Raw genomic sequence first — 72,089 nt, forward strand, 5'->3', positions numbered from 1 at the left:
TTCAATTAAATCCAAAAATACATAAATGGGCAAATCATCATTTTGCCCCTAACATTTTACACTTTTTGCAATTTAGTCCTTTTTGCTCAAAACACAAAATACACAAAATTTGACTACACTCCTTTAGGGCTGAATATTCCTAGTATCTTTACAAGCCCACACATTTAATTTATTTCACATTTTAACCCCTCAAAAATTTATTTTTACAATTTAACCCTAATTACTCAAATTCATCAAAAATTCAAAGACAAAACGTATTAATCTTTCACATATCTTTCATATTTCATCATCAACTATCACAAAGCTCAAGCATTCATCAATGGTACATTTCAAAATAATCAACAATTCATAAAATTAAGGCATGGGTTTTAAAGTATTCGAAGCAACGATCTCAAAAACGTAAAAATTATCGAAAACCGAACAAAAACGAACCTTGAATTTAAGCTTGAATATGGCCGAAACTTGACTAAGCTTTAATGGCTTTCTTCCTTCTTGGTTTCGGCTAAGAAAGATTATAATAATCTAATGTTTTTTATGCTTTTAACTATCTTATATTATAATATTTATTAATTACTAATTTAGCCTTATTTAAATAAATATAACTTATATATATAATAAGGTTAGTTTTGTCCTTAGCCATCCACTAACTATTTAGTGGTCTAATTGCATGTTTAAACCTTCCAAATAAAAAGACAACAACAAATAGATACTTTTAGCTTTAACCCCTAAATTTTTATTTTTACGCGATCAAGTCCTTTTTATTTAATCAATTACTCAAACAACAAAATTTAAACACGAAAATTTCACACAATCAAATTCACACATAGTAAACTCCCAAAGTAATATTAAAATATTTTTTTGACTCAGATTTGTGGTCCCAAAACCACTATGTCCGATTAGGGTCGAAATTGGGCTGTCACAGAAGACACGTTTTTAACGTATCCCTTCCTCCCTCCTTGTTTTTTCTCCTATTAAACTACCCAACATTCCTACCAAAGTATTCAATACTAAGACACCAGTAAATTATGTTTGTTGAAGAGTTCTATTTCGACTTTTTTCTCTCGTTTCTTTAAATAATCATTTGAAGTTTGTTTTATTCTTCTCAATTTTGGATAATTAGCACTCTTTTTCTAAATATTTAATTAATTTTAAATTTAGTACCCAATTATTGTAGGGGAGTATATGAGTCGATGAGTAAAAGTCATAATTTATTACGATGGTCGAATTTGTAATAGGAATGTCGAGGTCATATTTGCAGAAGCCCATTCAACGGACTTGGCTTTCAATTGTAGCAAACAATTGTGTGAGCTACAAAAAAAATTAGGAGGAAATTTGGGGGTTCATACCGGAAAAGAATTTCGAGCTTGAAATGTAGATATCTAGCCTCACTAAACCTCTTTAAGTATGAGCTCTTTGATGTGAAAGGTGAGATGGAGCTCAAGGCGATGTTGGATTCACATTACTCAAGTAGAAATGTTATACTTGAGTTATATGTCGAGTTTTTCGAGGTCGATAGAGTTGGTTCATCTTCGATCAATATTTTAGGTCATGAAAAATTGAACAAGAAACAAAAAGTCCTATGACATGGTTGTGCGGTGGGTTCACTGTTTTGTTACAAAGCTCCCATTACGATATCCTAGAATCATCAATGGGAAGACATTTTTCAGTTTCAAGCATCGATTTCATCTTTAGTAGACATTTCATCCATTAGTCGGGCCATATCGGTAACCCGAACTTCGACACTCGGGCACAACATTTGATCAATGTATTCAATTTCAACTTAAGTGGATCGATGTCCTAGGCTAAAAACACTTATACTAGTATTCCATCAACTTACACTGGTTGGCAACCTGTTGGAAATTTTGACCGTAACATGGGGTATAGATGAACTGATGATTTACTCCCTATGTTCGGAGCCAGCGAAAAGACATCCAACCCTGCACATGTTACTAAGGTTGTTGAGGAATATAAGAATGAAAATGCAACTAAGGAAGAAGATGTAGACATGAAAGAAGGGGCAACAGATGTTGTTGGAAATTTTGAATCCAACCCCAATCCAATTCAAAAATCCGAGTCAAATGGTCCAAAAATAGCAATTTTTTCTTAATCAGACTAGGTTCCAACTAAGCTAGAACCTTGCGGTTCTAACAATGACAGTTCAGACAATGCTCTCAAAAAATCTACAAATTAGGGCATATGTACCTTCAACCCACATCCATAACGTCGACCTCTCAGCTGATGGTGGGTTAGAGTTTCCGAATCTTCCACACAGAATACTTGGTCATGCAAGTTCTTCGTCAAATGTTGAGGAATCATAAGTTGGCATGGAACATTCCTTAAAAGATTCTTTTCTTGCTATAGTGATACAGTTCAGTGTCAAGAACGGCGTGAACTATTATGTCACAAATTCTAGTCTAGAGAAATTTAAGGCCAAATGCGCAATGTGTGACGGCAAGTGCCAAAGAAAAATCATGGCATCTTTTTGAAAGAAGACAGGGTTGTGGACAATAAAAAAGTATACCACTCCACATATTTGTGTTGCCATAGGTCATCATGCGGTGACTCGATATTTCTATCTAAACTAACAATAGTCACTGTATCTAACTTTAACTCCTCCAATTGCAGGTGTATCACAAGATCATGTAAAGCTAGACTCTGACATGATAGTTGACATAATATTACCTATAGTGAAAACGAGTCCTAGGATTCTTTAGTTGATTTTGATTGCCAATATCTGAAGTCAGTACGATTGCACGCAATCGTACTACAAGGCATGAGTCGCAAAACAGAAAGCTATGGAGAAGATGCACGATGGGTGGGACAAGTCCTATAATGATTTGTGGCAATGATGTCAGGTACTGGACCAGTATGTACTAGGTTCCATAATCAATCTGCAAATAGAGCCAACATACTTCCATGATCATTTAGTCCCTAAGAGAAGAGTTTTCCATTGATTCTTTTGGACCTTCGACCAATGGAGAGAAACTTTCTAGTATTGTAAGCATTGGTAAAAATTGGCAACACTTGGCTGTATGGGAGATACGAACATCGGTTGTTGATGGTTATTATCGATGATGGTAATCAGAGAATTCTGCTGATAGCATTTGCAATAATTGTGAGAGAAAAGGTAGATGATTAGGATTTCTTCTCGAGCCAATTGCGTCGTAATGTTATCCTGAAACTTAATATATGCGTCATCTTCAACAAGGGACTCAGAATCCTGACCGCAATTGAATGGCATGGATGTCTTTAGGACTGCACACACCATATGTATTGTATAAGACATGCCGGTGCTAACTACATGGCAAAATACCATTCTGATAGTCAACGACAACAAGTCATTGACATGGGTATGTAGTTGTCACTATTTTCACAATAATGCTATAACATATACAGTGTTTGCATTCATGGGTATACTGTTTAACTTTGAATTTTTGACAAGGTACGAGTTTGTCCAACATTGTTTCCATGAAATGTTGGAAAAATTGCACACCATCAACAACGTCGGTGTGGTGTATCTCGCTAACATACCTTTTGACCAGTGGACACAATCGTATAATAGGGATCCACGATACAGGCACATGATGACGAACCTAGCAAAAGGCATCAATTCTATATTGAAGGAGACACATCATTTTTCGATAACCTTGATTGTGAAAGAAACATACTTTCGCTTGATAGCCTTATTTCCAAAGTAAAGGAGAAATATGTTGGACAAATAGTGGGCAGTCACATTTGGTGTGAGGATGTCATGAAAGAAATTAAACAAAATGCAGAGAGAGAAAACTCTATGCATGTAGTGTGTCACTCATGTCCAAACCTATCATCCCGGGTCACGGAGTTCACTAGACTCGACCAAGATATTGTTGGGGCAATGTACTGTGTTTCCCTAACATAAGGGACCAACAATTGTGGGAAATTCCAAACACTTCGACTCCCATAGGCACATATAATTGTTGTATGTACACAGGCATGAATATAGTACACCATATATTAACAAAGTGTACAAACTGGAATGCATGTAAAATGTATGAAAAGTTGAATTCCCATCGGTCCCAGATGAGAGTATGCAGTCGCTTGTGTCGAACGCCTCGTTTAAGTTGGTACCAAATATATCGTTGTGTCGTAACCCAAAAGGTCATCCAAATTCTACTCAGATGCACGACAATATGTATATTCGGGAGAGGACCAATCAACTGAGGTTATGCAACTATTGTAGGAACCCAGGGCATACTAGGGCAACATGTCTTCAGTTGTGGGATACGTTTAGGACAAGACCTTGTTAACAAATTTGTTCATTTTTTACACAAATTTATTCATTTTTTTGTACAAATTTTGTTCATTCATTTGTATACCTCATAGTCACGAGTCACATTACACGTTTTACTTTGAATTTTTCATAGAAATTAAGTGATAAATAATTTTTACCTTATTCATTATTTTGTTTTCCATGGTGAAATAATGAATAAAGATAAACTAGGTGTAATAGGTACGTTGAAGCTCTCTCTCAAGGTATCGAATTTAATTTATGGGTTTACTTTATTTAATATTATTAAATTATGAGTTTTTTACATTTTAATAATTTACCTTTAAAATTTTATAAAATTATCATTAAATTATTGATATCAAATATTAATAGATGGAAAATTTGTATACAATATACATTAGAATTTAAGAAAATGAATTATAAGTTGCAATATAAAACTAAAAAAATGATCATATTCTATAGATATCAAATATATTTACATCACAAAACTAAAGGAAAAAAACATCATCGACGTCGTCAAGCCGAATCAGAGCCACAGGATGGTGGATGATAGTTACTGGTAGGATTTCTTCACACAAGTTGGGGTTCTTGCTCCTCGTCTACATCTTCACCTTGACCCCCCATCTTCATCTCCTTCCTCTATGGTTGATTCCGGTGTCATCCTAGCCTCCCATCGTGTCTCATCCATTTTACGAGAAGGTGGTTTGAACATGAGCCACTTTGGTAAAATAATAATGCAGGCGATGTTTGCAACACTATCGATGGATAAGTGTACAGTGTCGCATAATCTGGTTGTGGATAATATCTTGTAATCATTATTGTTGGTGGATACATCGGCATTGGTGTCGACATCAATGTCATCATCAGGGCGTAATATGCTAGAGATGAAAGAGCCACGAAAAACACACCTGAAGAAGGTGTAGATGCAAGGTTCTGCTGTGGTGCATAGTGTGGTGCTTGTGTAAAATACATGGGGTTAGTGAAAGAAATAAGAAAATATGGAAGGAACTGACCGGGATGTGGTGAATAAATCGATGCACCTTGTTGGCTTGGAGCCGATGACAAACCTGCTGTGCCACATGGTCTAGACCTAGGATTCTAGGGCAGTCATAGTGGCCTCCTCGGATGAATTTTCCTACTCCTCACCTCCACGTATAGTAGATATGGCTTCCCATGGTGTCTAAACCATAACATGTACTCTGCAAAGGTCGCCATTTCCAGTGAGAAAAAAGGTACACGCGTGAGTATGAAAAATTTCTTATGATCCCAAATGTCTATATATTCCTTGTGGAATTCCCATCAATTTTCATCGATTTCCCCCAGCAAGTCAAGCTTGTAGAGTGATTTAATGTATTGCGGTGGCAATGGAATATTTTGCCTCCACCCGAACTATCACATCACTCGAATAGATTCGTGTATCTCTACTGTCGCGTAAACTACCAATGGCACATTCGCGTCCCACATACTCTGATTGGCCAAATTTTCAGACGGGATGCATTCTACGATTGCTGGATCGGCGTATGACATCTATTAAAACTGTAGTACACAATTATAAATTTTGTTATATACAAAATATTAAATTTCAAATCATTATGTAATTATTATATGTTTGAAAAATTCAATAACTAACATCAGCTTCTAAGCATTGATCTAACAGTAACCGGATATCTTTGAGCTGTTCTGGTAATCCCACATAACTCGCCCTAAAGTTCCACCTACTCAAACAATATGTTAATTCAAACATATAAAAAAATAAACAACATTTACTATGTTAACTATATTATTATCAAATGAATTTTATCTTGTCATCAATGGGAATTTATAAGAGGCGTCGATTCGAGGGTGTAAAATTTGTAGCTACCACTATGGCCATGACTGCAGTAAGAGCAAACAACCACCGATTGACATCTTATCCGATTTCATCGCCCGACACAACTCTCGATACAACATGGCCAGCTGATCCCCAACTGAATTGACTGCATTATTTGAAACCGACCAAATATAGCAGCCAACTTAAGTGTACCAAATTTTGAGATTTATCAAGCATTAGAAAGCCCTTGATAAACCTCAAGATGAATGTTCGAGCATATTGTTCTTTTTCAAAGGAAGTTGCATGCTCATCAAGCTCACCGAAATTATCTTCCAACCATTTGATCTCTATTCGGCCACATTGAAACTTGTTCGGCATAGTCCCTAATAGTGCGTTGCAAAAGTCCTCCCTACCAGGAACGATCATTGGCCCCATAATGACTTCCCCATCCACCAATAAGCCCAATTTGTAAAGCTATGTCCTCTAGTGTGATTGTACACTTACCGCATGGAGATGGAATGTGTGTGTCTCAGTTCTTCATCTTTCCACTAATGCACTAATAAATGTGAGATCCAATTTACAGCCCCTTGAGCATACAAGACACTTGTAAGAATCCCACATCTTGCAAATGACAATGAATTGCATTGGGTGCTCTTGTTGATAAATTGTGTACAAATCCCTCCAAAACCTGATCATCTGTCTATTTATATCAACAAAATAATTTTAAATTTTAAATTTAACTTAATTAAAATTAATAAAAAATTCTTACCATTGTCAATTGTGACACAGAAATGTGCTTATCGTCGAAACAAATAAGAGAACTTGTCATTCGTGAAAATTAATTAAAATAAACAATTTACGAAATAATAAAATAAAACTAGAATATTTTTATAGAAATTTATTGGAAAATTTGGAACTAATCTTGAGAGAATAGAGTGTATGGAGAGAAATGGATTTGAGTGAAAAGAGTGGAAAATGACCTGGGTTTATATGGGAAAAAAGTTATGGTTGGGTAATTTATAATTTGACCATTAGAAATTTACCGTTGAAGAAAAATACGTCCAGTTGAGCGCATTTTATTGCCAGCTGTGGAAGAAACGCTAACTGAATACATTTTTATATTTTTTTTCTAAAATCGATCTATTTCTCTAATTTTTCAAGAAAATAACGTATTTTGAAAAATATTTTTTCCAGCATATAAATAGAGGTGGCATCGATTGTATGACTCATGTACATCGTATTTATCACCCTAATTTACAAATTTAATAATCTACATTTATAGATGAAACTAAGATTACCAGTTAAATTATAAGACTATCCAAACTTTTTATTAAGGAGAAAAAAGAACGAAGACATCTACATTGGTTAGGTAGGAGACGCATTTCAGTAGAGGCCTACCAAACAGTGGTGTTGTCGGGAATATGGAAATAATAAAATTAATGTCGCTGTTGCCTGCTGTAAGGAAGGAACTTCAAATTTCGTCCCTAAAATCTCATTTATTAAAAAGAAAAACTTTTGGAATAATGGTTAATCAACTCTCATTTATATTCTGGGTTTGATCTTTTAAGGAATCTAAATGTCTATCTTTTTTCCCTTTTAATAAATAATATTCAAAAAGCAAATCTCCATTCCTTTCTTATTTCTTTATTACTTAATTCATTTCTGTTTCAGTTTTTTTATAATATTCATTCTTTTATATCGTATGGCATATATATATTACTTCTTATTTATTTATTCTTTAAAATTAAATTTTAACACTAAATTTCAGCATTTTTAGTATGAGTTTTGTTGGATTTTTATACAAGTTTTGTTTGATTTTTGGTATTTCAGTTTTATGAAGGATTCAACAATATTTTTAAAATTGAAATTTTATAAATATTAATTTTAATTGTACATGCATTGCATGTAAATTTACGCTTAATTTTTAATTAATTTTAAATACTCTGTTTTTAACTAATATAAGAAAGTGAATTATAATGTTAATTTGAAATTTAAAAAAATAAAACAACATGTAGCAATTATAATAATAGTTCATGATAAATAGAGAATATATTTAAACTAAATTAATAAACATATTTAATAACAGTGATTAAAAATTTTGTTGAATTTTGACTTTCTTTTCAAAACAAACCCACCAAACATTTTTCATCCACACCAAATAAATAACAAACAGACAAAAAAAAACAAATAGTTGTAAGAGCACTTGTTTCACATAGTATAAACTTTTTTTAAATAATATCATAATATAATATTACTTCATCATCAATTAATATAGTCTTCGATCACCCTTCAATCACCCTTTGATGCCATTGTTGTTTGAATGTAATCCGATATTGCCTCTTCGGAGAACCATGACTTTAATTCTTCATTATCTTTTATAATTCTATCTTATTAATGTTAAAAATCTCCAATTTTTACTCGTAATTTTTTAGATGCAACTTAATTGAATATGCCTAATTATTAAATGTTATTTATAAAACTAAACTTAAATTTAATTGGTATATAATTCTAGTATTAATTAAGTGACAATTAAGATGTTTTGAGTTTTATTCAAGTAACAATTCTATTTTACATTAATAAACACAGATTTTTAAAACAATTAACACAACTTTTTTATTTCAAAATTTTAACTAATAATTATAAATTAAATTATAATTATAATTATTAATTTTTTCTATATTTTATGCTTAGGTTTCTATGAAAATAAAACTCCATCTTAAAATTAAATTATAGTTATTTTTAAATTTAATTTAGTAATATGATAAAAATAAAAGATATTCTCATGTTTTTCCAAACTCATGCTTTTATATATACTAATTTTCTTTTCACATGCATTGTAAGTGAATAAATGTATCTATTTTTATAAATTAAAATTTTATAAAATATAACTTATTTAATGTAAATAGTACTTAAAATAAAAAGAAGTTGGTATCATAATTTAAGTTAATAATAAAACACCAAATGAAAAATAAAATATTGTATATTATACAAGTAAAAATAACTATATATTTTAGTTAATAATAAAATTATACCTGTGCTCTTTCAAATCATCAAAAGAAACAAAATCAAAAATAAAACACTTTTATCCAAGAGCCAATGACAGTTCAAAAATATTATCTTTGAATTGTTGCATAAAACTATTGAAAATAATATAGAAATTTAAAATTATATTTAAAGTAAAATAAAATATTAAATCAAAATAAATAAATAAAAAGTAAAGCAACATGCATCAGTTATAATAATTCATGATAAGTACAAAGATATTTATATTAAATGAATTAAATATAAAAAAATTTACATTACATTAAAAACACATTTAATACCGATTATTATAAAATAATTATTGAAATTTTATAGGGTAAATCTTTTATATTTTTTTAATTTTTTGTCATCAGTTTACAACTTCAATAATAATAATAAGGTTATATAACGATGTAAATTTCAATAATATCGAAAAATTTAGTTTTAGGGTCGAATTTCTTGAAATGAGTTGGTTAGAGATTAGAATCAAATATTTATGTGTCAAGTATGAAATTGTGGGGTTGAATTATTAAATAAAATTAAATTAGAAATTATTAGTAATAATAATATAGGGACTAAATTGCTTAGTAACAAAAATGAGGAAAGATTAATTTTAAATTTAGCAAGTGCCATGGCAATTTAAACTAAGGATATATTAGCAACTAAACCAATGTTAACTATGACTTAGTGGATTGATGTGTTCCTAACTATTGATGTACATCAAACCTTTTGATAATTGATCACAGCATATTAAGTTTTATTATTTAAATCATTAGTCATAGGAATTATGAAAGGAAGAAAGAGGAGTGTTTTCATTAATTCATCTTCAATTCGTGGCAAAAACAGAAAAAAAAAAAAAAGGAAGAATGAAAAAGAAGCTTGCTTAAACTTCCTTCCATAGCAGAACCTAAATTCAAAGCTGAGACGAGGTAGAGTTTACGAGGGGAGAAGGCGAAATCCAACAACGAAGAACGAATACGGTTTGTGTCCTCATAATTTTACTTAAATTTATGCCTTACTTCGTATCTAATTATAACCATTTAATAATTAAATCAAACATGAATATAAACTCAACTACTCAATTTAATCAGATTAAGTCAATGTATATATATAAATGTTTGCATTGGGATAATACGATGCTATCTATATTGAAAATGGTTGGATATATATAATGAATATAACCCAAGATTGTATTATTGTATCATTACTTGTGCTATATTATAATTAATACAAAAGTGATATATCGAAATGTAAAATTGATAAATTTGAATGTTTGATTTGATTGAATTGTATCAAAATATGAAATTATATGTTTACATGAATTAATATGATATTAAAATAGTGAATATGAAGTTGTGAAATTTTTGTAATTCAATATGACTATATGATGATTAGAAAAGAATAAAGTCATATTAGCAGTGTAGGATAAAGTTACAGATATATTTGACATATCATAGGGTCTGTTTGATAGGTGGGAGTTTTAACGTTTTATGTATGTTATATTCAACATATTGCACGTGTTATATTTAATGTTTTATACATGTTATATTGGAGTGGTTGGTGGGATCGATGCATTTATCCTCGACTAGAACTTAGGTGACTATACTGATGTGTTAGTGGATTAATTCATATATTTGTACTCAAATTCAAACCATTTAATAAAGGCTAAACTAATGATATGAATGTGATTTAGATAAAGAATAACCAATTATGTTTTAATAATAAAAATGAGATTTTATATATATATATATATATATATGTTTTGAGACGCTAATACCTTTAAGGTGCATCAATATTATTAATAGTAAAATTAATATTTAGAGGGTGACTTAATAGTTTAATAATGTGAAAGCTTATGCAATTCATGTGGTTAAAATCGAAGTTGTTAGTTTGTGAAATAATATTCTTTAACTATGTGGTTTAATTTATTGACATTAGCTATATTGTCTTTGAATTATGATGATACCACTAAGTATACATTGCTTAGTGTGCGGTTGTTTTTGTTTCTGTATGCAGATTTTGTACGAGTTTTAGTAGATTAAAATTGCAAAACATCCAAGGTTAGTAGCTTAACTCAGCTCGGATCAAATATATATCTTTTAGTATGTTAGTATAGATAATGGCATGTACCTAAATTAAATCTTGCTACGGTTTGTTTATTTTGTGAAGGTGTTGGTATGTTTTTGGTAGTTGGAATTATAAGGCTTTAGTTTATTGGTTGCAATATCTATATGGTATGTTTTTATGAGTAAGTGGCATTGAATGTGATTTTTTGGTGAGTATGCGTTTATGTTTTATGGGTTACGAAGACAAATATTAAATTAGGGTGAAGTTAGGTTAGTTTAGGCATAATTTTGTTGTGTTTGTATGCATATAAATGTTCATTTTGGGCACTTTTACATTTAAGTCTCGAGATAATAAGAAAATGTTTCAAGATCGTAAGGTCAAAATTAATCATTTGGTGCATATTAATAGTTTAGGCCACGAGACTAACTATACTAGTCTTGAGACAACATGGTTTAGGTCTCGAGGCAGAGTGATCTGTGTCTCGAGACAAGACTACATTGAAGAGAAAATAGTTTTGCCTTGTTTCAAGCCTCGAGACAAGAACTCCGTGTCTCGAGATATTCAAACATTGAAGCTAAATTAAGAAAATAGGTTTCGAGATAAATCTTGAAACTTGAAGGTCATTGTCTCGAGACATGTCATCATTGAAACAAAAAATAAAATAAAAAAAGATCTGTCTCAAGACATGGAGATCCCTATCTCGTGGCATAATGTTAAAGTTTGACAATAAAATTTTGGATTTGAATCCCAACTATGTTATAAACTTTGTACAATCCCTAAATGCATAGCATGTATTTAACGTGCATTAATAGAATTGATTATGATGTATATGCTGTGAATGTGTGAAATTTATTTACTTGAATATCTTGTTATTTAATAATTGTGATGGAGTCAGTTTGAGTTACTCTAACAATGTAATGTGATGTCACGCATTCGGATTCGGTAACGGATCGAATATGGGTATCACAGTGTAAAAGATTACTTACTTCGCATATTATAAACAACTGATAGAGAACTTTAAAAAATCATATTACCTCCTCAAAAATGAAAAATTGTTACTTTAATGCTCTATTCTTTTTTAGATATTTTAACTTATTAATACTATCAATTTCGTTCTTTTAACAAAACTTAAATTTTAATTGGTATATAGCTCTAACATTAATTGAGTGATAATTAAAAGATTAAATCAATCTCTAATTATATACTTGGACTTCTATTTAAGTTATAACTTTATTTTATTGCATTGATAAATATGAAAGTACAAAATTTACTTAATTATTAGTTATATTTACTTATTGGTAACTAATTTGCTTAAACTTTTATTCAAGTTATAACTCTATTTTATAGTCAATAAAATTATCACAACTTATTTTTAGATAGAATTATAACTAATAAATCTAAATTAGTTGTAGAGGTGGTATCACAAATGTCAGATTGTGTGCTATTTGTGGACATAGCCAAGAAATGGCTGCGCATGTTCTAAGGGATTGCTTAGCAACACGTTCAATATGGCAGTTGATTATCCCATAGAGTATGGGGGATGGATTTTGGTTGGCTTCTATCGACTTGTGGCTTGTGGAGAACCTTTGCAACTGTAAGTGTCACGAGGCTATATATTTCGTCTCGCGATCCGTGCGGCCTTAGGAGACCCGTTCGTCCAAACTTGCCTAAGACAGCCTTTACTCCAGTAAGGATTCCTTAAGAACTCTTCCAAGGCACCAAGTTGAAGAGCATAAGCGATTTATGCCAAAAAAAAAGTCATAAAGAACAACAAAAAGCCACAGAAAAGAACGCAAACAAGGTGTTTGAGCAAATGCTCTCTTAGAATTCTATTTCTTTTAAGAATTCAATATACAATGGAATAAGTACAAATGAGGGGGAGGCTCTCTATTTATAGTTGAGCTCCCCAAAATAGACGGTCAAGATACATTTACATCGACGGATGAGATTAACTATATCCCTTGATTTTAGGGATTTATAAGATATGCCATATCAAATCTAATCTAATCTTTACAAGATATGATTCCCTCAATCTTCCAAGATTAGTTACCAAATTAGCCTAAGTTGCCATATCTTCATTATCGGGCCAACCAAGCTTCAATTTGACAGGCTTCTCCAACAGTTCTTTAAATCGGGCTAGTTCTCGTGGGATAAATGATACCAATCTTATCGACAAAGCTCCATGAGGCGCATCTTGTGTCATGGTCACGGGCTTTGCACTTTGACCCATAACATTCTCCCCCACCCATTCTAGTAATGCCCTTGTTGCGACTTCCAAATGGCACCAACTTGATTCACCTCCAAACCCTCTTGTTGCCTTGGTTTGTTCCCGACTTGCCTTGCGATCGGGTTGTCCTTTTTTTGGAACTTTTGCCTCAGCTTCGATCGCTTCTTTACTTGAACTATTACACTCGTTGGTACATCTCATTGGCAAGAAGTCTCCACTTTAACTTGCCCCAATTTTGACTTGTTCCCTTTTGAATCGCCTTGACTCTCACACCTTGACTTTGTATTGCCCACAGTCTCTTAGGCTCCCTGCTAATGAACTTTGAAAGGGCCCTTACAACCTTGCTAAGCCAACAAGTCAGAACTCAAAACACTATCAAAGTGTTCGTAATGCACCTTACTCGTAGCATTTACTTGTCCCAACTATTTGTGCATCGCTTCTTTTCCCTTGAAGCCTGATGCACAACCTACTTTTCCAAAAGGTGTTGGCTCTATAGTCAAATTTGCAGGCTTCATATCGATCACTTGCGCTACTAACACTTTCGAAGGGGCTTTCATAGTATTCCATTCTATCAAGTCAATATTCCTCCCAGACGAAACATCCTCGACTAGTTGGATTGACGACAACACCTTTGTCCCCACCTTCATATCTCGATGCACCGGTACAACAATTTTTTATAACAGACCGTTGACAATATGAATTTGATTGGCCCATAGATGCAGAGATGCCTGAATCTTGTCAAGGAAGTTTAAGCCAAGAACATAACCATAATCATCTAATTGGATTACCTCGAAATCTTCCTTACCCTTCCATTCGTTGATTTGTAGTTTCACATCACGAACTACTTACAAAGTTGGGGCATCTTCAGAATTTATAGTCTTGATCTTCCTATTCGATTTTTTAATCGAGAGACCAAGTTTCCCCATAGCCTTTTCCGATATGAACAAGTCCGATGCTCCTGTGTCGGTAAGAGCACTCCACTTTTAACCTGCAATGTTGATGTCTACAAACATCAACCTTTCACTAATCTTTTTCTTTAGAATGTGTACCATGGTTATGGCCGTCGATGTCTTTTTTCCAGTAGGCTTCACCTCTCTCGGCTCATCATTCCTCTTGATAGCCAAAACTGAAGATACCTTTAGGCAGTCCCTCTTTATGTGCGGTCCTTTACAAAAGTAGCATCGCAACTTTCTCCTCTTCTCTTTCAGGCTATTAGGTCTCCACTTCCCACCGTCGCTACTACTACCGTTGCTATAATATCTATGTCCCTCTTCATCTTCCTCATGGTACCCACCATTGCCCCTCCTGTTGGGCTTAGAAGATTCAAACCTATCTCTTCTCGGAACAAGTTCCACTATGGACTCCGCTACCATCATGGCATTGGTAAGTTCCTAAACTCCTCGACGTTGTAATTCTTATTTCGCTTATGGTTTCAACCCATCCGTAAAGGAGAAAAATGTTTCCTTCTCGTTTAAATCAAAGATTTGGAGCATGAGTTCACTAAACTCCCGCACATACTCCCTAAACATGCCTCGTTGCATAAACCGCCGCAACTTTGCTCGAGCTTCATTCTCATCATACTCGGGGTAAAATTATGCTTTAAATTTCGTTTAAAACTCCTTCTAAGTCTCAATCTCAGTCCCACTAAGTCTCATATCAGTGGACCTACGTCGCCACCATAACAAAGCAATGCCAGTAAAATGCATAGCAACAATATTTACCTTTGTGGCATCATCCTCGATGTTTATCGCACAGAAGTATTGCTCCATGGCCCAAAAAAAGTTGTCCATTTCACTTGCGGACTTTGCCCCTTTAAACACTTTCGATTTGGGCACATCCATTGCTTATGGCTTCGGCTTTGAAGCCAACATTCCATTACCTATGGCAGCCTTGAAAATCTTGAGCTCCCCCTTGAGCTCATTGATCTCCTCTTTCAAAGCTATCACCATAGCCTCGAGAGCATTGTCCTTCCCAGCCAGCTTATTTTTCAAGGAACCGATAGTATCCCAAACAAATTCCCTGAGCTGTTCTTGCATTGTTCGCAACCCATCATTGAGTCTACTATCGACATCGCTGATCCTCTCCTTGACGTCTCCCATGGACTCTTCGAGAGTGACAAATCGATCCTCTAAAGCTGACAATAAGTCCCTCGGTCGACTCACTTTTCTGGCCCTTCCTCGGGTCTCCATTGGCTCACTCTAACCAACAACTTCTTTCGACATCCCAACGGTGCCTTCGAACCAATAGGTCGAATACCACTTGTCACGGGGCTAGATCTTTTATCTCGTGATACGTGCAGCCTTAGGTGATCTGTTCATCCAAACTCACCTAAGTCAGCCTTTACTCAAGTGAGGATTCCTTAACAACTCCTTCAAGGCACCAAGTTGAAGAGCGGAAGCGATTTATTCCAAAAGAAGTCAAAAAGAACAACAGAAAGCCATAGAAAAGAACAAACACAAGGTGTTTGAGGAAATGTTCTCACAAAATTCTATTTCTCTTAAGAATTTAATATACAATAGAATGAGTATAAATGAGGGAAAGTTCTCTATTTATAGTTGAGCTCCCTAAAATCGACGGTAAAGATACATTTACATCGACGGACGAGATTAACTATATCCCTTGATTTTAGGGATTTACAAGATATGCCATATCAAATCTAATCTAATCTTCACAATATATGATTCCCTCAATCTTCTAAGATTAGTTACCAAACTAGCCTAAGTTGCCATATCTTCATTATCAGGCCAACCAGGCTTCAATTTGACAGACTTCTCCAACAGTTCTTTGAATCAGGTCAATTCTCATGGGCTAAATGAACCCCATCTTATCGACAGACCTCCATGGGGCACATTTTCTGCCATGGTCACGGGTTTTGCACTTTGACCCGTGACATAAGAATGTGTTGGTTGAAGGGGTTCGTTGGGAGGTTCTATTTGGCGTCTTAGCATGGTGGATTTGGATGACTCGTAATCAATTTATTTTTAGCCAAGAAAAACATAGTGCTGCATATGTTGTGGCTAATAGCTTGTCATGGGCAAAATTCATTTTTGACGTCTCTACTGTAGTATAAATGTGCGATGGTGTCGGTCGTCAAACGAGTGGCACAAGTTGAATACGGATAGAGGTGTTAATCAGACTACAATGATGTGGTTGGAGGTAGACTAATACGCGATTCGATAGGACGGTGGGTTGTTGGGTTTGGACGCAACATTAGCTGTTGCTTGGTCTTATTGGCTGAGTTGTGTGCTGTGTATGACAATTTGGGGGTTGCTTGGGAAGCGGGAATTTGAAGGTTGGTGGAGGAGAGTGATTGTTGGGAGGCTACCGGTCTTCTCAAGTCCCAAACCAAGTGAGGAACGATTGATTTGGTTGATGATATTCAACGCTTGTTGTCTCGACAATGACAAGTGGATGTGCAACATGTAGTGTGTTGTGTGACGGATTCCATGGCCAAGGTTGCAAGACGACTATCCCCGGGGCTACACCTCCTGCTTGGGTTGAGTGTTTGTTTAGACAAGATATGGCATAGTTTATGGTTCTAAATTATTGTTTTGGCTAGGCTTATGTCTGTTTTCGTTTAAGAGAAAAAAATCTAAATTAAATTATAAATATTTGTAAATGTTAATTTTATAATACGATAAAAAATAAACATTTTTTTCAGTTTAATTTTTTCTAAACTCATGCTTTTATATATAGTATAAGTTATAGAAATATAAGTGAAGATATTCAAGAACTTTTTAGTCAAAGAGAACTTTATAAAATTAAAAAAAATCAACATCGAAAAAACTAGTTTTATGCTAAACATTTAATTCGAAAATTTAGAATAATATTAGGTATAAACTCCATATTTCACTCAGATAATCTTTTGGAATAAATTACTAATAAGTCTATGAAATATACTCTTTTTTTTTAAAGATGAATGACTTTTATATAAAATGTTACCACCCTTATTACTGAATATTGAATAATAACGGCAATAACATTTTCATATATGTCAAATTTTCCTAAATAAAAAGTACATAATTTACTATTTTTGCGTATAATTCTTTTCATCACCCTGGTAGTTAAAGTTGAATTCATCCTTTACAAAAATAAAAATTGAATGGATTTTTGAAGTTGTTAGGTTAAAGTTGCGGAAAATTATGTAAGAATTTGAAAAAAAAATTCGAACGTCGAAGTGGAAATTCCAGTTTTTTTTAAAAAGAGAAAAGAAATTAGAACTACGTCATGATCCAAGTTTACAGATAATTTATATAGGGTTGAAGTGGAATTTGAAATCTCAAAGTTTCTAATATCTTAACATTATTATTAAATAAAATTTCATAACTAATCCGGGATATTTAAGAAACAAAATAAAAATGTTTAAAATATAAACGATGTTAAATCATTAACTTGGGAACTTTTGGCTAACCACCCTAACTTTCACAGCTGCTATCACTTTCTTTCTCCAGGTTAGGAACATCAAACAATCTCAACTCTTGCATCTTTCTGGGCCTTCCTCTACCTTAGGGACTCTACAACTTCCACCCTTAACCTTCCTCTTGCTAGCCTTAACTTGCACTACTCCCAAATCCACAAACTTAATTAAACCCAAATTTTAGACTTTTCAGTTACCACTGTATTAATTTGTAACATTTAGCTAACTATTGCAATTTTCTCTTTAATAGTTAGAGATTAATTGATTATAATATCAAAGACTGATACAGGCTTAAAAAAATGTTAATGTTATTATAATTTTTTAAGTAAGACTTCAGTCAGTCATCCCCAAGACTGTCAGTAAACAGTTAAACAACTTAGGCTTTCTAGGTGCTGCAGCCTTTGCTTGTTTTGTTTGGTACTTTCATATTATATCTATATTGCTTTGCATGTGCTTCCTGCAGTAATTATTTTTTTAGGTGCTTGGCTAGCTCCCAAAATCCAACACATTTCCATGTTTCTTAGTGCCCAAATCACCAATGATTCACTTGTGAACGTACTTTGCATATCTGTATAATTTTATGGTTTTATTGGCGTCTTTATTTGTATCCTTCAACAATCCTTAAAATACATCCTATTCCTTATTTGGTCTAATCTAAATTATCAAATTGACGAATATATCTAATTTTTACATTTATACATGCTTTTTCAATATAATATTAAAATTAAAGAGTAGAAAGATAGAGAAAAAGGGTTTGCATTAATAATTTTGTGATGATAAAATTAGAAACAATAATAGTGATAAAAGAGGGGTTATGAAATGAACAAAGAACCTGACAGAGTATGATGTTAAGCCACCTTTTTTTGGTTATGACAGAAGATTTGTGGGTCAAAGTTTTTTCAGGGAAGTGGATATTAAATATTAAATTTGTCTGATTGATAATTTCGGTGAAAAGGACGAATTTACCTTGAGAGAGAAAGAGAAAAAGAAGCAGATTCCATTGTTAATGTGTTCATATATTCTATTATAATAAGTAGCATCATTATTTAACTAGTCTCTATATATTCTAACTTAGGGCAACTTCATGTTATTAAGCTTTCCTTTTTTTTCCCCTGTTCAAATCAGTTCTCATTGGAACTTTTTTAGAGAGAGAGGGAAATGGAGCTCTCACAGCATGCTTTCCTGGAGGAGCTATTGGCTCCAAGAAGAGACAGTTGGACCACTTTTTCAGCTGGGGTGACTGAGTTCCTCCCTAATGGCTCATGGAACTTTGATTCTTTTGATGAGAATCCAACTTTGGCTACATCAAATCTCTCCTTTGTTGCGTTCTCTCCACCACCACCACCTGATCAAACCCCCAGCTTTGAATGTCCTTTCAGTGATCAACCCTACCCTTTTGTTGATGGATTCACAGTGCGGGACATGGATTCTTCGTACACCAACGTCAATGTCGTCCACCCCCACACATCTCCTTTCTCAGCTACTCAACAAGACTTCCCATCCATGGTTGATGATGAAGATCAGTTTGGTCTTCTTACCACTGATCATCAACAACACCGCTTGGAAGAAACAAAGAGTAGCTGCAAAGTCGAGATTGAGCAAACCAGCAACATTCAGGGTTTCAACATGGGCGACTTGTTGTTAGGCAGGAAAAGGGCTAAGACAAAGAAGTTAGAAGGTCAGCCTTCAAAGAATTTAATGGCAGAGAGAAGGAGAAGGAAGCGACTGAATGACAGGCTTTCAATGCTGAGATCAATAGTCCCCAAGATCAGCAAGGTGACCCCTGGTTTTTTTTCCCTAATCTGTTAAACACATTTTTTATGCAAATGATCCAAACAATGGTGAACATGAACAGATGGATAGAACATCTATACTTGGAGATACCATAGATTACATGAAAGAGCTTCTAGAAAGGATTAATAAGTTGCAGGAAGAAGATACGAAAGAGGGTATCATTATTAATCAACAGAGTTTATTGAAGAACCTGAAGGAGCAAAAGCCAGATGAAGTATTGGTGAGAAATTCCCCAAAGGTATAGTCGTTTTCTAATATTAACCATTATATGGACATGTAATTGAAGACATTGTCCCTTTACTGATTCTTTTTTCATGTTACCAAAAACACAGTTTGATGTAGAGAGGAGAGATACAGATACTCGAATCGATATATGCTGTGCAACGAAACCAGGCTTGCTGTTATCTACAGTGAACACATTGGAAGCACTAGGCCTTGAGATTCAACAGTGTGTTATAAGTTGCTTCAATGAATTTTCAATGCAAGCTTCTTGTTCAGAGGTATATGTTTATTTTACGTTTGATTGCAATTTGCAAAATCACCGGTTGTTTCCCAATAATGTGCATTTCTTCCAATGTAATGTACTAGGTAGAAGAGCAGAGGACATTGATAAGCTCTGAAGACATAAAGCAAGCATTGTTCAGAAATGCAGGCTATGGAGGAAGATGTCTGTAGAATCATTAGGAGGAGAATAAGATGATCATCTAACAAAGCTTAATATGAATTAAATTTTCTCTGAATTTGTTCTTCAAGGATTTGCAATTGCTGTAATAATATTTCCCCATTATTAATCACTGTTCACTCAAAACCCATCATGAATTTCATATTTTCAATGGAAATGGAATGAATGAAATCAGGTCAGGGCCAACTGTGCAGCAACCAGTGGCCTACTAATGTTCTTTTGTCTAAAATACAACTAAAATTATTCGTTTCTCATTGCTGCAGCAGACATAAGCCAATCAATAATTAAAATTCAGAAAGGTAAATAGATGGTGACTATTAGTCCTTTAATTTCTGAACAAGTATATATCTTATATCCTATTGTTAAATCAAACTAATAAATGCAGTACTTCACCAGGCCAAAAAGCAAATATCATTTTCACTGCAAATGTAATTATGAGGAAGCCAACAGTTGATAATAAATTAAAAGAATAGTAGTCATCTGAAATAGGTTTATTTCTCTCAAGTTCTTCACTTTTTCTTTTCTTTCCCCTTTTTGGGTTCTAAATATTAGCTCTTGTCTCTATGTTAGTTTAATTATTAATTTCATTGTTAGGCAGTGAGAGAAAGGAAACTGTGACTTCATGGTTGTACGGCAACAAATGCAATCAATGCCCGTGACAGCAACTGCACATGTTCTAACTCACTTTCCCTGTTACAATTATCCTAATGACTAATATTTTAACCAAGACGTCTAAATGCAAAAGACTAATCAATCTTATACAAGGATGATGAGATTACGAGTATTATTATACATACGAGACCCGTTCAAGTACCAGCCAATAGGCCTGGCCCGATTCGAGTTGGATTTTGGCCAATATAGATTCTCAGCATGGTTCCCCCCATTCCTTGTTCCTTCCCCAAGAAGCATGATTAAAACTTTCTCAATCAAGAGCAGTTGAAAGCTCACATTTTCCTACATTGGAATCATTCATGTATACCAGGAGAATCTAGTTGCTGTACAAGTTCAGGGAAACGATGGTTTTTTTTTTTTTTGAAGCATCTGATTCTCTCTGCACCTGAATAGTTAGAATCAGCAACAACAATTCAACAATACAGAGAATCCCCATTGTTGCAGTAGTTCAGAAACTACACCTACAAGTAATATCTTCTGCAATCATCACTGTTTGCACAATCTTTTCGACATCATACATACTTCAGTTGTTCCACAAAGAAGCATGATTTCCAGTTCTACGCACTATCCTGAATCTATAATCTATAATTGGCATATAGTTTCTTCTGGAAATTGAAAAGCAAAAACTTAAATATATTCTACTAATGGCGAAGAGCCTGTCATTCTTAGACATGTTACCTAGAGCATATTAGATCACGGCTGGAAAGGAACCTATTTTAAGCGATACATAATTCTTAATAATGCTATATGTATGTACGCTTGCTTTTAGTATTTACCTGCAATCTGCATTAGAATCAACTGATCAGGTATTGAGACTGCTACCATCTAAAATTCCATATAGGCAGCTATATATATATTTAAACACTAGATTAATTAGCTGCGTAAGCGTACTTGAAAATAATTCAAATTTTACTCCGTCATCGTGACTTGAGTTCCAACCTTTCGAGCGAACAAAGTACAATCATCTTAATAATTGGTTTGAATAGTTTGTGAGTTTAATAAGTTTTTCTATTTAGTTAAAATATGTTATTAGTTTTGTATTTTGACTAAATTTGAAATTTAGTCTTTGTACTTAAAAAGTTAAAAATTCAATCCTACTATTTTCTTTTTTAAAAATTTCAATCCAATTTTTAAAATCATAAGCTCTCAAAATTTGTCAACTTGAAATTTGGATTAGGTTGTTCTCACTTGACATGGCCTATGATTGACAAAAAATAAATATGATAAGTTGACAAAATTTGACAAAAAACAGTTCGATTAAAAATTAAAAAGAAATTAAAAATCTCATTCAACTGTCGGTTCAATCAATTCATACTGGTTCTTGATCTAATTGGTTCAAAGCCACTTTCCAAACCGGTCCAACTGATCCAACCGACTAGTCTAATTCAAACAACATCGATAATGATTGAACTAGAATTTTTAAATTAAAAATAAAAAGGATTTATTTTTTAACTTTTAAAGTACTAGGACTAAATCTTAAATTCTCTACAAATACCTATTAAAACCATAAAACAAAATCTGATATAAACTTAAAACTGTAAATCAGGATCTATCATATCAAATCATTAATAACAAAACTAGATGCGGAAGCGTACCTGAATTCATTGATTTCTTGAAATTTACGGATCATGAGGTTTTGATCTTTCAAATTAACACACAAGAAATTCAGAGAATGTGACTCTCTCTTTTCTAAAGATGGGATATTCGAAAAGTTACCTTATGAATTGGGGATCATATCCCTAATATATAACTTTTGCACATAACCCTAATTTCATCATTAATTAGAAATTAGCTATTAGAGTATCTACACATATTTGACTTATACTTTATTTAATAATTAAAGCCTAATAAACCTTAACCAAATTATATCACTTTTAATTTGGGCTAACTTATTATAATAATAAATAATAACATGTAATTCCCTTATTATATATGTGATGTTCATATTTTCCAACAATACCGAGACTAACAACATATTTTAACCTTTCTTTTTAATATATATTATTTTTAATTGTATTGAAAATCCACAAAGTCAAACTTGAGCACAAATGTAAATAATCAAATTTAATATTCTAACATGAATGTTGATTTTATAATAAGTAAACTACAAGTTTAGTATATGCATTTGTTTATGTTTTGGTCACTAAACTTTTAATAATTATTACATGGTCACCATATTATCAATTTGTTACGTTATGATCATCATTAACGTGTGATGACAAACTTCTGTAGCATGTTAATATCATCATTTCAAATGAAAATTTTACGTCAAATTATACATCTAATCTTAATATTTCTTTTTTTTTTCCTTTTGAGTAAATTTTTTTCTTTTAATTTTCCTTCTACCTTTTCTTTTTTACTTCCCCTTCTCTTTTCCTCCCTTTCAATTTAATATGCACGTTTGTCCGAAATTTTATCCATTTTTTTTCCCAGACCAATAAATCAACCAACTTCGAAGAGCAGCATACCTCTATCCCCAACAATGGCTTTACTCTAAAATAGCTTATGCTAAGATGGTTACTGCTAGAGCGTCTAGGTTATGGAACTTTTGTTTCTTCTATCAAATGTTTTTAGGGTAGTAATTATCGTATGAGGTTTAATTTGTTGGTTTCTAGTTTTGTTTACCCTGAAACATGATAAATAGTACGTGAATACAGAAATAGGCTAATTTTTTTTTTGAAAATTTACAGGAATGGCCAATTTTGGTAAAATGTTTTCAGCTAGAAATGTTTTTGTCACATGTGCACTAAAAGTGATAACACCAATTTTTTTTTTTTGTCATCTATTAATGTAGAAATAAAACTTACAAAATAAGTCTTTATATAAACCCAAAGTCACATTTCCTTGTTTTCTTAGCAATATGTGATATGGGATATGTATATATATATAGATTCATGAATAGGTTTGCAACTTGTTCCTAGACAATATGAGATTGATTCCTTAAATTGTGATATATAGATAATGTATATATAGACTTATGAATATGTTTAATCCACCACTTTGCCTAAATAATTATTTTATTTAGATATAACCCCAAATTATTTAATTTAAATCTTTTTTCCACCAATTTTGAGTATCACAGTTCCAAATCCTAAAGAATTTGGAAGAGTATGGCCCCTACTATTTTATGCAGAGTTAAATCTTAATTTTGTTTTCATCCATACATATTATTATTATTTTGTTAAAATAGATTGAAGTCCCTATATTTTTGATAAGTTTGGAATTTAAGTCTTTTATTTTAATTTGAAGTAATTTAGTTTCTTTATTTCTTGAATTTAAAAATACAAGTCTAATTGCTAACATTGTTAAAATCATTTTTTTAAATTTATTGGTGTAAATAAATAAAAAATTCACAAATATTGTAACTTCTAGATTGATGATTAAACTGACCAACCCATCAATTTTCGATTTAATCGTTCAACAATATTTAAATAAAAATTCAAATCAACTCTAGATTTTATGACAAGTGTTGAACTTTGATTTCCAATATATAACTGTAAATCATATCGGAAAAAGACAAAACTGAAAGTTGTGCAAGAAAAGAAAGAACATTATCCTTAAATCATAACTCTTTTCGAGTAAATTATAAATCTTCAAGTTAAAGTGCAGCCTAACTATTTTAAATATACATTTAGAAAAAAAATTAATTATTTTTGAGTATGTCAAATATAGATTTTAACTAGTATGAAACATGGAAATTAATAATTTTAAATACTCATTTTAAAAATAAAAATATTTTTTTCACTTTGTTTCTTTATTATATTGACTTTAGATTTGCACTTTCCATATAAATCACTCACTTTAAATACAATAGTTAAACATTAAAAAGACATCGAGTTTATTATTAATCATATAAATACAATCACTTTATGATTTTTAATGAATATATTTTAAGAAAAAATCAATTCTGTAACGCCCCAAAAATTTAAACTTTTGTTTGTTAAACTCTTATCACTAATTAAGTATCTGTTTCTGGGGACTAGAGCCTTAATCATGTGTTTGAGATTAGGGGTTCAAGTTGAATTTTTGTAGAACTTTTTTTATTTCTTTTGTAAACCTTTATCCTTGCACTCTCAAGTTGCATCTCAGGGGTTCAATGGTTAAACCTCTACATACCATTTGTTTGCACTGTATGGTAATTAGTTTGTTTTTATTAATTAAATATTTGTTTTTCTAAAAAAAAAATTCCCTCTTACGTTTTTTTCTTGAAATTTCCTTTTTTTTCTTCTTTACTATCGCTCTTCCCTCTCTCTTTTTTTGTGATTTTTTGTTCTATTTTGCTGTTGTGTGAATTGCTGAATTGTATCATTCTATTGGTCAATTTTGGTTTTCGAAGGTGAGATTCTACTGTTTTCTTTCGGCTCGTTTGGTGTTTGGTTTGTTGTGGGTTTGGAGGTTTCCTTCAAACTTTGAAGTTGGTGTTTAATCTTTTAATCAGTCATTGTGTTGTTGTTATGCCTGCTTTTAGGGGAAAATCTAGAGATGTCTAACGTTCTTCCTACAACTTCAGGTTCGAGCAATTGATGTTGTTCTTCAGTAAGCGGTAGTTGCGTTTTGGGAGTTGCGTCGAAGTTTTTGACAAAGTTTGGTTGAGTGCTAAATTGTGCGAATTATTTCGATTAAGTTGTTGATTGGGTAATTGGTTTACCGTTTCTAAGTTTCGTAGTCACTTTTATTGCTTCTACGTCGAATCTACATTAGGTGTGTAACGAAAATCTGTGATTTTGTGAACGGTGAAAGCCAGAAACCATGACTGTCGATGCCACACGGCCGTGTGCCAGGCTGTGTGGTAGGCCATGAAACTCTCTATCTTGGCTCACACGGGCGTACGACACAGGCGTGTGTCCAAGTCGTGTGAAGAATTGTTTGGCTTGTACGCCACACAGACGGTTGACACGGGCGTGCGTCTAGACCGTGTAACTCTCTGGTTTGAACCACACGAAGGTGTGTCAGGCCGTAAGCTAAATTGTGTAACTTTCTGACTTAGGTCACACGGTCATGTGATAGACTGTGTGAGGCATTGTGATGAGCCACATGGGTATGTGTCAAGCCGTGTGCACCATATGGGCCAGCCATCCAGGCCATGTGATTCCACGTAGGCGTGTGGGCCAAAAATCAAAAATTTCTCTAAGGTCGTAATCATCGTTCGAACCAAACGTAGGCCTACCATAAGGTCCATATGATCTGTATTAGGCAATAAAATCTGTTATCTAATGATCTGTTATTTATACATATATATTGTTATGTAATCTAAGTAAGTGTGACCCGCATTGCATGAGCATGATATAAAATTGTATCACTATATACACCTATTTGATATCTGTTAAATCTTTATCTACATTAGGGCGGGAATTATGATAAAGAAGGAAGTGTAGGCAGTTTAATTATCTACCAACTCTGGTGGCTAAGCCACACATATATATATATGTATATTCCATTTTGGCGATTCATCGCACTTTGATCTAGCAGCCAATCTACAACATTCTGAATGTGACATACAATCACTATGCGGTGTATAGGGATAGACAGGGATGGTGTGTAAAGGATGGGGGTAGAAAATCTGCATTTGTATCTTATATGATCTATATCTGTATCTATTATATCATTTTTTTTGTTCCCGACTTTGATAACTATCTGAATACTAGAAATCTAAATATGTATTTGGCATTTTTGAATATTAAGGTTGCACACTGAGTTCGTAAACTTATTTAGTTGTGTGTTTGATTTACAGGTAACCCACAGACTTAGGCTAGCTGGCGTGGCGGAAGCTAAGTCATTTCTATTCTAGTTGTTTTACCATTTTATAGGAATTTAAGTTATTGCATATATAATTTCAGATTATTGTTTATAAGTCTGGAATTTCATGTTGGTTTAATTGTTTCAATATTTTCAGATCGTTGAATTTCAAATAATTTAAGTTGGAGTTTTTGAAGATGATTATTGTAACTCTCCAGATTTGGCCGTAACATTTAGGCTGAGTTTGGAGTGTTACAAATTCACATATTGACAACTTACATTTCATAATCTATATGTCTTCAAAAAATCGCAATTTATATTGAACATATTCATGAGTCTATATATCACAATTTAATGAAGCAATCCAACATTGTCTAACAACAAACTGCAAACCTATTCGTGAGTCTATATATACACATATCTCATATCCCACATTACTTAAGAAAACAAGGGAAATGAGACTTTGAATCTATATAAAGGCTTGTTTTGTAAGTTTTATTTTCACACTAATAGGTGATACCAAAAATAATAATAATAAATTGGTGCTACCACTTTTAGTGCTAATGTGGCAAACACATATCCAGCTGAAAGAGTTTTTCTGTCAATATGCTGGAAGCATTTTTCTGGGTTTTTCCTGAAAAGCGTTTTACCAAAATCGACTTATTCTCATAATTTTTTAAAAAATTGATCTATTTTCGTAATTTAAAGAAAAGTTGTTTTTTGGTAATTTAGTCTATATCTAACTACATAAAAGTTGTTGACTAAATTTGAAAAAATAATTAATTTTATTTTCATTGTTTAATACTCATCACAAATATATATATTCGACTTACTACTTATGGCTATTTTTCATTTTGGTTTGTATCGTTTCTATGCAATAATTTGTTTTGTATCGTTTCTGTGCAATAATTTGTTTACTCTTAACAAGATACAAAAGCACCGAATATGTTGCATCATAGAACCTCTAGTGACTCCTGTTTGAAAGATAGTTAATGCTTAGATGGTTCTAGTGACAAGAAAGAATGGAAAAGAATTGCACTTCATCTTAAAAATAGTGGCATAGTTACGCATATTAGAATTTTATCCTATTGATTGGTTTCTTGTTCAAGTATCTTGTTTTATTATTGGTTTTTCTTTTTGAGTAAGTATTTGTGTTTCATTCATGTATTTGAGTTCCTTACTAACAAAGTAATTGACAAAAATATTAATAAGAGAGAAACAATATTACTTGTTGAAGAGAACACATAAAAGAAGACTCTTGCACAAATATTTCTTCAACAATGAATGTTCCTGAAAATAGGACTTTGTTGTCTTCAAAGCCATGATAAGGTACTAGTAATCATAGTTCATGGCATTACTAGTGTACATATTTAACCTAATTTTAGGTAAATTATGCAATAAACTTTGGACATGATTAATATTTTTAGTGAATTATGATTTTCTTTACAATTACAATATATGTTGTAAGGATACTAGAATTCAAAGCTAATTAATTATTTCAATTGGCATATGGTTAATATTTGATCAAAACTTGGGGACAATGTTAATTAACATGCGGCAAAGAAGATGGGCTACACATGAAAGCTTGTGGATCAAGTTGATAATTTTGGGGACTATTTTGAGATAAATAATTGATTTTGTACTTAATTTAAAAAATTGTTCAATCATAAGTAATGTTATTAATGATTTTATCATTTTAGGATTTTATTTTGAAATATTTTAATTTTTTTAGAAAGGAAATGAGTACAAAATTCTTCTCTATAGAAATGAGGAAGCCAACATTTATGTAGGGAAGACTTTCGAATATTTTTCAAATAGTAAGTATTATTTTTTATTTTTTGTTTACCGCATGGTACGCCTTTGTCTGCTAGAGTAGTACAACTTGGTTGGGTCTCTTAGTCTAGAATACATTTTAGGGTTTTCTCTCAATCTTTTTTATGAATTCTAAATTGTTTTCTCTATTGTTTCATGTTGTTTAGTTTGTTTGGGTATCTTTAAATGAAAAATGAAACTGCGGGATTGTGTATCAGAGAGGAGAAAGATGAGGTGTTGCAGGTTGATAAGGTTTTAAAAGATCAAAAGCAATTGTATGATCTATCTAGTAGGTTGTTTCATTATGGAAAGTGTTGTTCATTTCCCTGCTATGTGTAACACCCTAGCGAATCTCTAGCACCCGTTGAAAGGCATTCAAATCTTGATGAAAAACGATTTCTGTTTAGATTTTTTCACTAGGTTGACATTGAGAGAGTAATAAAGGGAGCACCTTGGACTTTTAATAATTATTCATTGGTGTTTCATTGGCTACGAGAGAATGAATATCCTTTGAATGTGTCACTGATTTACACGTACTTTTGGGTCCAGATATATGGATTGCCACCATGGTTTTTCTCCAAGACTGTTGCAAAATAATTGGCAAATTTTACTGGTTTTTTTTAAGAATATGACTCCAAACGGGTTAGCGGGGTTTCACTTAATTTATGTGGATCAAGGTGCGGTTGGATATAAGATCTCCATTGAAAAGCAGGAAGAAAATCCAAGTATCCTCTTAGAACCACATATATGTTTGGTTTCATTATGAGAAGCTTACACTATTTTGCTTTTGTATGATTGCCTTGGTTATAGTGATAGCTTTTGCCCAATCAAACTAAGAAGGGAAATGGATGATTTACAAATGGGATGGGTTATTTCGTTTTGGCACCGGTGAAAAGAGTTACCATAGTGGCAAGTATTTGATTGAGGAAAAGGAATGAGGGAGGTTTCCCGGGGAAACCTTCTGACAATAAGCGGGGGAAAGAAACATCAAAGAATTCTTATTTTGGGGACATATGAGGCAGGTTAATCTAGTGTTGAGAATTAATCTAGAAGGGACTTATACAAGGGGAAAGAGGGGACAGATGGGTTCCTTTACTAGTATGGGACCGGATTTAATGATTCATGATTTAGATGATAGTCCGATTGAGGGTTTTGATTGGAAGAAAAGGAAAGGAACTGTGGATTTCTCTTGTGGGGTTTCTGAACTTTTGAATTCTGCAGAGAAATGTGATGAGCAACTATTGGCTTATCAAAATGAGTTATCGGTAGCTGCCAAGGGGTAGGTCGATCAGCAACAATAAGATCATGTGTTGGAATGTTCATGGGTTGGAGAGCTCACAGACTACGAGGAGGCTTCAGCATATTTTGAGACTTTACAATCCCCAAATTATATTCTTTATGAAGACAAAGCTTAATTCAAATAGAATAGAAATGGTGCATATGAATGGTGGATTTGTTCATGATATTGAGGTAGCGGTAGATGGTATTAGGGGAGGATTTAGTCTGGATTGGAAATCAGATGTTTCTGTAGATTTAAGGATTTTTTCAAAAAATCATAATGATGTGGAAATTCGGAAGGATGTTGATAGGGATAAATGGAGGATGGCAGGGTTTTATGGTTCTTCTAATATGTAGTCGTATCCAGAGATGTGAGATCTTCTACGAGTTTTGGGTAAGGATTAAAACTTGCCTTGGTTAGTGTGCGAGGATTTCAATGAGATCTTCTATTCTTTTGAGAAGAATGGAGGGGCTCTTCAGGATGAATGTCGTAGGGAGGATTTTCGAAATGTATTAGCAAATTGCTAGTTAGAGATTTTGGGGTACGAAAGGCCTTGGTTTCTATAGGAATAAGAGAATTTTGTGGAAAATAATATTAGAGAACGGTTGTGATGTGTCGTTGAAAGCACGAAAAATAACCTACCCCAATGAAATAATGAAAAGAATAGTATAAATGAAGTAGGGTCAAACCCTCAGAGACTGGATTGCTACAATTTCTTGTTCTTCGAAATCCTAGGCACAGTCGTGCCCAAGAAAAATGGCGTACCCTGGAAAAATAAAAAAAAAGATAGAATTATAAAGATGAACGAATTGAAAGTCTATGAATTGAAATTGATATTGTAAAAAGAAACAGAATTGAGGAAATGGATTTTTCAATTTAAGGGATTCTAGCCTCCGGTTGTCTCGATCCTCCTTAGGTTCAATCCTAGCCTTTTAGGTGATCCTTCTCATAACAGAATAAACTAGTTATAGTGGAATAGGACGCCTACGACCACTAGCTCCACTTAGATTTTAGACTTACGATTTATAGGAACCTAACTCTAGCCAACCATCACTTTTGTGGGACCGTCTTACACTAGACCATCATTTCTCAATGGCGAATGCCACGCCATTTCATCTTTTGGGCTCGACAACCACTGACGCAGTAAGTTAGCGAACTGACTGTGCAACCTTCCCAAAACATACAAAACGATTGTTCCTTGCACAAGATAAAAATATCACTTTTGGAAGGACATTGACGGAAGTGTCAATCTAGTAATGCAGAGAAACTATGAATACTCGTTGAGAAGACTAAGTGCGAGTTCTAAGCCTCATGAACCTTTTTTGGGGAATCTTGACAATCTTTGGCTAGATGAGTTTAGTAGCTCATGCTTTTGAGAAAAGAAACACAATTGTAGTGGAATAAAATTTTATTGAAATGGGTAAAAAAACAAAAAAAGGCTAGATCCTCAGAGGGAATGAGCTTTTTATAGAAAAAATGAGTCAATATTCATGTGACTCTATCCTCTATTTATAGTACATAGAAAACCTAGTTTGCTCCTATTTAAACTCTAAAAGATAAATAAAGATATAATCTGAAATTAAATCTAAATAATATAATCATAATCCTAACAATAATCCTAAAAATAAAATTTGAATTTAAATAGAATCTTCTGTTCATAAATCTCTTCTTTGAATTTTTTCACCAAGTTTTTTGCACTTTGTATTTTCGACACCATTTATTCCCTATTTCGCATGCTAACTCATTTTGTTTGTAAATTCTCACTTTTCGCCCCCAAATTTCCTTTTGCCTGCTGTTTAGTCCCCACAAAATAAAAAAAACATAAAAGCCCAAATTAGTAGGATCATACTGAAAATATATATGCAATTAACACATAAGACTATGTCATTTTAGAGTATTATCATATTCCCCCTACTTAGCCCATGCTTGCCCTCAAGTATGGTTCCCATCCTATTGTGTAATTTAGATTTTACCATGAAAGAAGTATCACTCCAAAGTTTTATAAAAATTAAGCATAATGCATATGAAAAATAAATAGAAGCTTTAGCTTGATTTAAGTAAACACGAAAATTATTCGAATCTTAAACACACAAAAGTTAAATCGACTTGGATTATTTCATGAAAATTAGGTAATTTACTAAACTTACCAAGACACCATATTTGTTCCCCCCTTAGTCCCCAAATAAAATTTTTCCATTTTTTTTAGTTTTTTTTCTTAAAAATGTATTGGCCCTTTTGACGCAAAGAGGGAAGACTGCCCAAGCACCTCACCCAGGTTACTCAGCCCAACACATTCTTATTTTATTATATATATTTGTGGTTAAGAATGTTTTGGCCCTTTTGACGCGAAAAGGGATGACAACCCAAGCACCCCACCCCGGTTACTCTCCCAACACACTCTTAAGTTTTTTTTCTTTAATTCCGGTTAGAAGAGTTTTATGTAACATGCCACACAACTTTTTCATGCAAAGTAAGATGAAAACCCAAGCACCCTACCCCGGTTACTCAGTCAGTCACGTTTTAAGATGTGCTCATAACCAAGGAATCATCAAATTTTATTTTATTTTATTTTTTAATGAAACAAAAATTCAATTTTGGAGGACTAGGAAAAACAATCAAGTGTTAAAAATAAGTTTTGGAAATTACCTATCAGTCATGAAAATAATTTTAGCATACATTCATATTAAGTGTCCTCTTTGCATTTAGATTTAATCAATTCTACTATAAGCAAGATAGGGTTAACTTCATTAATCATAGCCTAAATAGAAATAAAACAGTGAAGATGAAATCAATATAGAAAAATCATAACTAACTCAGTAGACAAGAATCACGCTTGCAGGTCAAACAGTGGGTAATTCCTAGTGAAAATCTTGGGCATAAAAAGGAGAAAGATATACTAAAAAAAATAAATGTGGGCAAAAACAAGCACAAGTCAGCAGTAACAGTAACACAATAATAAATACAAATGATAAAACATTAGAAATAATGAGGAATGTCTCCCCCTACTTAAATCACATTGCTCTCAATGTGAAAAATAATATGAAAAAGAAAGGGTTTAAAACACTCTACATGTTGTTTTCGTTACTGTTTTCGCCCGTTTCCAAATTTAATTTTTTCGATTCCTTGATTCTCCTGGATATAAGAAGAGAGATAAAATTTATTAACATGTAAGAAAATAAAAAAATAGAAAATAAAATAAAAATAAAATTAGGCTGCCTCCCAACAAGCGCTTGTTTAACGTCGTTAGCTTGACGCCCCAACTAGTATTGGGGCTGTTCCAGCTGAAATCTTTCGATCGTATGGGCTTGGAAATTATCCTTTTTTATCACATCCAACATATTTGGGTTCAATCGTCCTTGCGCCTCTCGCTTTTGTTTCATATTTTCTTCCAAGAAAATCTTATATGTACATGTCAAGGGGCTAATCCCTTTTAAGTCAGCAATGATCTCATCATTCTCCAAAAATGTGCACTTGAGATGCTCGGGAAGTGGTTTTAATTTCAGATCTCGTGCCTACACAATAGAGGTAGAAGTTTAGTGTTCATAGAAGCCGATAATTCATTAACAGGTTCACAAATAGATCCGAAATTGAAATTATCATCAAACAATGTTTCAAGTTTATCTTCATAAGGTGACTCAAAAGTTTCTTCTACTAATGAGTCAATTATGTCAACACAGTTTACGTTCAAGATTTCACTCGGGTGACTAATGGCGTCGTAAACGTTAAACTCCACGATCTCCCCGTCAAACTCCATCGTGAGGGTTTCCCTACGCATGTCAATCTGAGTACTTGCGGTACTAAGGAAATGTCGTCCCAACAAGTTATCCGAAGACCCAAGAGCGTTATCTTCTTCCATTTTTACCACATAAAAGTTTACAGGAAAGTTAAGTCTGTTGACTTTTACTAATACGTCCTCAATGACTCCTTCGAGATGCACAATAGATCTGTTTGCTAATTGAATGATAACACTTATTTTTATAAAAAAAACTCACGTTAAGTGATTCATAAATAGAAAAAGTCATTACCTTTATGGAGGCCCCTAAATCACACATAGCTTTTTTTAATTCCTAAGTGGCCTATTTTGCATGGTATTGCAAACATGCCCCTCTCTTTACATTCTGCTAGCATCTTTCACTGCAACACCGCAGATACATTTTCATCAGCACTTACTCTTTCATTTCCAGTTAATTTTCGCTTGTTGGTGTAACGCTTCTTAATGAACTTGGCATATCGCGAAATTTGTTTGATGGCACCCAATAATGGTATGTTGATCTCCACGTTTCTAAATGTTTCGAGGATCTCTTTTTCCTCCTTACCTCTCCAATGTTGGTTCAACCGTCCTAGAATGGAGGTTGAATTATGGGCAATGGATCTTGATAAAGATTTCTGCCAGGATTTGGTTCCAATACTTTTCCACTTCGCAACGTCATTGCATTTGCGTGTTGTCTTGGGTTAGGTTCCGTTTGTGACGGCAGGTTTCCTTGTGAGTTCATTTTCTCAATTGATGTGGTCAACTTTCTTATAGACGCCTCGATTTTCTTTTGAAAATCTTTTGTTTCCTTTTGGAAATCAAAAGTTTGTCGTTGTATTTGCTGTTGGAAATCAAACATATTAGTTGTTAATTTATTGACCATGATTTCTAAAGAGGTACTTGAATCTTCCTTTGTTGTAGAAACCAGTTTTAGTATGGCTGGTTATGTTGCAGGTTTCTACTATAACTCAGGCTAGGATGATATTTCCATCTTGGGTTATATGTACTTGCATGAGAGTCATATCACCTTTGAGGCGATCTAGAAAAGTTCCTCACAGCATTCAAATGGGCCATAGTATCATCATACAAACTAGGACATGTGTCAGTTGTTTGTTCGGGTGTTATACAAATTTCGCATAGTTGGGTCAGTCCTGCTTTTACTGTAAAAAGAGAATTCACAATATTAGTAAGTTTATCAACTTTATCTTCTAAAGTTGAATTACTTAGCTGGTGAACCCTTCTAAAGGGTTCTAGATTGTCTCGGAATTGCTGTGTATTTGCAGCCATCGTGGAGATCAAGTCCCTTGCCTGTTAGGGGGTCATGTTCACTAATATCCCTCTACTAGTGACATCTATCATATTCATTTCTATAGGCTTCAAGCCTTCATCAAAGTATTGGAGCAGAGACTATTCTGTTATCCTATGTTGTGGGAAACTTGCACACAACTTTTTAAATTGCTCCCAATAGTCGTAAAGAGACTCCACATCTTTTTGCCTTATCCCAACAATCTCCCTCCTTAATTCGACTGCGCATGATGCTAGAAAAAATCTGTTAAGAAACAAAAAAGAAATATTAGCCCATGTTGTGATAGATCCATGAGGTAAATAAAATAACCATTCCCTAGTAGAATCTGCTAGGGAAAAAGGGAAAGCACGTAATTTAATTTGATCCTCAGTTATGCCCTGAGGTTTCATACTAAGACAAACCATATGAAACTCTGTTAGATGTTTGTATGGATTTTCATTTTGTAATACATGAAAATTCGGCAGTAACTAGATTCATCTTGACTTCAGTTCAAAGTTAGTACCCACAGTATGATACGCAATACATAACAACTGTTGTTTTGCATAAGCTTCGGCCATTTACCGAATCGTTTGAGCCATAGGTTATTGTGCTAAATTCGGGTTTATGTTAAACCTAGCGGTAGGTACTTTTTCTGGTGGATCGACTCCTATTTTTTGGATCTTCAATGTTTGAGTAGGGTTTTCGTTAACCCGAGACTCAATTTCGTCGTCTACTCCTATTTTCGGTGGTGGATTACTCTAAGTTCCTACCACCTCTGGTTGCTTTTTTCATAGCTTAGTTTTTTTGCGATTAGCTCTCGTAGTCTTTTCTATTTCAGAATTAAATGTAAGATTTCCTGAAGCAAATATGGTTATAAGAAAAAAAAATAAGATTAGTATGTTGTCAGTCCTCAACAACGGCACCAAAATTTGGTATGTTGTTGAAAACACTAAAAATAATCTATCCCTATGAAATAATGAAAAGAATAGTATAAAGGAAGTAATGTCAAATCCTCAGAGACTGGATTGCTACAACTTCTTGTTTCTCGAAATCCTAGCACAGTCATACCCATGAAAAACGGTGTACCTAGAAAAATAAAAAAGAAAATTAAAAATATGGATGAATTGAAATTGAAATTGTAAAAAGAACCAGAATTGAGGAAAGAGATTCTTTGATTTAAGGGATTCCAGCCACCGGTTGTCTCGATTTTCCTAGAGTTCAATCCTAGGCTTTTAGGTGATCCTTCTCATAATAGAAAAAGCTAGTTATAGTGGAAGAGGACGCCTACGACCACTAGCTCCACTTAGATTTTAGACTTACGATTTATAAGAACCTAACTCTAGCCAACTGTCACTTTTGTGGGATCGTCTTACACTAGATCATCATTTCTCAATGGCAAATGCCACGCTATTTCATCTTTTGGGCCCGACAACCACTAACGCAATAAATTAGCGAACTGACTGTGCAACATTCCCAAAACATACAAAACGGCTGTTCTTTGCACAAGATGAAAAGATCACTTTTGGAAGGACATTGATGGAAGTGTCAGTCTAGTAATGCGGAGAAACTATGAATACTCGTTGAGAAGGCTAAGTGCGGGTTCTAAGCCTCATAAACCTTTTTTGGGGAATTTCGACAATCTTTGGCTAAATGAGTTTATTGGCTCATGCTTTCGGGAAAAGAAACACAAGTGAAGTGGAATAAAATTTATTGAAAAGGGAAAAAAATAAAAAAGCTAAAGCCTTAAAGGGAATGAACTTTTTACAAAAAAAGATAAATCAATATTCATGTCACTCTATCCCCTATTTATAGTACATAGAAAATCTAGTTTGTTCCTATTTAATCTCTAAAAGATAAATAAAGATGTAATCTAAAATTAAATTTAAATAATATCATAATAATCCTAATAATAATCCTAAAAATAAAATTTGAATTTAAATAGTCTTCTGCTCATAAATCTTTTCTTTGAATTTTTTCCCTAACTTTGTTGCACTTTGTATTTTCAGCACCATCTATTCCCTATTTCGCATGCTGACTCATTTTGTCTTTAAATTCGAGCTTTTCGCCCTCAAATTTCCTTTTGCCTGCAGTTTAGTCCATACAAAATAAAAAACTATAAAAAGCTCAAATTAGTAGGATTATACTCAAAATATATATGCAATTAAAACATAAAAATATGTCATGTTAGAGTATTATCAGGTTGGATAAGGGGATTGTGAATGCAGTTTGGTGGGAGCAATTCTCTAGTTCTTCATTGAGTCATCTACCTCATTCATTCTCTAATAGTTTCCCTTTGTTGATAGATACAATACAAAGGATGGTAAGGCAAAAGGTGGAGAGGTTCCGCTTTGATTCCTGTTGGTCATTGGAGGAGTCGTGTGAAGTTGAGATTAGTCATTTATGGAAGAATAGTAAAGGGAGTGTCATCCAATAGTTAATGTCGTTGTGTATGGGTCTGAATCATTGGGTGACTCACTTGAGATCAAGGAATAGGGGTGAATTAAGGGGCTACGAAATCGACTGGAGGATCTCAATGAGGGTGATAGAGATGAGGAAAATCTCTCTAATCTTTTAGGCACTAAGTTGGAAATGAATCTTAAAATTGACAATGAATAACTATATTGGTAATAGGAGCATGGGTGAATTGGTTGACATTGGGGAACAGGAATACGAGGTTTTTCTATCGATTTGGGTCGCAAAGGCGAAGAACAAACAAAATTAAGGGTTTAAGGGGTGATAGGTAAACTGTTTTAAATAGAGATGACTTGTTTGCCATTGCTAATGACTATTTCATGCAACTTTTTTCTTCACAGGGAGAGGGAGTTCTGGTCATATTTTAGAGGGGGTGGAAGCATGCATTATTGATAAGATGAATGTTTTCCTAGATGCTAGCTATGAGAAGGAGGAAGTCTTTACTGCTTTAAGAGCTATAGCGCCAACAAAAATGTTGGAACCGAATGGTTGACCAACGCTATTCTATCAGAATTGCTGGCACATTGTGGGACAGGACATTGGGGACTATTTCCTTGAGGTTTTGAATGAAGGTAAGTCACTTGTTGACATTAATAAAACAAATATAATCGTTATCCTAAAAACTGTAAATCCTACGTGTATACAACAATTTCGTCCCATTCTTTTATGATTCGTTTTGTATAAGATCATTTCAAAAACAATGGTGAATAGCTTACAAAAAATGTTAAATTTGTGTGTGGATGAAGCGTAGAGCGCTTTTGTTCCAGGAAGGCTAATCATAGATAATATTCTTCTTGCATGTGAAATTCTCAATGTGTATAAACAAAAGAGATTGAATAAATTAGGTCATTCCACTTTTAAACTGGATATTAGTAAGGCTTATGATAGGGTGAAGTAGAGTTTTTTCAGATAAGATAATGTTGAAGATGGGTTTCTCGAAAAGATAGGTGGTTGTATTAGCACGATGTCTTACTTTGTGGTTTTGAATGGTGAGTTGGGAAAGGACTTTTTCTCCTAAAAGGGATTTTCGTCAGGGGTATCCCCTTAGTCCTTACTTGTTTCTAATTTGTAGTGAGGGATTGTCTTCCCTTATGTGAATGGCATTCTGGGAAAAGTTGGTTAAGAGAGCAAAATCCATCGAAAGGGCTAAAAAATCTCACACTTGCTGTTTGTAGTTGATTGTATTCTATTTAGGAATGTGAAAAAATGGAGCTATAATTTTAAAATAGATTCTGGCAGAATATGAGAATGTGTCGAGTTAATGTGTTAATTTTGATAAATCAGTTGTTTATTTCAACGCAAATGTCGAAGAGTGTAGTGGGGAAAGTATTGTTGAATGTATTGAGGTTCGTTCCTCTACTGATCCAAAGCAGTATATGGGTTTACCCAACATAGTGGGCTGTAATAAAATGTGGGCTTTTCAGGTTGTAAATGATCGTTTAAGAAGCCATATTGCGAGTTGGTGTGTTAGACCTTTGTCGTAGGGGGTAAGGAGATTTTTATTAAAAGTGTTTTGCAAGCCATCCTTACCTTTGCAATGCCATGTTTCTTATTACCAGCCTCGTTTTGCTTGGAGTTAGAATGTATTATCAGTTAGTTTTGGTGGCAAAAGCATAGGGAAGAAAGGATATTCATTGGTGTGAGTGGGCAAAGTTGTGTGAGCTAAGGAAGGACGGGAGACTTGGGTTTTAAAAATTTGGCGAAATTTCATATTGCTTTACTTGTGAAATAAGGGTGGCATTTGATTAAATATTCGGATTCACTTTTAGCGTAGTCATTTAAAGTAATATATTATCCGTCTACTGATTTCATGAATGCAAATCTAGGTACTATAATGACCCGAAAGGCAGTGGTGTTAGAAAGTGTAGTTTCGGGACATTGTTTTCGTAAAATAGAACTATAAATATTTTTATTAAACATTTACGAAGGTATTTTAGAAGTAAATTGAATTTCGATCAGGTAATTTTGTTGAATTAGTGCTTAATTAGGGTTTAGGGACTAAAACATAGAAGTGTCAAATTTTCAATTTATATAAGTTTTTATTATTTGGGAATGGAGTGAGGACTAAAGTGGTAATTATATCACTTATAAGTATAATGGACGGTAGCTTAGAAAATTTATAAAGAAAATTGTCATAAAAATTTATGTTAAAATAAAATAAAACATAAGTAATTAAATAAAATAATGATATGAAAGAGAAGGCTATCTTCTTCATTTCATCAAATTGAAACCAAAGGGACGAGAAGAGAAACACTTTCGGATAAGGGTTTCAAAGGTTCCAAGCTTTATTTGGCTAGTCAATTTAGTATATTTTTTTGTAATTTTTATGTTTTTGAATCTTGGGAGCTTAAACTAGTTGACCCATGTCGTATTTTTCAATATTGTTAAAAATTGATAATGTTACCATTGTTGAATAATTAGAGTTTGAAGTGTTATTTTGATAGATTTTAAGGTTACAAGTGAAAAAGGACTAAATTATAAAGTTAATTGATGATTTTGTGTAATAGGGACTAAAATGCATAAATTATAAATTTTTTTGTACAATTGAAGACTAAGAAGTCCTATAGGGACTCTAATGAATTCAACATAAAATTAGAGGGCTAAATGTAAAAGTTATGTTAGTCTTGGTTTTAGGGATTAAACTGAATAAAATGCAAAAGTGGCATAATTTAGTAATTGAATGCAAATTTGGCTGTGTATTGATAATTTATTATGTTTGTTTTAATTTGAGCTAATGTAGACACGGATTTCTCAAAAAAGAAAGGAAAAGACAAAGTTGTCGACGAATAGCTCGGAGTTTATAGTTTGTGTTTCTATAATCCAAACTACTTGTAAATTTTTGTATTTTGAACTATGTGAACATTGTAAGAATATGAGTGAGTCATTTTGTGATGATGAGATGAGTTGGATTGAATTGAACTAATTGATGTTTCTGGGGACTAAATTTAATAATTATAAAAATTGTAAATCTTTATGTAAATGTGAAATTGAGTATTTATTAGGCTGATCTATTGATGTCATATGTTGAATAAATGTATATAAGATTAAAATAACTGTGAATTGAAATTTGATTGATAATGAAATATGAAATGAAAAACCTATTAACTATTCAGACAAAATTGGATAGTTGGCATGCCAAAGGATAGAAACAGTTCAGGGTTACTTCGACTACGAGTCGATGAGGCACTAGGTACCATTTTGTTTTAGTTTAACCGATGAGACACTGGGTGTCAACTTATTAATAGCATTGGGCGCAACTCTAGGTGCTAAACTGGTTTGTTGGTTGGATCCGTATATCCGTCCGAGTCAAGTTAATAGGGAAATAAATGGTGAAATCGAGAATGATTTCGAAATGGCAAATGATGTAGAAATTGTAATTATATTGAAATAGCAAATGGTATAGAATGAAATGAAATGTGAATGTAACAGCCCGATTTTGGGTCTAGTCGGAACAGTGGTTTTGGGACCACAAATCCGCCGAGGAAAAAATGTAATGGCCTGAATTTTCAGAGGTGTCGAAACGGTGATTCGAGATTACTAAATTCGACAAATGGGTAAAAATATTATTAATTTAGTAAGTATAAGTTCAATGTGAAATTAGGAAAATTTTTGAAATAGTGAATAGAACACTAGAAATAAATATTAAAATAATTAGAATAAAAAATGAGATATCGAGACCTCGGGGATTTTAAACCGAACCATAAACACTTTTATAAATATTTATGTAGTGTTAAAAAGTTAGTATTAAAGTTTCGTTAAGAAATTTTAAAGTTTCGATAATTAATTGAACAAAAAAGACTAAATTGTAACAAATGTAAAATTATGGAAAATGATTAAATAGCTTAAATGATAAAAGGAAGAGGGCTTAAAAGGCAAATAGACCCAAGGTCTACTTGGGCTGGACGGCAAAGGCGTGAAATCAGCAACAAAGTAAGGAGAATTAAGGGCAAAATTGGAATATTACAAAATTTACTTAATAAAGTTAGGACCAATGTGAAATTATCTAGATTTCTCTTTATTTTTCTACATTCTCATCAGCAAAAACACCATAGAAGGGTTTCCTTAAGCTGGTTCTTCCCATTTTTACTGCAGGTAAGTTCAACTCTTGATTATTTCTTGAAAATTTTATGTTTTTGTAACTTTTACAACTAGGCCCACTTGTTGAATTCATTAGTTTTTGATTCTATGAAAGAAGTTGAAAGTTGATATGAATATGTGTTGGAAGTATATGATGATTTAGTATGGAATTAGAGCTTTAAATTGTTCATATGCTGATTTTATTGAAAGAATTGAATAGAAAGTGAATGTTTGGGACCTACTAGTAAAAGAGTTTGAAAATAGAGTTATATGTGGAAATTCTGAATTTCAATAGTTGTGTAACAACTTATAATGTCTAGGTAAAGTACTAATTGAGAAAATTAGATTAATTGAGGGGTTAATTGAGAAAGGACCGAATTGTATAAACTGTGAAATTTGGGGCAAAATGGAAACCAACATTTTGCACTAAAGCAGTTTTGGACAGCAGCAGTAGTCTAACTTTGAAAAATCACCAAAAATTGTAAGAATTGAATTAGAGGATGAATAAAATATGAAATTAAAGGTAGTTGAGTCTAGTTTCTCATTGAAAAAACGCTGTAAGTAATAGAATTGTAAATTTTGAGATATTTAAAGTTTAGTTAGACCCAGTCAGAATGAGTTCGGAATCTTCTATTCTGACTTTGGAAAATTGTTAAAAATTGTAAAAAATAAATTATAAGTTATAGTTTATATGTTTAGAATTCTTAAAGAGTCTATTTTCAAAACAAATAAATAGAAACATCATCCGAATTCTGTACAATGAGATAATTAATTTTTAGTGAAGAGAGGTCAGAACTGTCAGACAGGGAAACGGGAAAAACTTTAAAGAATAAACTGTACTATTTGGCTAAACCCAAAATTTTAAAATTTTTATGGTAAGAAGATATGTGAATCTAGTTTCGGAAAAAATTTACGGATCTTAATTTAGAGTTCTGTAGCTCCGGGGAAAAATAATTTGGTGACTCTAACTTAGACGGACAACTTGAATTTTACATACAAGAAAATAGTGAAAGAACGAATAATGTTGTTTAAATGTGTTATACACATTAAGGATGAGGAATGGAGAGGAGGTGGAGGAAAATTGGGAAATATATGAATGATTTGTGTATAATTGGTCATATGTTTAATTATAACTGATAAACGATGAAATATGAATAATGCTTATATTTGTGTATTATTGGTCATGGTTTAAGCTCATGTGTGAAAATGAAGTTTCATAGTATGTGTGTATGGTATATTCGGTATATGATTTGGCATGAAATAATGTCATGAATGGTTTATCATGTGGTTAGTTCCAAAAAGAGTTAGGTTTATATACACTAGCTTACAACTATGGTTGAATGATATGTTTATATCTTGTGTGATGTGCATAGGAACAAGTGTGGAAAGATAATGAAATAGTAAGTTCATATGGCTGAAATTTAATGATTAAATGTTAATTTCATGAATTATATAATGTATGATGAAATATATATTTATTGTTGAAATGAGAATAAAATAAAAATACGAAAACTGAATAAATAATCAAATTGAGCGGAACGCCGGATTTGAGTACTTCTGATCAAGTGACAAAGTGATAAATGATAACTTTAGCTACACTTATCTCATCAAGTGACAAAGTGATAGGTGGTAGCTTTAGCTACACTTATCTGATCAAGTGACAAAGTGATAAGTGATAGCCTAACTACACTTATCTGATCAGGGACAAGTGATAAGTAATCATACATAAAACCATAGTTATACTATGGCCAAGAGGTAGTGAAGTACTCAATTTTTCGTAACTGTTCCTTAATTTGATTAAGGATGGTAAGTGACAAATGGGCCCAAAAGAATTAAAGCAAATGAATAAATGGTTGTGTATTTATAACAGGATGATGTTGTTATTTAAGCTAAAGTGATATTTTCATTGCAAAATTGAGAATTTCATAAATGTGCTATTCAATGGTATAATTGATAAACATTGAGATAAATGGTAAATACGTAATAGTGTTGAACTTAATGTCATTGAATTGTACGAGAATTAAATGGAAATTGCTAGTGATATGATTTAAATTGTGAGCATGAGAAATTGCGAATTGAATGAAATGGAAATGAAGCATTGAATTGCATGAGTATGTATCGGATCTCGTAGGCCCTAATTATTATGATTATAATATTTTGAGGATATATTGTGAAAAGTTATAGAAGCATGTTAATTATTTTGAAAGTTTTAATTTAGATGAAATTTTATAACTCGGTTTAATACGTTTACAAGTGTATGTGTTTTGGTAATGCCTCGTACCTTATTCTGGTGTTGGATACGGGTAATGGGTGTTACATTTAGTGATATCAGAGCTACGGTTTAGTCGGTTCTCGGACCAAACGTAGCATATGTGAAGTTTAGAAATACATGCCATTATATAACCTGTGATAGTATGATATCTTTCGACTCTGATGAGATTTGTTTTACTCATAAACAGGAATGCTTTCTCAACCGAGCTAATTTCGATAATGTTGAAAACGATACTTAAGTATATGAATTAAAAAAAGAAAAAGAAGAAGAAGAACTAAAAGGTCAAATTGAGTAGAATGCATGAATGAGTACTTTTGTCTAGTGATATGTGATGAATTGACAGAAAAGACAATGGTTTGACCATGGCAACGTGAAAATGTTATTATTGCTTCCGTGTAAGACCATAGCTAAGTTATAGCTTCGGTGTGTGATATGTGACGATGTGCAAGACCATAGTTATATTATGACGATGTGAAAATGAAGTACTCAATTCCGTAAGACGTTCTCTAATTTGACAAATTGTGGTAAGTGTTAAGTAAATTTTATGTGATAAAACATATTGAACGGTGAAATTGAGCTCAATTATGTGATCTCACCATTCAGAGATCATGTTTGACAAGTTATTTTAATAAATTATGTGTATGTGAATTTAAGTGACAGAAGTTAAACAGATAATGATATTGAGCTCATTTACATGAATCTGTCATTCGAAATTGTGATTGACAAGAAGAAATAGTGATCTGCATGCTTATGTATGGTTATATGTATTTATCTAAAATATAAGAAAATGATGATTATTGATATAGCTATAAAATGAACAAATGGTGAAGTTAAAAGATCAAATGGGTGAAAAATAAAGCTTGGAAAATAGCCTGATTTTTTTTCATACGGGTAGACACACGGGCGTGTGACCCCTATATGTGAGAAAATATATGCATGAACTAGGTGGTTATGATGGTATTACATTGATGATGAATGTTAAGTCTTATAGATATATGTATGTATTTATGAGAATAAGTTAAATGCTTTATGACCTTACTATCACCCCTTATTAGTATTGCTTTATGACGAAATTTATACGAGAATCATGTTGAATAAGCTCATAAATGTGAACTAAAGAGTTCAGTGGTCAAATAATTAGTAATGCAAACACAGTTGAGTATAGTGTAACAAATGAACTTAGTTTTAAAAGAAATATCGATTATTTTAAAGATTATACGGATTATGTAACGTCACGGTTAAAGAAGTTAAATTTGATGAGAAAAATATTCAAGTATAATACCTAAAGAATGTATGCATTAATTGGAAGTTTTTCTGAATTGATTTTTGTTAGTGAATAGAATAATGTAAAGTTTGTGATAACAGAATTAGTCAGAGAAATGATAATTAAGTGGTAAAGATGCCTGTGTGTGACAATTACAATCGAAATGAAAATGATGATCTTTTCTAGATATTCTATATATTCTTTTATCCTTAGAGATACGTGTATAATTGTTCAGTTCTGATAGAGTTCTTATGTTGTGAGAATGTTTGCTAACGAAAATGTTAGACAAAGTCCTGTTGGTCTAGTTGGTTTATGACCGGTTATTGTCCTGTTTTGCATGCATATTTAGAAAGTGTATTGTTTTGCTACGCTGAAATTCCAGAGCTGAAATGTGGTGATTCTGGTATCTAGACTTCACTGATTTTTGTGTAAGGAATTATCATCAGCAAGGGTTTAAATAATGAGAGCATAAGCTCAAAATTGTATGATGGAATTTTTCCTCAGGTAAATTTGAATAAAGTTAACGAGTTCAATTAGAATATCTCATTCCTTGAACTAATAAGGTTTAAAGGATCTCTAATTCGCATGCTAAAAAAAAATGTTGAAAGATTGTGTGTTTGAGCTATATCCTCAGCATAAAGAAAAAGAATATTTTGACATGTTAGTGTTTGATAATTGAAATCAATTCAGTTGTTTTATTAAAATGAACTGAATTATCGGGATGTGATTTGAGTTATATGTATTTAAGCATGTCTTCATCTAAGAGAATAAATTTTGTGCATTCACGAGTATGAAGACAGATAGTCGGAATGAAAAATCTATATTTCAGAAAGTATGATATAGAGATATATTTATTGAAAAGAGATATCTAAGATTAAATTGATTTGTGATTTTGGAAAGTTAGTGAAAGTGTTTCATAAGAGTTGGAAGTAACTTCTTCTGATAAGATTTTCAGGGACGAAAATCCCTAAAGGGGGAGAATTGTAACAGCCCAATTTTAGGTCTAGTCGAAACAGTGGTTTTGGGACCACAAATTTGACGAGAAAAAAATGTAATGGCCTGAATTTTCAGATGTGTCGAAACGATGATTCGAGATAACTAAATTCGACAAATGGGTAGAAAATATTATTAATTTAGTTAGCATAAGTTAAATGTGAAGTTAGGAAAATTTTTGAAATAGTGAATAGTACACTAGAAATAAATATTAAAATAATTAGAATCGAAAATGAGGTATCGAGACCTCGAAGATTTTAAACCGAGCCATAAATATTTTTATAAATATTTATGTAGTGTTAAAAAGTTAGTATTAAAGTTTCGTTAAGAAATTTTAAAGTTTCGATAATTAATTGAACAAAAAGGACTAAATTGTAACAAATGCAAAATTATGAAAAATGATTAAATAGCTTAAATGATAAAAAGAAGATGGCTTAAAAGGAAAATAGACTCAGGGTCTATTTGGCCTGGACGACAAAGGCATTAAATCAGCAACAAAATAAGGAGAATTAAGGGTAAAATTGAAATATTGCAAAATTTACTTAATAAAGTTAGGACCAATGTGGAATTATCTAGATTTCTCTTTATTTTTCTAAATTCTCATCAGCAAAAACACCATAGAAGGGTTTCCTTAAGCTAGTTCTTCCCATTTTTACTGCAGGTAAGTTCAATTCTAGGTTATTTCTTGAAAATTTTATGTTTTTGTGACTTTTACAACTAGGCCCACTTGTTGAATTCATTAGTTTTTGATTCTATAAAAGAAGTTGAAAGTTGTTATGAATATGTGCTGGAAGTATATGATGATTTAGCATGGAATTAGAGCTTTAAATTGTTCATATGTTGATTTTATTGAAAGAATTGAATAGAAAGTGAATGTTTGGGACCTAATAGTAAAAGAGTTTGAATATAGAATTATATGTGGAAATTCTGAATTTCAATAGTTATGTAACAACTTATAATGTCTAGGTAAAGTATTAATTGAGAAAATTAGATTAATTGAGGGGTTAATTGAGAAAGGACCGAATTGTATAAACTGCGAAATTTGAGGCAAAATGGAAACCAACATTTTGCACTAAAGTAGTTTTGGACAGCAGCAATAGTCTAACTTTGAAAAATCACCAAAAATTGTAGGAATTGAATTAGAGCATGAATAAAATATGAAATTAAAGCTTGTTGAGTCTAATTTCTCATAAAAGAAATAGTGTAAGTAATGAAATTGTAAATTTTGAGATATTTGAAGTTTAGTTAGACCGAGTCAGAATGAGTTCGAAATCCCCTGTTCTGACTTTGGAAAATTGTTAAAAATTGTAAAAAAATAATTATGAGTTATAGTTTATATGCTTAAAATCCTTAATGATTCTATTTTCAAAAGAAATAAATGGAAACATCATCCGAATTTTGTACAATGAGATAATTAATTTTTAGTGAAGAGAGGTCAGAACTGTCAGACAGCGAAACAGGGGAAACTTTAAAGAATAAACTGTACTATTTGGCTAAACCAAAAATTCTAAAATTTTTATGGTAAGAAGATATGGGAATCTAATTTCGGAGAAAATTTACGGATCTTAATTTGGAGTTCTGTAGCTCCGGGGAAAAATAATTTGGTGACTCTAACTCAGACGGATAGCTTGAATTTTACATAAAAAAAAATAGTGAAAGTACGAATAATGTTGTTTAAATGTGTTATACACATTAAGGATGAGGAATGGAGAGGAGGTGGAGGAAAATTGAGAAATATATAAATGATTTGTGTGTAATTGGTCATATGTTTGATTATAATTGATAAACGATGAAATATGAATAATGCTTATATTTGTGTATTATTGGTCATGGTTTAAGCTCATGTGTGAAAATGAAGTTTCATAGTATATGTGTATAGTATATTCGGTATATGATTTGGCATGAAATAATGTCATGAATGGTTTATCATGTGGTTAGTTCCAAAAGAGTTATGTTTATATACACTAGCTTGCAACTATGGTTGAATGATATGTTTATATCTTGTGTGATGTGCATAGGAACAAGTGTGGAAATATAATGAAATAGTAAGTTCATATGGCTGAAATTTAATGATTAAATGTTAATTTCATGAATTATATAATGTATGATGAAATATATATTTATTGTTGAAATGAGAATAAAATAAAAATGCGAAAACTAAATAAATGATCAAATTGAGCAGAACGCCGAATTTGAGTACTTCTGATCAAGTGACAAAGTGATAAGTGGTAGCCTTAGCTACACTTATCTGATCAAGTGACAAAGTGATAAGTAGTAACTTTAGCTACACTTATCTCATCAAGTGACAGAGTGATAAGTGATAGCTTTAGCTACACTTATCTGATCAAGTGACAAAGTGATAAGTGGTAGCTTAGCTACTCTTATCTGATCAAGTGACAAAGTGATAAGTGGTAGCTTTAGCTACACTTATTTGATCAAGTGAAAAAGTGATAAGTGATAGTCTAGCTACAGTTATCTGATCAAGTGACAAAGTGATAAGTGGTAGCCTAGCTACACTTATCTGATCAGAGACAAGTGATAAGTGATCATACGTAAGACCATAGTTATACTATGGCCAAGAGGTAGTGAAGTACTCAATTTTCCGTAACTGTTCCCTAATTTGATTAAGGATGGTAAGTGACAAATGGGCCCAAAAGAATTAAAACAAATGGATAAGTGGTTGTGTATTTATAACAGGATGATGTTGTTATTTAAGCTAAACTGATATTTTCATTGCAAAATTGAGAATTTCATAAATGTGTTATTCAATGGTATAATTGATAAACATTGAGATAAATGGTAAATACGTAATAGTGTTGAACTTAATGTCATTGAATTGTACGAGAATTAAATGGAAATTGCTAGTGATATGATTTAAATTGTGAGCATGAGAAATTGCGAATTGAATGAAATGGAAATGAAGCATTGAATTGCATGAGTATGTATCGGGTCTCGTAGGCCCTAATTATTATGATTATAATATTTTGAGGATATATTGTGAAAAGTTATAGAAGAATGTTAATTATTTTGAAAGTTTTAATTTAGATGCAATTTTATAACTCAGTTTAATACGTTTACAAGTGTATGTGTTTTTGTAATGCCTCGTACCCTATTCCGGTATTGGATACGGGTAATGGGTGTTACAGTGAAGTAGAATATGAAATAGTGTACTAAATTATGAATATTGATTGTATTTGTTCAATGAACACTTGAAATGAGAAATTGAGATGAAATGTATCATTACATTAGTTGAATTTGCAAATGACTTATGAAATGTGATTGTTATGTCTTAATATTGGTAAAATGAGCATATCGGGATTAATGACTATGTGAATTAGCTTATTGAGTTTACATATTGCATATTATCTTAATTAAGTTTATGCATCATTATGACTTATATTATGTTTTAAAAGTTTGGATTATAGAAATACCACCGAGTTATACTCAGCGTACTGTTTTGTTTTCCTTGTGCAGGATATGTACTTAAAAATCAATCAACGACTCAGCATCCAGTAATAGTCTCGGACTCAAGTGTTGGTGATGTTTTAAATTTTTGTCTTGGCATGTACCTAGGAAGTTTTTTAGTTAATATGATCATTTTGTATCTTGATGGTATTTGAATGTTATGTGTATAAGTGCTTATATATGTGGTTGATGGAATTGGTCAAATTGATGTTATCTTGATAAAGTAGTTTGGTTATGTGCATAATGGCGTGATGATTGTGGGAATAATAAGTTAGGTGATATTTTTGGTTGGTGCATGATTATATATTGATAGATGGTATGCATATGCCAACTTTGAATGATTTTGCTAATGCTTAGCTCATGAGTTATATGATTGAGAGGGAGCTAAATATGAGTTTGTTTGAATGGTTGAATGAATGCATGTTTGATTCTTGTCTGAGGTGTCATTAAGGGCATATTGATATTGTATGAATGTGATAAAATTTTGTATAAATATTGTTGATAATGCTATAATGATAATTAGTTAAATATAAGGATAATTGTTTATGGATTAATATATTTTGATTGATGATTTGGTCTTAATTATTTCCAAAGGGTACCATTTGAGTTTTAGGTGCTTTGGGCATGAAATAAATATTTTAAAGATAGATTTTTACCATTTTGAACTTAAGTATCGATATTTTAGCATTTGGTATCGATACCTAACCATATGAACAATTTTAAAACAAACAGAATGCCAAAATGATATCGATATTTATATGAGTATCGATACTTTTCATAAAAATATTGATACCCTTCTTTACAAAACAAACAAGTATGATGATTTGGTATCGATCTTAAACAAGGTATCGATATGGTATCGATACCAAGCTATTTAATATCAATACCAATACTAAATTTTGAAAGTTTTACAAATTCAATCTTATTTCATGCATGGAGTTCATAAATAGGTTCATATAGATTGCAAATTATTATTATATTTGATTATAGTAATATGATTAAATATTTATTTAGATTTTGATTAATAAATTGCATGTAATTGATTTGTATTTGTTTGTAGATCCTATTACTCAGGTTCGATGACCGAACCGGGTAAGGGGTGTTAGAGGTACTTACCCATTATATACCTAGAAGAGCATCTATGTTACGAGGGGTTTGCTCCAAACTGGATTGGGCTAACAAGTGGGTTATGGGACCAATATCAGAATATGGGAGGACATATGAGTTCCTAGGCTGCCTAAACAGAAAATACAACTACGTGAAGGGAACTCACCAATTCGGTTAGTGTCCGAATTGATTAATCATCAAGAAAGACAATGGGATGAGCAACAACTTATTGTGTATTTGGATGAGGAAATTGCTAAAAGCGTACGATGTATTCCTATTGCTGGGAATCTGCAAGAGGACATGGTGGTTTGAGGGGAGGAGCTGTCGAGTGACTTTACTGTAAGGAACGACTATAAGATCTTAACTCAAAATGCTGAGTCTACTGGTAATAACAGTAATCATACAACTTTCTTTAAGAGCTCTGCCAAATAAATTTACCAGAGAAAATAAAAATTATAGTATGAAGAATCTTTAAAAATCACATCCCTAGGTACTATAATTTGTACAATAATAGGCTGGGAAGTTCAGCAATGTGCTCGAAGTTTACAGGAGATGTCAAAACCTCTAAGCATATTTTTAGAGGGTATCCTTCCGTAGCGAAAATTTGGAGAAAGTTAGATTTCGAATGGCCTGATGATATTGCTAATGGATCTTTGCAAGAATGGCTTAATTACATTGTTTCCACGTTCTCTACTACTACATGCAGGATTGTGATTTGTACCCTATGGTTTATGTGGTCCGCAAGAAATAGATTAATTCATGACAGGATGATCTTATTATCTCAAAACATAAAATACAAAGGGTCGAGTCCTACATTAGAGAAGATGATGTGGTACAGAGGAAATTACCTATTCGAAGGGTTGAGAATGAATGTTGGAAGCCCCTGGAGGCTCATTTCCTCAAAATAAATTTCGATGCAACATTTCAAAGGAATGATAGGAGATCCTGCACAGGGATAGTTATTAGAAATTTGGGGGGGGGGGGGGTCAAGTGGTGGGCTCAATAACAATTGTAAACTATCACATACCTATGAGTTTTGCAACGGAGGCCCTTGCATGTCTTTACGCAATGAGTTTAGGGATAGATTTCCCTGTCGGTAATAAAAAAAGATGAGGTCCTGGAGTGAAGATGGGTCGGTTATAGGGGCTTATATATATGATGCAAAGAAAAAAAGTAGAGGGGTTCCCAAAATGCTTATTTAGACATGATCCTTGAGATGCGAATAGAGTTGCACATATATTAACAAGAAAGGGGTTGAGAAGAGGTGGGAGTACTTACTTGGAAGGGTGTGTGTCGGACTTTGTGAGGGATGCGGTGGACAACGATCGACACAACCAACATGTGGGGGAAGGGGGAAGAAATGGTGGAGATGATCTCTGATGGCATCACACTGGGTGTTTGTTGGTGGACAAGGAACTTTAACGAGGCTTGAAGGTGGGGAAGGGTATTGAGGATTGTTGCTATTTGGGGTGGGGGTTTCTTTTGAGGTGGTGATGGGTTGTTGTGTTCTTCGAGTTTTCGACGAGTTTTGGGGGGCCTCGATTCAGATCAGGGGAAGTGAACGATATGATTGTTACCTAGGAACAAAGGTTGTCGTTTTGGATTCCGTGGTGCTAGTGGTTGTCCATAGAAAGGGAAAGTGAGTGGGGCCTTAGAAATGATAGAATTCGAGAATGCTCTATCGAGTGGATGCCAACTCAATGTTGGGTTGTTTTATTTTGTTTCATTCAGTCTCGATATTTTCTCTGATTGGTTTTGAATTTTTTCTACTTGTTTGGTTTGTTTATTTTATTATTTTATTATTATTAATAAAATAATCCAGATCCCCTTAAAAAAGTATTATTTTCGATGTTTATAAAATAATGAGGTTAATTTTCATATTTTCTAGCTGAACATAGATAAAAGTTCCAGTTTTTTATGATTGTGAGATTCAAGTATTCATCTTCTCTTATTCAATTGATATTTAGTCATTCTTTATTTTATGGGATTAGGTTCAATTCCTTATTATTGTTTGCGGTATCATTTCAAGTAGGATCACTTGTTTAGCATTTAGGATAGACAATTAATTAGAATAACTAGACCCATAATTGGATTTTTTATTCTAATAATAATAACAACAATAATTTAACATAAATTGAGTGAATATTAGGTGACTGAGTGGTACTATCGGAATGGTAATTTAATTTAAATATACCACTCAATTGAGTTTGTTGATTAAAGTTAAGTCTTTCTAATTTGTAAATTTATTGACAAATTAAATTCTAAAATGTCTCTTATAGTTGTTCGATTGGCAATAATTAATTGTTGAACTAGTCACAGTTAATTTACAAACAAAAAGAAGCTGATGATATAAAATTGTTCTTTAACTGCTATAACCAACTTTTCAATGAGTAAGAAAAACCTAGTATAATATGTGATCAATCCAATACTGAGACTAATATCACACCTAAGCCAAGAGTTTTCCTCATATTAATTATTTCTTCATTATTTCGAATTTTCTATTTAATATTTTGATTCCTCTTGTTTCCATTATCATTGAAAATTCCATTTATATATTTGCTTGCAATTTTCTTTATAAAATATTTCTTTACAATTTACTTAGTCACGAGGATAATTAATTTTTGGCCACAGCAGAATGTAATTCTTTTTATACAGAATTTGACCCTATTCCTTTATTTGGTATAAAAATAAATAAATTAGGTGAATTCGGGGTGCACTGGAAGAGACAACAAGTGGTCTTTGAAGACAAAGAAGATAAAAATCTGAAAATGAGAAGAGGATAGATGCAAAAAAGGAAGAAGCCCCTTCTGAAAAACAACCGAACGTGACAATAATTCTCCTGTGATTTGGAATTTGTTACTTAATTAATATTGCTCGTCTTTTTTCTTTTCTTTTTGTTGGTTTAATTCCATTAACTCGGTAAGGAAAAATAATCTCTTGCTTTGATGATACAATTGACATAATTAATAAATTTAAAATTTAGTGTTTATTTATTATATCAATTTGATTATATATATTTTTTAAAATAACTCTTAAAATTTACACAATTTGATACTAATTCTAGTAAGCCTTATTTTTTCTCCTTTCTTAACAAAAAAAAAAAAAACTTAATTTTCCACTAAACTACAAACTGTAGCAGCCTCCTCCGACTGCCAACACCTCCGTCGACGCATCGTTCAGTCGGATTTCTACACCAAAGCAAAGCCTTTCCTTTCCTCTTTGACATTCTTAGCCCCAATTTTCCCAAAATAAACCAGAAAACCTCTTAAAACCAAAAATGCTTTTTAAACTTCCTTCGACCCAATTTCTGTCATTGATTCCAATCGACCTAGTTTTCTTTATATTTCCTTTTACTCAACCTCCTCTCTGTATTCACCGTTTGAATTCTCAAACAGAGCCCCACTGTTCAAGAATTCAAAAAACCCAAAAATAGGTCCTCCTTCTTCTTCTTCGCTTTCTCTCTCCGTTTTTTATTATTTGGGATTTTGTGTGCTTTTGTTAGTAATTTGGCGATGAGGTAATGGTATGGGTACTAAGTTAGTTTCAGTTTGGTGAGTCGACTTGGGTGAGAGATTGTGGAGGTTAGTAGTTAGATTTGGGTAGATGGTTCACCCAAAAAGGAAAACTATTTCCTTAGGTGTTGCTTCTTCTCGAGAAATAGAAAAGAAGAGAGAGATTTAATGGAGGATTTCATTTATGAGGATTGCAAAATTTTCCAGTTCGTAGCAAAACCATTTTCTCCTTGGTTCATAAGGAAGTGTAGTAAAACAAATGGAATACTACTGTTGTGGCGACAAATTTCTCTCTTACTTGTTATGAAATTCATTTTTCTACCCCATTAATTATTTGTTATCTTAGATTTCTTATCTCCAAACTTCCATTTTGAAAATCCTATTTACTTATAAATCATAGCCTCTTGGTATAAGGAACTGGCTTCATCTTACAAGCATGTATCTTTTTGTCTTGGACACATTGGAGAATATTTTTTCAAGAGAAAGAGAAAGCGACAAATTTGAGTTGACAATTGGAAAAAGAAAAGAAAAGAAAAAGAGAAATTCTTCAACTCTATTAAATGCAATTTGGGTAATCTAAGATATTCTTAACCTGTATGTTTTTCTTTTTTACTTGAGAGAATTTGAGTAAGTGTAGGGATCACAGTCTCTCATATCTAACAACTCTTTCTCTTTTTTTCTTGTGGGTTCAGGATTCTTCGCACGCCCTTTCAATCATTTCTAGCATGTGTCGAGCATTTTATTTCGGAAATGTTGAGGATTACTTTTTTTAGAATTGTAAATATTAAAGAACTATCACATTATCATTTCGTCACAAAATTAATTTTAATATAATTGGGTGAGGCTTGAATTTATATTATAAAATTATTTCTTATATAATTATCTTTTCAAAACAAAATAACATAATATAATTATGATGTTTAATAATGATAGAATTTAAAATTTTAAAATTTATATTTCATAATTTTAATTTTATTAACATAATATTTTAATATTTGATAGTTTTTAATAAAAATTAAATATTATTTCAATGCATTATTTTTAGTTGGACCATGAATTTAAATTATGAAATGGGCTTCGAGAATGGACGGGAAATCTTTTTCAAAATAAAACAAATTATTAGTGTTAAATAATTTTGCTATTAGTAAATAAACTCATATCATTCAATATTGGATAACTGTTTCAAGACAACTCAAGTGAGGAAAATTATGTGTAAAATCTTTTAGATTTTTTAAGTGAGTTAGTTTGTCTAAGGAACTTACAAATGGGGTACCTGATATCTGCTTCTTTGTGTGGCATGTTGTGTGCTATGTTGGTCTGCTCAAACATGCTCCTGACTGCTGTAATTTGTTAGTTGCCTTATGCCTTTGCTCAATCATTCTCTTATATTTAAATAGGTTAGTATTTGGTATGCTGCTACTGTATTTTTTTTATTTCATAATCTTTATTTTTTAATATTATATTACATTATTATAAAACACTTTTCAACTTATTGGTTCTATTTGTGAAATTTAAAAGTCTACTGATAGTATACCAAATTTTTCCTATTTAAATATAAATTAAATATTATGTTAGGTTTCAAAATAGTAATGATTTAAGACAGATCATTTTGGATCTGAGTGTAATAAAAGTAGATAGAATTTATTTAAATAAAATGATAAAATTTTGATTTATTTTATTTTTACCTGTAAATAAATAAAAGAAAATGATTAAAATATTTCTTTTCTTTCATTTTCCGGCCACAGAACATTATCAAATTCGCAATGAAAATGGAACTTTATTGCAATGAGTCCCGGTGGGGTTTATTTTGGATTGTATATAGGAAATAATGTAATGCTTTTATGATGATAAATAAAAAAATTAAGTAAAGGGATAAATATTAAATTTATGAAAAAATTAGTTTAATGTTAGTTTAATATATAAATTTTGATTTGGTGTAAATATATAAGAAATTTTGATAATGTTTCATATTTTAAATAATTTTTTATTTTAATTCAACTGTACATATTTAAATAAAGAAATGCATCTATTTATTTCAAATTGAATTAATATAATATTTGTGTGTATACAATTATATAAAAGTAAAATAATATAATATTGATGTTGTTAATAATCTATAAAAATTGAATCAAATCAAAATTTCATATATAAAATTGTATAAAATACAATTAATATACAATATTCAACATTAAATCAAAATATAATTTTAATATTTATTCGAAAAATCAAAGTAAAAGCATGGTGGCCCATGGGTGACAAAAGAATCGTATTCATTACTTTGAGTGCATAAAATTGTCCTTTTTCTTTCAACGATTGAAGATCCAAGCTCGAGGATGATCAATTATAAAAATTGTATTTATGGAAATTAAATATTAATTACCAAATGTAGGTCTATAAACATCCTAAGAAAACATTTGTAAGAATCTTATCACGAAGGCTAATATATAATTGTTATATTCTACTTGACTTGGATACATGGCAACGTGAAGCAATTTGAGAAACATTCACGGATGGCTTTTCGACTTGTATCATTCGGGTTGTCCCAATCATTCATGTATTTCACGCCTTCATCAAGTCACTCGCTATTAGTGGGTGTGCACTTATCTCCAAGAGGGAACCACTAAAGGACCAATGAGGCTTACCAACCTCGTACTACCTCAGCAAAAGGATTGTCAGAGTAGGCCCAGTCTTGATAACAACCAACAAATAATGAAATCTACCACCTAGTCGACTATACCAGTAGGCCACCATTCATACTGTTGGTGACGTGCCACTACTAAGCATGGGGACTTTCCCCTATATATATACCCTAAGGCACGTTGAAGAGATGATATTTTCCCCAACTCTCAACTATCTTAAGCTTTATACCTTAGCATTAATCCCTTTTCTCCTCCTTTATCCTCTACTTAATCCAACTCTCTGCCTAACTCTAGTGAATCGGCCTCCTAGTCACCACCACCATCTCCTCATTATCTCTTCCCTTGTTGAATTCCAATATTAATAACTAGTTTGGTGAATGTGGATTGAACCATTGCTAATTTTTCAGTTGAAACCCCTATTAAACCAACAAACCCAATAAATACTACAATAGAGCTTCCTTCAGACCAAACATAGACTCAACTACCTACTTCAATTAAACCACTTGCACCAGTTACCCAACAATTAACCATAAACCCTGACTAAACAACACCAAGCCAGTCTTAACAGTCTTAACAGTCTTAGCATCACTTAGTGCCTCTTACTATTTTTCTAGAGATGCCTATGCCTCATTGTACCAACACCCACCTTTACTTTGATGTTATGCCCTATCTCTTAGGTCACTACTACCACCACTCCTACCAACTAAGCCTCTCAACACCAAAACTCTGGCTCCCAACAGCAAGTCACTAAGATACAATAAAAGATGCACCGCCTTGAAGCGCAACTCTTTGAACAACAACGCCAATTTTAGGAATAGTAAGAACACCAAGGCCTATTGGACTTAAAGAATGCCCAAAATAAGTAGCTAATTGTAGAACTTAAGACGAGAGACTGACAGCATCAAGAGGGGGACACCATCCAATCTACCTTTCATAAGAAGTAGGACCAAAGGCACTCGTAATCACGACATCTTCTTAAAAAAACGTGTGATTAATAAAAATTGAGTTTTTGCAAGAATTTTGAGGTGGCTATAACCTCCTTTGGTCCTTTAAATTTCCTAAGGTCTCAAATGGTGGTCTAGGAAACTTGAAAGATCACTTGGCCCACTACAACAACCATATCAACATTTTGGATGCATTGGAAGAAATCAAGTGTTTGGAAATCTTTATGACACTTACCTATACCGTATGAGCGTGATATTTGTTCCTGCCAAGAGGTTCTATTCTTACCTTCGACTAACTATCTAATATGTTCATGAACCAATTTTTGGCAAAGAAGACGTTGTAACAATCCATTGCTTACCTCATGTTTATCCTCTAAAAAGAGGGGGAATCCCTTCATGACTTTGTGTGCTTTTCATTACAGCCACAATGATCACAGAAAAGGTTTCAAATGATCTAGCCAACCAAGCCTTCAATGCTAGCACAACCCACAAATTCTTCAAGTACAACATTATCAATAATTCGTCGAAAAAGTTCTCCACACTATATGAAATTACTTGCAGATTTGCTGAGAGTGAAGAAATCCAACAGAAGAATGCCAAACTTTCCGCTCTTATACACCAGGACCTTCGTCCTCCATGCAATCCATCCCTCTACGTGGTTACAATGGACAACAACGGACTTGCCCCCGGTAGGCAATAGGGGGAACAAATGGTTATCAATGTGTTGATTGGTGGCAATGCAAACTGGGCCACCTCCAACTCCAACTCACATCTACAAGCCCAAGTCAGATTTCTTGTTTGAACTGGTGCCCTAAGTGTAGTATATTCGTTTATATACATTTGTAATTTTTTTCGAGTAGATTGGTTAATAAAACAAATTCATAGATTACATAAATGTACTTTGTATAATTCTCATCATATGGGTTTTGCACGCAAAGTAAAATAGAAGCAAATATTAACTCATTGGTTGTTTAATGTTTAACTAATAATCGATTAAAAGACTAATATGTAGTCTATCAAGTCCAATTGGAGAGATGTCTTATCTTGGACATCGGAGCGTATGAATCCCAAAAGATAGAGACATAGATGTGACTGACTAGACTGGCAGTACATCGAAATTGACCCAAGAAGAATAGATCCTGAATCCGTTTATAGATTCATTCACTTGTGACGTTCATAGTGTGACATACCTAAATCCTAAGTGAATGACGGACTATGTATGCATGACTTGTATACTTTGATGTAAGTAAAAGCCTGAGTTCAAATAGATAATGATTCAAAATTTGGTGCATTGGGTACACGACTTCTGCATTATGTAATGTCATTCACAACGGTGGAATTCATAGCTCAAGACATGGGTAAATAATATCATCTCATTGGCATTACATGGTGAAAAGTAAACGTGGGCACAAGTTATTTGTCTTCATGATGAATGACTTAATTATTATTTGATAGTAATTGACTTTTCATGAAAAAAGATGTAATGGTTACCATGAGATAAAATATGATCATATTGGGAGAACATATATTATCCCAAAGAGATTAAGGATATCCTATGAGGGTAATACACTTATGACAAGGTTATTGGTTGAGCAATGATTGAGTTACTTTCGTAATGGTATGTAGTTAAGGGGATCTCAATCACGATACGTCATAGATTCTTTTACGGTAAAGTTATTATGATTTTAACAGAATTAGAAATGAGTTGAGAATATCATTTAATTGAAATATATTGAGATATTTATTTTGGGAAATAGAAAAAAAATATTGAGTTGGATCGAATTATAAAGTACTAGGTTAAATGTTCACGAAGTACTTCTAATTTGACCCGATATGAGAGAGGCCCAAAAGCCCCTCATGTTAAAGGGAGGGACGACAAATCCTAGTATTATTAATTAGGGTTGTTGCCACCTATACTTCTACTTAGACTAGGAGTTCATTTTCTAGTTGAAATAAACTTCTACAATTCAACAAGGGCTTTACTTCTTCTTTTTATAAATAGACGACACCGGTAGGGCAAAATACACAACTTTAACATATTGTTACTTTGCCTGAAAATAGAGAGAGTTTTATTCTCAAGTTTTAAACATATTTTTCAAAATAACAATTCTATCGATTTCTATTAAAAAGAGATTTTTGTTTTCACACTTAAAGTAAAGAACACTATTTCTGGTTACGTGTTTGATTTGAATTGTTTGAGCCCATACTCGAAGTAATTCGTGGTATGAGAATAACAGAGAAGGTCGTTCTGGTGAAAGCTAGGAACGACAAGGATCTGTCTAGCCGGAAACACAAGTGTGAATTCGGTAAAATGGTTTATTGCTATAAATATCACAAACCAGTTCGGTTTTCAAAATTTTTATTTTTAGTTGTGCAAGAAAACCATTTTCGAACTGGATTTTTTCCAACACATCCAACTTCGAGTCAAAATGGGAGCATATGGCCATCAATGTCGCGACATCCACAAGTCATCGTCGCGGCATCCAATTTCAAACTCAAAGGGGGAGCATATGACCTTCAAAATCGCAACATTGGTCCGACAATGCCTAATTAACTGCCAAGGGTGTTTTTCATTCATACAATCATAATTAACATGTTAAGCAGCTTGTAATTTACCTAATTTGGTCATCTAACACAAACACAATAAATGTTAGCTCTTACAACCTAATTAGGGAGTTCAGTTCATCATTCAAACTTTAGAATTCTGTTATTAGTTAGGTTTAGTTTAGATTTCAATTTCTTTTTAGTTGTAAATAGTTAGTTCCAATTTCAATAGTAGTTCAGTTTATTTTCTTTTCAATCACGTTTCTATTATTTGTTCATCACCAAATTCAATAATCAACAAATCAATCGAGGGTTTCAAAAATCCAAGCGCAAATCAATATCTTCAGATTCTGAGCATATTTTTTTTCTCTTTACCTTTGCATCTCTTTGAATGTTTAATAATTTGATAGGAGAATTTACATCTATAATGGCCCGAAACTAAAGCACTAGAGTGGTTGATGATCTGAAGTGGGATTGATTATCTTGGGTTAAGGGTTTTACATCTAGTTAGTTGGATCATATTAAGCGAAATAAACCCTACAATTGATGACTCTAAGAAGTCACTTAGATAAATGAGACTGATAAGATAGTCTGCTTAGAATCAACTTAATCTAACTTAATTTAATTTATCAGGTCAAAAGATAAGTAAATTAAGTCGATCAACTAATCTTGTTATAGGACGAAAGGTATTAATTAGGTTAATTGTTAGCTAATTAGTGAAATAACCTAGATTTAAGTTAATCATGAACATGGAAGTGATTCACCCTTCCGCTTGTATTAATTGATTTTAATTTTGTATTTTTCATTATTTTATTTTGCAACTTTGTTTTCTTTGATTCTTTCATAATATGACTTAGATGTAAGTATTATTTAGACCTAGTTAGTGTGTGATTCTGTGTTGTCAATTTAATTCAAACAAACCTTTCTTAGGTACACGATCTTTGGAATACTTTTAGTATTTTGATGTAATAAAACTATATTACAAATTGACCTGTACACTTGTAGACATCACACCTATTTCTATAATTATAGTTTTCTAAGCCTCGGCACATGCATGCTAGGGTGCGGTCAACCATTTGAGCCGAGATACATGTCCACTAAAAGACATATATCATATACCATCATTGTTGTCTTTTTCGAATATACGAATTTCAAGCTTTATCGTTAGTGAGCCTCTGATACTCCTCTTATCCTTTCACAAAACATTCCTAGAATGCTTCAACGCTAAGAACTTTACTTGCCAAACCATCTATGATAACATATTTACTACTATAGTACATGTTTCAATTGTCCACTTATCAACCACTTGTGCTTAATGTCTAAAAAAATTAGCAACCATTAGTTTGAAACATGCTACATAAGGAATTATCCGCAAGTGCGACAAATTTTTCTGAAAATGGCCACTTGTGGTTGACACTATTTAAATTACAAGACTAGTTCTTATAGAATTCCTTTAGTACTTCACTCCACAATAGATGGTTTTACGACTTGCTTCCATAGATGGTTATACAAATAATGTTACAGGTAACGTTACGAATGGTGCTAATGTAAGGTACAGCGATCACCCGTAAGTAATAATGTTCGAAATACATGGATAGTCTTGGCTTAAATTTCATTAATCACTTCTTATAATAGATGATATTAAGACAAAGCAAAAACCACCCATGACTAATGTCATCCATATTATATGGTTAGCTTTGTTTACTACTCAGTGAACTTTATTCAACAATAGATAGTATTAACATGGAAGCACATGGAGAGTGAAATGAACAAAAATATGATACTGGAAAACTCATTTCATTGAACAAAATCTATATACAACGTACAAATACAAAACATAAATACAAAAAATGAAGCCTAATTCTCTACATTTATAGCTTCACGGGTGGCATCTTTTTGCAAAAAAATTATAGCAGGATCTTCCATAGCACCCCCAAATTGAGCAATTTCCCCTCCTAAACCAGCAGTGGATTTATTTAGAGGGGTAGAAGGAATAAAGAAGACCTGCAAGCATGCTTTTTTTAAATTTTTCCAAGGCCTCACTAAATAGACAAAAAAATCAAAGTCCAAGTCCATTTCACCTGCTTTCACCATGTCAATACAAGGTTTCCAATTCACCATGTACAAATCTAGTAACTCACGAGAGACTTAGGCCCTCAAAACAATTCCATCTCTAATAATAGGGCCCAAGGAAAGTTATGCATCATCAAACATCTTATGGTCCTTAAGTTGAGTACTTCTCTCCTTTTCTAGCTCCTCTTCGACCTATTTGAGCTCTACCTCTTCCTTGTGAAGGGCCAACTTCAGTTCAATAACCTCTCCAGGTTGCATCCCACTCCTCCATTTGTTAGTCATAACGAAAGGCTAATATCTCCTTATCCCTCTTAAAGAAATCCTAATATGACTCGAGAAATCCCACTCAATTTTTCAAATAAGTGATCTCATCATTAGTTGAAATGGACAATAGATCATCTTTAGAATTAGCCCTTCAGAGGTCATCTACCACCTTTTTGCTTTTAGCTAACTTGTCCTTAACCTTTTTCAATGTCTCGTCAAATCAAGTTTGGTCCTCTTGAAGAATTTTATAATAGTCAATAATATACGTTAGCTTAGTTTACATATGATGACCAATCATGGTAAGAAGTCCTAAGTAACACGAACTGAGACTTTGACTTCTGCAACTAAGTTTGGAACGATGAGTAAAGTGGTTTTACTCTAAAGAGTTTCAAGAATAATAGCCACCCAATTTAGCGCCACAATAAGTAAAAAAATATTAGTAAAAAAATGAAAATATTATACTTGAAGGATTGGTGGTAGGTATCGAACAAATTGAGTTGAACTATCTTTGAGAGGGGTGCCACCTGTATGAAAGGTCTGGGTTGTGGCTCCAAATTGGCTTCCCAAAGCAAATGTTGAGGAAATGACACTAGATGAGGCTCAACAATACATATTAAAGGAGCAATAGGCTCTTGTACAATTATCCTAATATGCTTCGGGAAGTTTTACCCCTTAACCATGGCAATACTTTTGATCCTCTTGACCAATTCTTTTAATTGTTTAGATGGTTTCTCAAATAGTTTACTTACTCTTTTCTACCACCGGTGATTGTTGTAACCTTAGGAGTAATTGCATGAAAGAAAAGTATGGTCAAATTTAACAAAGTCAAACGAAATAGAGACACTTAAAAAATTGAAAACATTAAAAGAATGATACAACGAGAGTTTATAATCCTCATAACAACACCCATCCTAGCATTACTCATCATTATTTAACAAACTCCTAAAGTATTTTCTTATCCACATTCGCGACTAGTGGCAGGATATCCAGAGGGACCTCCTTCTCATACTCTTTTTCAAATGACATGTAAATATCCACATTCAATGGAGGTACATCCAAAGGGCTTACCCTCATTTTCTTAATCTAAAGATATGTTGACGGGAATTCGAGCCTGAAAAGAGGTTTCTACACCTGAAGCTTAAGCTTGAGTGCAAGAGCTAATGGGTCGGCTAGATCCTCCACTAGTAGTAGTTATAAAGGCCCTTATAGCTATGAGAGAAGCCTTCGAATCGAAGGGGATGATTGGTAAAAAATGGTGCATTCATTTTCGAACCTTCGACAAGGACTCAGGGCCTTTCTTATAAGTAACAATACAGTTCCATAACTTTTCTATGACACTGTGAAGGATTAAGGCCACTGTGTTATCTAAGTTAAAAATCCAAGTTTGATGACGTGGCCCTCATGACCTATCATTTATGAAACCTTGGGTAAGGTTGGACTCAACATATCTGTTTGTGCCCCAATCCAGCAGGCAATATTTGAAAACCTTTCGAAGGGTGATATACTGTGGAATGTTAAAGAGACTAGCTTGGTTTAACACTCTGAATTACTTCTCAGCTCCTCGGTATCCCTCCGACGAGGACTTGTAGGTGCACACATTCGTGGGAGACTCCACTCAAATAGAAAATCAAACTCATCCCTAAACTTCAACCCCACTAGGATATAGTTGTAAAAATCGAGGTTCAAATGATCGACCCTCTTATAAAGCATGTTTTCGGTGTGAGGGATGCTCGACCTCCTCGAGAAATATAACAACCTCAGATGGTTCACAACTAATTCCCTCATCAATTTATACATGTTCTAAAACACTCTCAACATGGGCCACATCCCTCACTATTGGCAGAGGATAATCATCGAGATGATTATCCTTTAGGATACCCTATTTAGTTGCTCGAGTGCAACCTTATAGCAACTCAACAACTAGATAATGAACAAATGTGGAGAATAATGGAATCCAACTTCTAAAACATGGAATGATAGGTAAAATCCTAGTTTCTAGCCATCATGTTTGGGCTCATAAATCTTATAAGCGGGTATCACCCATTTAAGATGCTGAAATTATAGCGGTGGTGTGTCTGTAGCACCGAAGCACCCTCTAAAGTTCATGCTTGTGGTATTGCACTCATAAATAGTAAAAACCATTGGTTCCTTATGCTTTTTAAAAGCCCTAATCTACCTCTTTTCAACCACCTTTGAATCTCTGACCTCTACACCATAGTTGCTTTTCGATTATGGTTATCGAAAATTGTGAAATAAAATGTAAAAAGCACAGAAAATCAGGCCCTACCATAGAAAACCTTAAAAGTGGAATACGTAAATGAATATGGTTGAGATTTGAAACCGAAAGAAAAAAACTAATGAGAACAGAAAAGTTGAAAACCTAAAGAAAATCAAAGGACAATTGTAAAGAAAGATGCAATAAAAGCTTGAAAAATTTGAAATGGCTAAATAGTTTGAACAAGAAGACTGTATATATAAAAATCCCCTAAAGCGATGCGTTTCATTACATACTTGAACCAACATTTCACATCCAATGTTATCTGGATATGTGTCTCATGAAGCAATGTGACTCATTATTGGCCTCACCCCTATAAATAGCGGGCTAGCTTTGCATTTAATGCAAGTGTTCTAGAATCTTCAAAGTAACCTCTCAACTTCAATAGTGTCCTTAACACACAAAAAGGAAACTTTTGGTATTCTGAACCATCCACCACTTCATTTGCGATAGATACTACCCATTGGGCCTATCTGCAGATAGTCTCAAGCCATGCCACTTTATAACCTACCTCTCAACTAAGGGTGAGACAATTGTTATACCCTTACTCAAATCGGACACATGGCGATGTGAGAAGCAACCTGAGAAACACCCACAAATGACCTTCCGACTTATACTACCTAAGTGGTCTTCTATTGACTAACTACCCATGTATTTAAAACCTTCTTCAGGCCACTCGTTATTAGGCTACCCACTATTAAATGGAGCACACTCATCTCCAAGAAAGGACCACTAAGGGGTCATTGAGGCCTAACAACCTCGTACTACCTCAAGAATGGGGAATATCAAAGCAAGCTCTTACTTGATGACAACCAACATATAATGGTTTTTTCACCTGACTGACTACACAACCAAGTCACCACCCATATTGTCTGTGATGTGAGACTACTAAGTATGGGGACTTTTCCCCTATATATATGCCCCCAATGTACAATGAAGAGAGGATTTTTTTCCCTAGCACTTGACTCCCTTAAGCTTTATATCCTAGCATCATAGCCTTCTCTCCTTATTCATCCTCTATGTACTTCGGCTCTCCACCTAACTCAGGTGAACTAGCCTCCTAGTCATCACCATCATCTCTTCCTTGTCTCTTCCCTTATTGAACACCAAAATCAACAATAATATTATCTAAGGTTTCATGAATTAATAGAGAATTAATTCAACTGAGAAATTATCAAAATGATAAAACTTTTAGAACAAAAAACATATATTAAAAGAGTTATATATGTAATTTAATATAATTTATAAATAAAATAAAAATCAATATTATAAGGATTTTAACTTTAACAGCATGTTTGGTTGGGTGTAATGGCCATGCCATTACAGCCCTATTTCGTGGGCCCACCTAATCATCCGTTTGGTTCAATGGAATGCCTTATTACGGGCTTATTCCATTACGGGTGTATGCCAAAATTTGGCTGATTTTGGAGGATTTCTATTCCCTTTCCAAATCACCGTTTAGCTATTCAACCCTGTTTTACCCTCCCAACCCAAAAGCCCCAAAACACATCAAATAGAAGCTGCCAGCAAAGTCACCCAAGGCTACACCCGCTCTCGATTCACTTTCATCTTGGCATCTTTCGCCAGCTCCACCGTCTCAGATCTCCGGCCTAACTATTTCGGCAAGTGCTTCTTCACTTTATCGGTGGCTATTTTCAGGTTATATGCTCTATCTATATTTTTTTGTATTTTCTTTGCATCTTCGGCAACTGTTTCGGCAAGAGATTATTGAAATGTTTCTTTGTGATCGTATCTGGATTTTGAGCTACTTTTCTTTTTCTTCTTTTTTGTGGTTTTAATGAGTTTGCAGCGGCTGATTTCTCTTTTGTTAGCTCTGATTTTGTTAGATTTGCAAATGTAAGTTGCAGTTTGTATTTTGGGTTCTTTTTTTTTTCCAACGTTGTGGTTTGTTTGTTTATAGACTTGTTTTCCTATTTTCTTCTGGGTTTTGACTGAAAATGATCTAAAATTTCACCTTTCATTTTTTGCATATGCGTAGCATTTTTTGCATTTCTAATTTCGCCCTTCTTTGCTGCTTCATTCATGCATTCACGCAAATGCTCATTTTCTTTCCTTTTCTGATGTGGTGTTTATTGTTTATGGATTTGAGCATAAAATGTTCTGATTAATCTAATAACATTATGTGAAATCATATAAAAACAAAATTAAACAAAGATGTTGCCAATGCCATCTAGTGAGCTGATGAGATGGTTAATCTAATGTTTTGATTAAACAAAGATGTAAAATCATAAAATGTTCTGATTAATCTAGTAACATATGCATCTTTGCAGCTGTTGCCAATGCCATCCAGTGAGCAGATTCTGATAAAATATTCTGATAAAATGTTATGCTATATTTCTTTCTTTCTTTTTAATTCAAAAACTTATCAGGTTGTGATTGAGGTCTAAAAATCGAGTTTTAACTTTGGTTGTTTATCGGTGGACAGTAGCATCTAATGTTATTAAAAATAAAAATAAAAACCTGCCCTTTCAATTAAAACCCAACAAGAGTCGAACTATTATCATCCTTCTGGTTTCTGGGTTTATGTTGTTTGTAATTTAAGCCAAAATCATTTCATCTTCTATCACTTCAAATGCCAATTTCTTCTTAACCATTCTCTTTGTAATGTTGGTTCAAAGCTTTAGCTGTTGTTGAAAAAACTTGATTCTCTGCATAAAAAAAAAGGTGAGAGAGAGCCATTGAACTGTTCTTCTACCTATTGTTCGTGATTACTATGATAATGATATTGATTTTGACTATATCTTGAAAATAAACCATTGTCACTTTCATATATAAGTGAGACTGTGTGTGTGCATGGAAAAAGCTAGCATCACCATTGTTTAATTACTTAACTTTCCTTCTTTAGATGCATTAGTCAGCAAGTTGATTTGTTCAAAAATGGTAACTATGTATGGCATGTAGTATTTGGAAGGTATACTTTAATGTTTTAATCCCTAAATACATGCATTTGAATGAGATGCTTACAATGCATTTGGAGCTTTAATATTTTTACACAAGTGATGCCAATTTCTTGTCTTGATAACATCTTTATTATTTACTGATGTAGGTGGACATACAAGTATCATGTAACTTTCACAAACGGACATAAACAAATATCTCCACTGGAATGATGATACCATTATTGTTTTCTAGTAATACGGGAAAGGCAATATATACATGTTAAACTACATTTACAATTCGGATTTGATCTTTTTACTTTAAACAAGAATATTTTGGTTATATTTAATTTTCGATATCTTTTATTTTTGATATGTTTCATTTAAAACTAGTTTAATCTTTTAATATATTATTAAACTATTTTTATTTTCGATATCTTTAATTTATGTTATATTTAATTTTGGTCTTCAAAAATATTTTATATTACTTATATTGTATGATTGAAAATTATAATTAAAAAATATTTTATATTACTTATATTGTTTGATTAAAATTATAATTAACACTACAAAATTATCTCAACAAACGGAACAAAAAAGAAAAAGAAAGTAAAATGCTACAAACAAATCATGTTATGGTAAGAATGTAATGTATATGGAGTTTTAGATTTTATTTAAATAAAAATAATAATCGAATATTTTAAAATACATAATTTTTAAGATAATTAACACACTATATTAATCAAATGAGTATTTTTTAAAATAATTATTAAACGTCACCATCAATTAATCAAATCCACAAAAACACATTCATTTTCTTTAGTTTACCTTCTTACATCCATTAAAAATCATGTTTGTGTTGATGATATTTTGGTAACTTTTGTATTGTAAAATTTTATAACATATGGATTATGACATTTAAACTAATGAAATCATGTAACTTTTTGTTTATATATGAATATTATGTTTAGATGTGAAATATAATTCTCAAGCTATTTATTACTTCTAATATTTTTTATTGTAGAATAATTAAATTATTTGTTTCACTAATGATATTTTAGCACGTTAAATATGTATTGCAGTTTAAAATGATAAAGTAAATTATTTATTATTTTTATAGTATTATATATTATGATTTTAATAAATTCATATAAGAATAATTATATTAAGAATTTCATTAAATTATATATTATTTTATTAAATTATATTTAATACTAATTATATTAAAATATTATTAAATTTTTTATTATTTTTATTAATAATCTTATTAAAATTTAATAACAATAAAAATAATCATCTACCTAAAAAATTCTGCTAAGGGTATTCTAGTCATTTTAATTTTTTTCCTTATGCTATTACAACATCATTCCATTCAACCAAACACAATAATACTATTACAGCTCTATTCTGATCCATTCAACCAAACAATTGAATTACTATTACAGCTCTATTCTATTACAGTGAACCAAACATACCCTAAAAGCACAAATTTCTAAAATCTCAACCTTATTAACACAATCCAACTCTAATTAATAAAAGTGTTTACATTTGATTACTTTATCAATAATTATTTTTTTAAAAAATATTACTTAACAATATTTATATTCTTGTTATTTCTGTCACTGTGAATGCACCACAAGATTAGTATACAAAAATCTATGAAATATTTCATTGTTATTTTATTATATTTTTAAATTTTTGAGAATAAATAATTTTATTTTTTATTTGTACTCAAATGTTATATTGGTACAGTATAAAGATTAAGAATTTATTGAAGTACCCTTTAAAAGGATAAGACTATATTATTATTTTATGCAAAAGGGACTAGGGGTGAGCATTCGATCGAATCGAATCGAAAATTTTCGAGTTAATCGAGTTTTCGAATCTCATTTTATCATCCTAACTTTATTTGAAGTTTTTTCGAATCGAGTCGAGTGAGATGGAATTCGAATCGAATCGAATCGAATATATTTATTCGAGTTAAATTTTAAAAAATAATTTTGGGTTCTTGTAACCATTGTCACCCATCGTAATAAAATTTGTCCACCTTAATCAATTTTTTATTAACTTTCATCACCTCATAATTTATTTATTAATTTTTTTATATCTTGGTTAGCTTCTTTGCTTGCTTAGTTGTTTCAATTATCTTCAAATTCTTGTCACTATGTATTTTGGAATTAAAAATATATTAAATGTAAACATATGATTTTTAATAAAATTATTTTAAAAATAAAATGTGAAATTGATACCAATATAAAATTTTAACACGAATATTTTATGGCATAATTAATAATTCAATTTTAATATAAATATTCAATATGACTAAACAATTCAATAATATAAATAATATAAAATGTGAAATTTAATTTAATAATATAAATAGTAGATATAAATAAAATTATTATTATTTATGTTTAGTGATTTTATTTTGGATAATTTTGATTTTTATTTGAGAGTAAAGGGTGAGAAGTAAAAGTTTAGGGAAAAATAAAAGTTTTGGGAATAAAAGTTTGAGGAAAGTAAATAGGGGAATAAAATTTTAGAGGAAAATATTTAAAAAATTGAAGGGTGGAGGGTTTGGGGTAAATGAGAGGTGGGATGGGAAGGAATAAAAGTTTTAGGGAAAAAGTGAGAGGAGTAAAATTTTGGGAGAAAATAAAAGGTTTTGAGGGTTTTGGGAGTAAAATTTTGAGAAAAAGTAAATGGGAGAGTAAATTTTGGTGGGAAATAGATTTTGGGTAGATTGGGGGTTGGGAGGAGGGAGTAAAAGTTTTGGGGAAAAGTGGGAAGGAGTAAAAGTTTTGAGGAAAAGTAAAAGGTTTGGGAGTTTAGGGTAAAATGTAAATTATTATAGTTTGATATTGAATTATTCAATTATTCGAGTTATTCAATTGAAAACTCAACTCGATTCGAACTCGAAATTCGAAAAAAAAAATTCGAGTTGATTCGAATAATTCGATTAACTCGAATAACTCGATTCGTTTAACTCGAAATTCGAATTTTTTTTCGATTTTTTCGAGTCGAATCGAATTTTGCTCACCCCTAAAAGGGACTAATTAAGCTAAGGTAGAAGAAACATATGATACAAGCTTTGCATTCTTAGTATATTTTTTAAAAATATAAGTTATGATGACAGACCTCATATTTAATAAATGGTTGATGAAAAGCAGAGAGAAAGAAGACAATTACCTAATTTTATGATTAGTTTAACCACTAAAAAGCTTACCCTTACTTGCATCATGATCAACCTACGCTCCTAATGGTCACTAAAATACAATACTATATCCTTCATGCTGATATGCAAAAAGTAAGTTTCTCCTGTGGCTTTTGACTTATATTTTAGGTGAACCAAATCTCTTGTTTTAGTTAATCCATCGTGTATACCATAAAAAACGAAATGAAATTTATAACATACCTAACTTTTATAGGCATTTTATAATTCATCCCATAAATTTTATATTAGTGTTATTTTAATTTCATCTTGTATCGTATTTAATGTGTTATATATTTATATAATATTTTTAGATTAATAATTTTATTACTCTTTTTTTAATTTTTCATGTATTTATATTATTTTTATAATACTAAGTTTTAATTTTTTTTATCTTATATTGATATCATATTAATGGAATCGTATCCAATATTATCAAATGGATTACGACTTTGGGTGATTTGAATGATGTTCAATTGTGCTTTAAGTAACCCACTACATCAATGTCACTTTCAACAGATGCAGACAAAAACCTAACTTTACTAGATTTGGGAGTACTTTCTTGCCCATTCCCTCATGAAAGCTTTCATAAAAGAATTTTTTTACTATTTATTCTCATTTAAATTATAACAATTATCAAAACTATTAACTAGTCACTCAAATTTTTAATGGAAAACATAATTTTCTAATCAAGTATTAAAATTCTTATTAGAAACTTTAATTTATAAAAATTCTTAAAAAATTGTAAAGAATTTGTTAATTAAAAATATTTAAAAAACCATAAAATTATAATTTATTTGGCATTACATATTTTACAATTTAATTAACAAGGACATGAGTCATGTGGGTATATTGATCGCGCCTGGATGTGCGTGTATTAAGGCATAAGAATTTACAAACACATATAAAAAATGTAATGTACTGCAAGTGTAACAAGCCTAATTGTGATACTTATAAAGATATACAATGAAATATCTTTTAGAATATTTCAAAGATCAAACCTCTTTATTTGAATTAACAGAGAAAAGCATGCAATATATGAAACCTAGATAACTACTTATCTAATAACTATAGTATGGCAGATAATAAGATAGCAATTTAGCACTAATTAAGTAAAAGATCTAATTGTAAGAATACCAAAAGTTGCAAGTGAATCACGCAAGACAAGAAAATGAGAATTGGTTAATTTCTGTATTCACAATTAATTTTCAGATTAATGAATTTAACAAATAATTTCCTAATAGGTGTAGCTAATACCTT

General features: G+C 32.3%; 1 protein-coding gene and 1 long non-coding RNA gene across 4 annotated transcripts; one reads left to right on the forward strand and one right to left on the reverse strand.

The window, feature by feature from the left end:
• The first annotated feature begins 18,889 nt into the window (after positions 1-18,889).
• LOC105804106 (transcription factor bHLH61) lies at positions 18,890-20,397 on the forward strand. The gene is made up of 4 exons (XM_012636602.2): positions 18,890-19,585; positions 19,665-19,841; positions 19,936-20,103; positions 20,192-20,397. The coding sequence occupies exons 1-4, from the start codon at positions 18,968-18,970 to the stop codon at positions 20,276-20,278; spliced, it is 1,050 nt and encodes a 349-aa protein (XP_012492056.1). The 5' UTR covers positions 18,890-18,967; the 3' UTR covers positions 20,279-20,397.
• Positions 20,398-31,231: 10,834 nt separating this feature from the next.
• Positions 31,232-52,165, reverse strand: LOC105804105 (uncharacterized). 3 transcript variants are annotated; one of them, XR_008190962.1, is made up of 5 exons: positions 51,749-52,165; positions 51,498-51,560; positions 51,319-51,415; positions 32,854-35,084; positions 31,232-31,573 (listed from the first exon to the last, which is right to left on the reverse strand). It is a non-coding gene; the product is annotated as an uncharacterized LOC105804105 (long non-coding RNA). The 3 variants fall into 3 exon arrangements; XR_008190961.1 differs by having other exon boundaries at positions 31,232-31,576; XR_008190963.1 differs by lacking the exon at positions 31,232-31,573 and having other exon boundaries at positions 32,568-33,296; positions 33,810-35,084; positions 51,749-52,160.
• Between the last annotated feature and the right edge of the window lie 19,924 nt (positions 52,166-72,089).

The sequence above is a fragment of the Gossypium raimondii genome, chromosome 11, assembly GCF_025698545.1.
Source record: "Gossypium raimondii isolate GPD5lz chromosome 11, ASM2569854v1, whole genome shotgun sequence".
Classification (NCBI taxonomy): domain Eukaryota; kingdom Viridiplantae; phylum Streptophyta; class Magnoliopsida; order Malvales; family Malvaceae; genus Gossypium; species Gossypium raimondii.

What these genes read in the sequence shown, in the direction of transcription:
- LOC105804106 (XM_012636602.2), top strand. Translation starts at nt 18,968, where the DNA reads ATGGAGCTCTCACAGCATGCTTTCCTGGAGGAGCTATTGGCTCCAAGA. An exon ending in TGGTGAGAAATTCCCCAAAG is followed by an intron (nt 19,842 to 19,935) that starts GTATAGTCGTTT and finishes CCAAAAACACAG; the next exon opens with TTTGATGTAGAGAGGAGAGA. An exon ending in TGCAAGCTTCTTGTTCAGAG is followed by an intron (nt 20,104 to 20,191) that starts GTATATGTTTAT and finishes GTAATGTACTAG; the next exon opens with GTAGAAGAGCAGAGGACATT.